This window comes from Oncorhynchus gorbuscha, linkage group LG04 (assembly GCF_021184085.1).
Source record: "Oncorhynchus gorbuscha isolate QuinsamMale2020 ecotype Even-year linkage group LG04, OgorEven_v1.0, whole genome shotgun sequence".
Classification (NCBI taxonomy): Eukaryota; Metazoa; Chordata; class Actinopteri; order Salmoniformes; family Salmonidae; genus Oncorhynchus; species Oncorhynchus gorbuscha.
Window position 1 is genome coordinate 35,797,164 of NC_060176.1, and position 63,255 is coordinate 35,860,418.

Genomic DNA, 63,255 nt, shown 5'->3' on the forward strand with positions numbered 1-63,255 from the left:
AATGAGCCATCTGATTCAATGAATGATGGAGCCGAGTTAGCCTTTTTCCCCAAAATGTCAATTAACGTAGGTGCCTAACTAAATCAAATCAAATTTTATTTGTCACATACACATACACATGGTTAGCAGATGTTAATGCGAGTGTAGCGAAATGCTTGAAAACGGCATAGTTTCCTAGGAATGCGAAGCGAGGCGGCCATCTCTGTCGGCGCCGGAAGTACGGAAGACTAACATTAGCTCACCATTCATGTAGTGAGACTTTTCTGTGGTGGTGACATGTGGTGGCATACTATCTAACCAACTATCCTTGCCTTGGTGCCGATTTAACGTTAGCTAGCAAGTCTGATTACACAAAAGGTGAGTTAACATTAACTATCGAGATAAATATCCCTTCGCTGGTGGGCTTAATGATAGCTAGCCTGCCAGCACGTGAAAAAGTATGTCTACACAAACCGTGAGCTAACGTTAACTAGCTGGCTTGTCAATAAAGACTTGTAAATAAAAGGTCATTAAACAGTCATTAAGCTAGCCTATGCTGGTTTTCTTTTTACTTGTAAGGAAGATAACATGCGTTGTACACGTACCTACAGCCAGTGGGTATCTAGTTAATTTGCATAAGCACCTAGCTAACCACATATCTTTGACTTACTAAAATTGCTTGTTAGTAGCTAGCAAACAGGGCTTACCTTATCACACGTCTCCAGCGATGCCTCTCGCTTACAGAGGTCGTAAATCTATAAAATGCACGTGTTGCTAGGTAGGTAATTTGAAAAATGCAAAACAAGAACACACACAGAAATACACGATATCAATGATTTACACAATAAACTGAAAAGGCTATAATATCCACTTGCTAGGTTACTTGCTACTTGTCGATGAGCTTGCAATGAGAAATGTGCCTTGAGGGATTATGTCAAAGCTTGCAACAAGATGTGTAGTTCTGTATGATAGTCACATTAGCGGCTAATCTACGGGAGAATATATTGATAAAAGTTACCTTGTTTGAGAGAGATTTACGCGGTTATCAAAACATCACTCCAGGGTAAGCCTATACAAAACACTCCCTGACGCAAAAATGAATTGTGAAAAAACTATTGGAAACATTTTAGGGTTTTACTGCTAGGTTTTATGGACATTATGACTCATACCGTGTAACTCAATGAAGAAGAAGAAAAATGTACTATTTTAAAATGGAGATAGCCTCAATGCCCATGATGTCACAGTTGCACATACAAAGATGAGTCCTCGATCTATCTCTATGGCCTGTTGATTACACGCGTATCTGCCCTCTCATGGTCTAGAATGGTCCCACCTGATCTCGCATCCTCCCACCTGCCTTCCGTCTTTGAGGATATGTTTTGCCATTAGAGCTGTCACTTAGCTATCTTATCAATGTAATAGACTATCTTTGCTTTCCCTACCATAAAACATGTGTTACTACAAGGTGTTGTGTAATTACGTATCCTAATTCAGGAGGGAAATAATGTTTTTTGTTATTTTTTATTTAAATGTTCTTGTTTTATTTATTATTATTTTATTTTTTATTAACAACAAATCAATACAAAAAGTCCATGGGGGAACACAAGTATATATAAAGAACATACAAAGGATATTTGGGCTAGGGGGTATAGTATCACATATACACATGTTTAGCTGATGTTATTAGTGAAATGCTTGTGTTTCTAGCTCCTATAGTGCAATAATATCTAACAATTCACAACAATACACACAGCTTAAAATAATGGAATTAAGGAATATATAAATATTAGGATGAGCAATGTTGGAGAGGCATTGACTAAAATAGAGTAGAATAGAATACAGTATATACTACATGAGATGAGTAAAGCAAAAATATGTTAACGTTATTAAAGTGACTGGGGATGTATTCCATTATTAAGTTGGCCAGTGATTCCAAGTGCCTATAAGGTGCAGGGTTACGTGACCGGGTGGAAGCCGGCTAGTGATGGCTATTTAACAGTCTGATGGCCTTGAGATAGAAGCTGTTTTTCAGTCTCTCGGTCCCAGCTTTGATGCACCCGTACTGACCTTGCCTTCTGGATGATAGTGGGGTGAACAAGCAGTGGCTTGGGTGGTTGTTGATACGTTGGGCAGACCACACCACCCTCTGGAGAGCCCTGCGGTTGAGGGCGGTGCAGATGCCTACCAGGCGGTAATACAGCCAACAGAATTCTCTCAATTGTGCATCTGTAACAGTTTGTGAGGGTTTTAGGTGCCAAGACAAATTTCTTCAGCCTCCAGAGGTTGAAGAGTCGGTGTTGCGCCTTCTTCGCCACACTGTCTGTGTGGGTGAACCATTTTAGATTGTCAGTGATGTGTACAGTGATTGTCAGTGATGTGGAGGTCGTGCATGGCCACACAGTCATGGGTGAACAGAGAATACAGGAGGGGGCTGAGCACTTACCCTTGTAGGGCCCCTTTGTTGAGGATCAGCGAAGTGGAGGTGTTGTTTCCTACCTTCACCCCCTGGGGACAGCCCGTCAGGAAGTCCAGGACACAGTAGCCCACGGCCCCGAGCTTAATGATGTGCTTGGAGGGTACTATGGTGTTGAATGCTGAGCTATAGTCAATGAACAGCATTCTTACATAGGTATTCCTCTTGTCCAGATGGGATAGGGCAATGTGCAGTCTGATAGCAATTGCATCGTCTATGGATCTATTGGGGCGGTAAGCAAACTGAAGTAGGTCTAGGGTGTTAGGTAAGGTAAAGGTGATATGATCCTTATTAACTAGCCTCTCAAAGCACTTCATGATGACAGAAGTGAGTGCTACAGGGCGATAGTCATTTAGTTCAGTTACCTTTGCTTTCTTGGGTGTAGGAACAGTGGTGGACATCTTGAAGCAAGTGGGGACAGCAGACTGGGATAGGGAGAGATTGAATATGTCCGTAAATACTCCAGCCAGCTGGTCTGCACATGCTCTGAGGCTAGAGATGCCGTCTGGGCCGGCAGCCTTGCATACCTTAAGGCAACATTTTGACATTTGCCATATGGTTAGTGAGAAAGACCACATTGCAAATGTACGGTCCCTTACTAGACGTCCGAAAACGTTTGTAAAATTTGCGGACGGCGTCGGGCCTTGCAGCAGGGCCGGATCTTCCAGGAAGTCATCAAACAAACTCTCTCGGACATTCGGTTTCCGTTTTATAAAATAATCATATTTTGGTCATTTTTCTGCTGTCCCGGTAAATCCCACAAGAGGGCGAATGGAATCATATTGCAAATGTTCAAAACATCACGAATCACGACGTGGCCTTATCTCCTAAACGGAAAATATTTAGAACCCGAAACTTGGTGAGCATATAGGTTTAGCATAATGGGCAGTTGGCCCCAAACAAGATGGCGTCTAGGCCTCAACGGTTTTTAGGTTATGGCCATTTTTCTGTGATTAAAGGTTCAAAATGAAAATAGAGCAATAATTTTTCCGCTTCACGTCAAAGTAAAGGAAGCTCCGGTGTCAATAAAAAAAGAACCAGCCATTTATCTATCGTCATTTAAGAGAAATCGTACAATGTCAAATTGGTGATGTTCAAAAATAGTACAAAAAAAAAACAGTTACAGATCCAGTTGCAGCGTGTTCATGCAAATCTTTTTAAAGCATGCTTCGGAGCTCTGCGAGATTTCTGTGATTTTCTGTGATTTTCTGAAATAACACACACTCACTAAACCCTCCGTAAATAAGTCAGTTCTTAACATAAAGACTTAAAACTCAAAATTCTATAATTGCCTACGCCAAAGAGGATATGTGTTCACTTTCGGCTTCCTGTGTAAACCGGAAGTGCCCTAAAATAGTGTCATAGGGGCTGTTTCAAAGGGTTAAAAAGGTCTGATCTTTTCAAAACTTCATTTGTGTGATTAGTGTTATATAAATATTCATACACATAGCTCATATATTATACAGTGCTAAGCTAATCCGCCTGACTGAAGTCATCTTATGTACCCCTGCTAAAACCGGAACTAGCTCACACAGCCAGCAATAAAACTACCCCCTAACACTATCCCCTCAGCTTGTTGTCTTACGACCCCAGGAAACAAAGACATTCCATCGCATGAACACATACACCCAGCCATAGTAAACTGCCCCTCTACCTCACGAACCCCTGACACAAACATAAACCGTCTTCACCTCTTTTACTGGTCGGGTGCCCAGAACAGAAGACTGCTGTGCACCAATGGGGGCTTCTACTCTGGCTAGAGCGGGTCCGCCTCCAACCCTACGGGACCATTCAGAAGACGTCACAACAAGGCTATACCTACTTTATTCTAGGTATAAAAATGAATGTAACCTTTGTATAAGTCCTCTTTTTCACCTGACCCCTCATTGGGTTATATGAACTAGATCCGTGCACGATGTAGAACAAGATATCTTTGACCAATAAACGGCCTTTTTGATACACCTGATTCCACTCTGTCCAGCGTCGTTGATCTGCATTCCCTCTCCAGTATGAAACACTAACATTAGGCAACCTCCATGAACTGTAAGTCAGTCATTTCTCCCAACAGATGTCAAAGAAAAGCTCTCACACACAGACACACACACACACACACACACACACACACACACACACACACACACACACACACACACACACACACACACACACACACACACACACACACACACACACACACACACACACACACACACACACACACACACACACACACACACACAGCAAGGATGGAGTGACAAAGTGCGGTGCTTAAAGACACACAGAGCCTGCAATGGCATTTCCATATTCTCTAGGCCGTGCCGAGTTCAACGAGATGCTCCGCTTGACCGTAAGCTCGCTCTGAGTGCAGCGACCGTGAAAAAATAAGGCCCAAAATGAAGCCTGGCCCTAAATGTCATTTGCTTTTGGGTGACAGTGAGAGAACGGTTAGGGTGAGAAACACAATTCAACCTCAGGTACGTTTCTGAGGTCCTCCCAATCTGTGCAAGCCTAACCTTGACCGTGTTGCAAGTTATTCAGGGTTTTTTGATCTCACAGATTACAATGACATCTCTCCCCATAGGAATACATTGCCTGCTCCTCTAAAGTCAACCTGAAGCCTATGTGGGTTATGAACCTGTCTTCAATGACAGTCCATCAGGACACTAAGAGGTCTACCTGTGTTGATTCTAAGCTTCCTGAAGCAACCGGAAGTGGATAAAATCACCCTAAACGTGTTTTTCCATACCCAACCAGCAGTTTGTGATAAATAGTGCATTCAACCCTGTGTAAATCGGTCAGTTCTTAACATAAACACTTAAAACTCAGGATTCTGTAAAGGCATACCCCAATGAGGATATGTCTTTACTTATAGCTTTCTGTGCCAACCGGAAGTGCCATAATTGGTGTCACAGGGGCTGTTTCGAAGGGTTAAAAAGGTCAGATCTTTTCAAAACTACATTTGTGCGATTAGGCAACCCTCATGAACTGTAAATCAGTCATGACTCCCATAAAATGTCAAAGAAAAACTAAATCACACACACACACAGCTTGGAAGGAGGGACACATTGTGGTGCGTAGAAACATACAGGGCCTGCATTAGTTAACCTTGTTTGAACTATTAAAGAACCGTCAGACCTAGAGTTCTGAAACTTTAGAAACCTGTTCTAGACCTCAGGTCGATAGTGCTTGGTGAGTTACGTGGCTCTAGAAGGTTCTTGGACCGAGAAACAGCCTCGTACATTTGCAATAACTTCAATTCATTTTTGCATCACGAAAATGATGACATTTAGAAATGTCCCAGAGTCGCAAGACGAGGTGCATTGCGACCGCCTCGGCCCATATAGACGGACCCCAACATTTCCGTTCGATAGCTCATTCAAGGACACCGTAGCAAGGCATGGAAAAAAAGTGGATTTTCAGCACCAATTAGGGTCTTGCTCGGGCACCAAATGACCTATCGAGCCGGAACTTGGGATTCGGGGTCGCCTCAGCTAGGCCTACACATAACGTCAGAACTGGACCCGCAGCTAGAACATAACTATGTGTTTGATGTTTTTATTATGGTTTGAACAGAAGGCGTTGTGAATTTTGGCCCAGCTCTGAAGTATGTGATAGTTGGCTTCTAAACGAGTTGGAAAAAGTGGGTAGGGTGTCAGTTTGTATCAGTTTGGTGTCAAAATGATATCTAATTGACTGATGGACGGTGACTTGCTAGTGACTATTGTCCATTTGCAATATGTTTAAACAGTGAGGTACCATCACCAAATGGACATGATGAAATCAACACAATGAGCGATGGAAAGGAACAACTATCACTGCCCGGCCATCCTGTGTTCATCAGGCCAGTCAATTTTGCATTTCTGCAGGATTTTTGAGCATGACAAATTCGTGATGGTAAATGCCCATTGAAACATATTGCCAATGCCTGTGCATTTGCAATATGATTCAACAGTAAAAAAACATCACCAAATGGACATGATGAAATCAACACAACGAGCGATGGAGAGGAACCACTATCACTGCCCGGCCATCCCGAGTTCATCAGGCCAGGCCAATGATAATAAAAGTTGACAAAAGTATATTCATACAGTTTTTACACATGATTAATTGACAAAAAAATTGAAGGAATTTTGAAAAACGGTCCAGAAAGCACTTTTTTAAGGGGGTAATACGTTTTTGAAAAAAATACCAGTTTTTCAAAGTTTTACTTTTGGATGTTGACTTGTGTTACCAAATAATAATAATAATAATATATGCCATTTAGCAGACGCTTTTATCCAAAGCGACTTACAGTCATGTGTGCATACATTCTACGTATATGTGTGTGTGTCTCAGTGCTGTGTGTCTCAGTGCTGTGTGTGTGTGTGTGTCTCAGTGGTGTGTGTGTCTCAGTGGTGTGTGTGTCTCAGTGGAGTGTGTGTGTGTGTCTCAGTGGAGTGTGTGTGTGTGTCTAAGTGGAGTGTGTGTGTGTGTCTCAGTGGAGTGTGTGTGTGTCTCAGTGGAGTGTGTGTCTCGTGTGTCTCAGTGGTGTGTGTGTCTCAGTGGAGTGTGTGTGTGTGTCTCAGTGGAGTGTGTGTCTCGTGTGTCTCAGTGGAGTGTGTGTGTGTGTCTCAGTGGTGTGTGTGTGTGTGTGTGTGTGTGTGTGTGTGTGTGTGTGTGTGTGTGTGTGTGTGTGTGTGTGTGTGTGTGTGTGTGTGTGTGTGTGTGTGTGTGTGTGTGTGTGTGTGTGTGTGTGTGTGTGTGTGTGTGTGTGTGTGTCTCAGTGCTGTGTGTGTCTCAGTGGAGTGTGTGTGTGTGTGTGTCTCAGTGGAGTGTGTGTGTGTGTGTGTCTCAGTGGAGTGTGTGTGTGTGTGTGTGTGTGTGTGTGTGTGTGTGTGTGTGTGTGTGTGTGTGTGTGTGTGTGTGTGTGTGTGTGTGTGTGTGTGTGTGTGTGTGTGTCAGTGGAGTGTGTGTGTGTGTGTGTCTCAGTGGAGTGTGTGTGTGTGTGTGTGTGTGTGTGTGTGTGTGTGTGTGTGTGTGTGTGTGTGTGTGTGTGTGTGTGTGTGTGTGTGTGTGTGTGTGTGTGTGTGTGTGTGTGTGTGTGTGTGTGTGTGTGTGTGTGTGTGTCTCAGTGCTGTGTGTGTCTCAGTGGAGTGTGTATGTGTGTGTGTCTCAGTGGAGTGTGTGTGTGTGTCTCAGTGCTGTGTGTGTGTGTCTCAGTGGTGTGTGTATGTTTCAGTGGAGTGTGTGTGTGTGTGTGTGTGTGTGTGTGTGTGTCTCAGTGGTGTGTGTGTGTCTCAGTGGAGTGTGTGTGTGTGTCTCAGTGGTGTGTGTGTGTGTGTGTGTGTGTGTGTGTGTGTGTGTGTGTGTGTGTGTGTGTGTGTGTGTGTGTGTGTGTGTGTGTGTGTGTGTGTGTGTGTGTGTGTGTGTGTGTGTGTGTGTGTGTGTGTGTGTGTGTGTCTCAGTGCTGTGTGTTGCTGTCTGCTGTAGTGTCCTGGTGTGTGTGTTTGTCCCAGCTGTGTGTGTTGTTGTTGGCGTTTGTAGTTGTCCCAGTGTCCCGTAGTGTAGTCACACTCAGCACAGCCATACGGCTTCTCCCCCGTGTGTCTCAGCATGTGTCTCTTCAGGTTCATACTCTGGTTACAGCTGTAGCCACACACAGAGCAGTGGAACGGCTTGGCTCCAGAGTGAATCCTCTCATGGCGCCTCAGGTTGGCCAGGTTCCCGCAGGCGTAGGCGCAATTACATTTGCAATATGAAAAACCCCAGTGAAGCGCACTCGCCACCTGATGGATTTTTAAAGTGTTACACCTGGCATTTGCCATATGGCATTTGCAATCAACTTTGAATGAAACGACGCCAAATTGAGTGGTATTGGACACCGTGTATATGGTTTGTCCAGTGCTGATGACTTCCCATTCATTTTTGTACTTTTCAGGGGGGTGTTCCCTTCTTTCTCACGTCGGCCAAGGAGAATGAGGGCCCACAGTCCTTGGTAGCGGACCGCGTTGGTGGCACTGTGTTATCTTCAAAGCGGGAAAAGAAGGTGTTTAGCTTGTCCGGAAGCAAGATGTCTGTGTCCGCAACGTGGCTGGTTTTCCCTTTGTAGTCCGTGATTGCCTGTCGACCCTGCCACATAGGTCTCGTGTCTGAGCTGTTGAATTGTGACTGCACTTTGTCTCTATACTGATGGTTAAATGCGATGGTTCGCGCTTTCAGTTTTGCACCAATACTGCCACGGTTTCTGGTTAAGGTAGGTTTTAAAGTCAGTGGGTACAACATCTCCTATACACTTCCTGATAAACTCAGTCACCGTATCTGTGTATTCGTCAATGTCATTCTCAGAGGCTACCCAGAACATATCCCAGTCCTTGTGATCAAAACAATCCTGAAACGTGGATTCCAATTGGCCAGACCAACCTTGAATAGTCCTTAGCATGGATACTTCCTGTTTGAGTTTCTGCCTATATGAAGGTAGGAGCTAAATGGAGTCGTGATCAGATTTTCCGAAGGGAGGGCGGGGGAGGGCCTTGTAGGCATTTTGAAAAGCTGAGTAGCAGTGGTCTAATGTTTTCTGAGAACGAGTGCTACAGTCAATGTGTTGGAAGAACTATGGTAGCGTTTTCCTCAAATTTGCTTTGTTACAATCCCCAGCTACTATAAATGCGGCCTCAGGATAAGTGGTTTCCAGTTCGCATGAAGTCCAGTGAAGTTCTTTGAGGGCCATCGTGGTATCGAAATCCACACCGCTGTGACTATAACCGAAGATAATTCTCTTGGGATGTAATACGGTCTGCATTTTACTGTGAGTTATTCTAGGTCGGGTGAACAAAGGGACTTGAGTTTCTGTATGTTACCACAACGATTCACTGAGAACCCAGCTGGCTGTATGGACAACGACAGTATATCCTGAGAGACCTATATCACAAGAAAACAAAATTGCAAAGTTGCTTAGGAGCTAGAAGCAGAGCTTCCTTATCTGTCAACACCATCTTGCTCATCTCAAGGACCTTAAGGGTCATACACACATGTATAATGGGGCTGCCGAGTGGCACAGCGGTCTATCTCAGTGCCAGGTGTCACTACAGTCAATGGTTTGAATCCAGGCTGAATCACATCTGGCCGTGATTGGGAGTCCCTTGGGGCGGTGCACAATTGGCCCAGCGTCGTCTGGGTTTGGCCGGGTTAGGCCTTCAAACATACCCTTGTAAAACTGACCATCCTACCGATCCTCGACTTCGGCGATTTCATTTACAAAATACCCTCCAATACCCTACTCAATAGATTGGATGCAGTCTATCACAGTGCCATCCGTTTTGTCACCAAAGCCCCATATACTACCCACCACTGCGACCTGTACGCTCTCGTTGGCTGGCCCTCGCTTCATACTGGCCGCCTCTCCTTCCAGTTCTCTGCTGCCAATGACTGGAACGAACTACAAAAATCTCTGAAACTGGAAACACTTATCTCCCTCACTAGCTTTAAGCACCAGCTGTCAGAGCAGCTCACAGATTACTGCACCTGTACATTGCCCGTCTATAATTTAGCCCACACAACTACCTCTCCCCTACTGTATTTATTTATTTTGCTCCTTTGCACCCCATTATTTATATCTCTACCTTGCACATTCTTCCACTGCAATTCTACCATTCCAGTGTTTTACTTGCTGTATTGTATTTACTTCGCAACCATGGCCTTTTTTTGCCTTTACCTCCCTTATCTCACCTCATTTGCTCACATTGTATATATACATATTTTTCTACTGTATTATTGACTGTATGTTTGTTTTACACCATGTGTAACTCTGTGTTGTTGTATGTGTCGAACTGCTTTGCTTTATCTTGGCCAGGTCGCAATTGTAAATGAGAACTTGTTCTCAACTTGCCTACCTGGTTAAATAAAGATGAAATAAAAAAACAAATCATTGTAAATAAGAATTTGTTGTTAACTGACTTGCCTAGCCAAATAAAGGTTAACATTTTTACTTTTTTTGTTGGTAGAGTATTTAATTGTCTTAAAATATAGTTAAATTTAAATACGTTTTATTTAAATAAGGTGTGGATGGTTTGACTGCTTTTTGTGAGGAACTGACGCACTTTGACATGAAGTTTGACAGGGAGATGAGAGAACAAATTTAAGCCAATGAATTAATCAACTGAATCACATTTGAATTGGTTATTCAATGAGTCGTCGAGTTAAATAAGCGTATGAACTGATTGGAATTGACCAGAATGTATCAATTGGACATACACGGTGGACAGCTACCCAGGCAGGAGATGGCTGTTTGGCCAATGAAACAGTAAACAATAACGTTTTTTTAACGGAAGTGGAGATCTTAAACACGGCTGCATCACAGAGTTTCTAAACCCAGAGGCGCAACATCGCAAGACTTCCGGGAACGCTTGTGAAACAGACCAAGCAGACCAGGCCGGGTTTGAGAAGTCAGAGATAAATGAAAAGTAGTAGTTTAACACGTTACTACTCCAACCGCGTGAAAGTGACAAACTGACAAGTTATCATTTTCGTCAAAAACAACTTGATATCGAAATAGTCCCTTTATGTTGACTGCTTGCACATGCGCAGTTTGACCGATAGACCCAACGACGTGCTTCTGTGCGTCAGCCTAGCTAGCCAACGTCGCCATGACATCACCTGTGTGATCAGGAATTTTTATTGGAGAAGCAGTTTCTGCCTCTCTTTACTGTACTGTCTTTGGCTGGAGCCTGTGGGCACAGAACAACGTGATAACTTTTTAAACATGAATGCATTTTGGTTTATCTAACGCAAACCTATTTCTGAATTGAATCAATTGGATTACGATCTACTGAGTTTAGTCAAGGAATACCACCCAAAGGTGAGAAACCTTGTTTGAAAAAGTATTTGTTAAATCTTATTGGCGTGCGGACCGCTATTGGACCACGTTGTGTATGCTAGTTAGCTAGCCATTTTTAATGCTATACTCCTGTTTTTCCATTTCAATAAAGTGATCGAAGAAAAAGGTTACTTCCATACGTTAAGTATGTGTAGACGCTAGTGGGTAGCTAACTTAAGCATAATCAACTCCAAGCTGTCTGATGTTGCAGACTTAAAATGTTAATACTTGGTAGCTAGCTAGTTAGCTAGCACATGCTGCGCTGCATACAACAACGCTGTAGGTAGTGATTCTGCCTGCTCAGTTTTAGATTTGGTTTATTTGAGTGTTCATATTTTATGTGTTCCTCACATAACATTAGGTGGGCGGAAACTATACGAAGATTAAGAGGAGCCTTATCAACATACAGAAATGGCTTCGTTCAAATCCACAAAAATCCCAATATATCCCAAACTTGGAGAGAAAGTTACTCCGGACACATTATATTGGAAAAACTACAAGGTAAGCCTGTCACACTGTCGATGTGTTTGTTGTTGGTGGCAGCATGAGCATACTAGCTATCATGTTTCCATATTGCAGTAACAAGACAATAATAGCCTACTGATGAAGTTGACTTGTCTTTTGATTGTGTTCTCTCAACTCTTCTCTGTTGTTGAATGTTTTTCAGGCCCCAGTCCAGATAAAGGAATTTGGAGCAGTCACAAGCATTGACTTCTCCTCCCTGGCACCACACAACTATGCAGTGACTGCTTCTACACGGGTAGGCTGGTCTCACTGCCATTCACATACACGTTTAGTAGACTCTAGGAAAACAATGGAGGTTAATTAGTTCTGAACTATATCCTCTCATTAAATCCATGATGACAATTGCATATAAAGTGATTCCTTCTGTGATCCATCGACTGAACTACAAATTATGATCTAAACAATTATGACCTCTATGAGCCATCTTAAACAATCATAGTCTTGATAGTGTTGGTTGCCATCTACACAAGCTGAAAGTGTGTGTGTGTCCCTCACTCATTCTAAACCCGCTGCCTGTTTCAGATCCACATCTATGGACCGTTTTCTACGGAGCCAGTCAAGACATTTACTCGCTTCAAGGACACGGCGCACAGCGGAAAGTTCCGGTCAGATGGTCAGCTCTTGGTGGCAGGATGCGAGGACTCCGTGGTGCGGCTATTTGATGTCAGCGGCAAGGTGGCGCTCAGGGTGTTCAAAGGGCACACAAAGTAGGTCATCAATTCAACGCCACCGGGTTCCCAATGTCTGGTGGGAAAATGTCCCCCAATCCTTCCCTATCAGTGGGCAAAAATAAAATTGCTAAGCTCAGCAGCAGGCCCGTGAGTGACGATTCCTTGAGTGATCCATCAAATGAACTAAAACTGATGGTTTCAACTGCCTCTGACAAGTGTCTTGTGTGGATGTTTTGGACCCCATTTTTTTATTCCTTATTCTGGTGTTCTTTACGACAATTAACTGAACTGTTTCTCTCTGCTCAAGGGGGGTGCATGTAACAGATTTCACCTCAGACTGTTATCACATCCTGACGGGCTCAGACGACTACACTTGTCGCCTGTGGGACATCCCCAATTCCACTGAACTGACCTCATACAAGGAACACACAGACTATGTCCGCTGTGGCATCACCAGCAAACTCAACAGAGATATCTTCATAACCGGTGAAATGAAACACAGTTACTGATACAAAGACATGTTTTCAGAAATCATCATTTCACACAACTGCCTCTACCAGCCATTGTAAAGGGATCGTTTGGGATTTTGGCAATGAAGCCCTTTACCTACATCCCCACAGCCGGATGAACTCGTGGATACCATTTTTATGTCTCTGCGTTCAGTTTTAATGAAGTTGCCAAATAGCATTAGCGCAATTGCTAACTAGCGTTGGTGTAATGACTGGAAGTCTATGGGAAGAGCTAGCATGCTAGCTGTTTCTTTAGTCTTCCGGTCATTGTGCTAATGCTAGTTAGCATTGACTTGTGAAGCCACCTTTTAGTTCCTTTTATGCTGGATGCAGAGACATTAAAAGGATATCCACAAGTTCTTTTGACTCTGAAGTAGTAGGTAAAGGGCTTCATTGCCAAAATCCAGAATTATCCCTTTAAACACCCATACATTCTTGATAGTGTTGGTTTGCTATCTACACACATGCTGAAAGTGTGTTGTTTGTGTGTCTGTGTATTGTCTCTGTCCCCCACCCTCAGGCTCCTATGACCACACACTAAGGGTGTTTGATGCCAGAGTGGAAAAGAGTGTGATGACCATGGACCACAGCCAGCCCGTGGAGAGCGTTCTGCTCTACCCCTCTGAAGGACTACTGGTTTCAGCAGGTAAGCTGTAACCGCATAGCTGCATAACCATAATATTGTACTGTGATTTTGAGTTCCATAACCATTTGTGGTCCTCAAGATGAAGACCAGACACCACACTGGTATTGTTGTCCCAATAATAGCCGCCTTACCTGATCTTCTTTACCAACCTGGTCTCGGAGCATTTCATATTATTTTGTATGTAAATCCGAGACACTCCATTTAGTATGGTATGTTAGGATTCGTAGGATATGTATTAATTTGTGCATGTCAATCACTCATTTCGTATGATACGTTATGAATTACAATTCATATTATATATTACAAATTTGCAACGCGTACAATTTGTTACAATTTTTGCAACTAATTTAAGCAGTAAATGATTAGCTAAAATGCTAGTTGTTTGTACATTCAAAATGTACAATAAAAATCAAATTCGCCCATCTACACACTAACCATAATGACAAAGTGAAAACTATTAAACAAATAAAAAATGTTTTATTCAGAATTATCTCATTTACAAAAGTCAATACTTTGTAGTATTTGATTTTATTAAGGAAATCCCCATTCTCTTCCTGGGGTCCAGCACCATTAAGACGGGTATATACAGTTTTAAAAATTAGACATTACTTTTCACAACACTTTACCCAATACATTGCATCAGTTACCTGATGTGGGTTCCATGTAACCATGGCTCTATGTAGTATTGTGCGCCTCCCATAGTCTGTTCTTGAGATTGTGAAGAGACCTCTGGTGGCATGTGTTGTGGGGTGTGCATGGATGTCCGAACTGTGTGCTAGTAGTTAAACAGACACCTCGGTACATTCAGCATGTTAACACTTCTTAGAAAAACAAGTAGTGATGAAGTCAATCTCTCGTCCACTTTGAGCCATGAGAGATGTATTAATGTTAGCTCTCCGTGTGCATGTAAGGACCAGCCCTGCTGTTCTGTTCTGAGCCAATTGTCTATTTTCTGAGGTCCCTCTGTGGCACCTAAACACACAACTGAACAGTAGTCCAGGTTTGACAAAACTAGGGCCCGCAGGACTCTAGTTGTTGATAATGCTGTTTAGAATTCAGAACAGCACTTTATTATGGACTGACTTCTCCCCATCCTAGCTCCTGTTGTATCAATATGTAAGATCATTTTTACTCCTGAACTTATTTAGCCTTGCCATAACAAAGGGGTTGAATGTTTATTGACTTGAGACATTTCAGCTTTTCATTTTAAATGAATTTCTAAAATATATTTTTTAAACATAATTCCACTTTGACATTATGGGGTTTTGTGTGTAGGCCAGTGAGAGAACATCTCAATTTCAACAAAGGATAAATTGTTCAATAAGGATGCGCTTGTCAATATTAAGCCATATCCCCCTTCCAGGATAATATAATTAACCTCATACTTGTGCTGCTTATCATGACTTTACTTTTTTAAACCCCAGCCTTACTTATGATTCAGTACTACACAAATAGGTTTAATTTATTTTCTAGTTTTAAGTAAATGATAACACAGGATAAACATGCACACTTAATACATTAAAAGCAGGTCCCTAGCGGACTGACGCAATATGGTGGCTTGTTACAAAAAAGACATAGAGAGGGACAGGGACCATAGTACTTCGGTACATTTAGAAACTACTTTGCACACGAACCGCTGCCCGTTTGGAGTAAGAAATCATGAATGTATACGTGTGAATGCCTTGGTTCGCCGTGTATCTCGTGTCGGAACCAAGCCTTCTTGGAAAGGGGTTTGGTTGGACCTTTCGCAACGCTTGTAGTGCTCTTATTGTCCAAAAGGGGTCCCCACCTATCTTCTACTGTTGTCGTCCTCTGCCGTCGTTGACTTTGTTGTGTAGTCCTGAACAGAACTACGGAGTTTATTCTACTTTCCATTCGTTCCTGAAGCTGCCTCTTTGAAGATAGGCTAGCCAGCCATGTCGATGGTTCCCATTGGGGAATGAGAGTAGCATTCTAGGGTGATTTGAGAAGAGTAGTAGAATGGTCCCACTTAAGTTTACTTTTCTAGATATGTTACATAGGACAGCTAATCAGCTGTACCAGTGATTGTCCGGGGGGTGACTATCATCTCTACCTTGTGTTGAGATTTTAGAGTTCGAACCATTTTGGACATGAGCTGTACACGCCTCTCTGGTCTGATATGTTAATTCTTAACCCACCGTTTTATACAGTTCATTCAAAAGGGGCGGTTCGTGAGGCTGACGGGCTCTTTGACTACTCGTACAAAGTAAGTCGCTCTGGATAAGAGCGTCTGCTAAATGACTTAAATGTAAATGTCATAGAAACAATTTCCTCTTATTGTATCTAAGATCACATCCCTCTCTTTAACAAAAAAACACTTTTCATATTTCATACACAACGTAGAAGATGGACACGGCACACACAGTGTGTATACTTTTCAAGTTACAGTATTTCCTTTATAACATGTTTAATGACATCAGAAAATAACAACCCATGTGACATTGGTGTTTTTTTTTAGGTCACCTCTGCCCATTCCCCACTTTCTTTGTTAGAAATATTGTTCCAGTATTCACTTTAGAATATGTTATAGTTTTGGTGTGGAAATGTCTGTTGAGACAAAGGTACATTCCTGTGTGAACATTGGAGAGGAATGTTCTCTCCTTGATTTACAACAGGGTGTGATCTGTCAAACCCTCCACCAGCTCCCTTCTCCCCCTTAGGGGGTGAGAGGGGGTCTCGCTGAAGTTATTTATTGCCAAGCTTATCTGACCAATTCAGATACTCACTGGACAGTCATGACACCCTCCATTATTTGTTGTGCTCGTCACATCTGTGCTGATGGAGGAAAGACCATTTAGACCAAGTTGTTGTCTCCCCTTCCCCCACAGGAGGGCGGTATGTGAAGGTGTGGGACCTGCTGAAGGGAGGTCAGCCTCTGGTGTCACTGAAAAACCACCACAAGACCGTCACCTGTCTCAGTCTCAGCAGCAACGGACAGAGACTGCTCTCTGCCTCCCTCGACAGGTGTGTGTGAGCAGCTCTAGACAGGTTTGTGTGTGTATTGCAGCAGGCATGTCGAGTGAAGGTTCCTTGAGTGATCCATCGACTGAACTACAAATGAGCTCTTCAACTCTGAAACAGCCTCTGACAAACATATTTATTAACGAGATTATCGTAAAAATTATTGGATGTTTTGATGGATCTCTTGATTAGATGAATATGCATTTTTGTTTGTTTTTTACCCTGCAGGCATGTGAAAATCTACAACACAACCAACTACAAGGTGGTTCATAACTTTGACTACGCCGCCTCCATTCTCAGTCTGGCCCTGGCTGTAAGTTTACAAGTAATCCCAAACTGATTTATGGATTTATGGATTGTGTATGAAGGTTTTTCAGATATTAATAAAGTCACAAGGCTAATGGTTTCTGTCTGTATGTTTAGCCTGATGACGAGTCCATTGTCGTTGGGATGACCAATGGCGTCCTGAGCATTAAACATAGGAAGAGCCCTGAGGAGAAACGGGAAATGGCTGGAAAACGGAGAATGCAGCCAGTGTACCGCATCTTTGTCAAAGGAAGAAACTACGTCCCAAAAAAGGCAAGTGCCCAACTGTTTTATTCTACTACAAAGAACAATTCTCACTACAGGGGTTTTTAACCCGGTTTCTGGAAAGCTGCAGTGTATAGAGCTGTGTTCGAATACTCATACTAACCACACTGACTGTACTATTTGTGCCGTGAATTGAGTATATAGTATGCTTATTGGTCATAGTATGATATAGTTAGTATGCCAAAAGTTCCTGGATGTCGTATTAAATTCGTCAAAATATGAAGTATACATGCAGAGGACACTATTTCTGTACTCTAGGGCCCATAATGCAAATCTTCGGGAAATAGGCGGAGAATATGCTGCCGAAGTCCATGAGAGCGCATACAAATGAATTGCTTTAACTTAAAAAATAGCTACAAATATTCATACCTTTGAAAGACAACCCTGTGGCTTTTTCCAAATACTCCAGTATATGGTGTTTAGCCCAAGCCTAATGGTCAGTATACATAATGTGACCCTACTAATGATAGAGATGGTAGCCTTGAAGTCGTTCAGTGCTGGGATCATAAATGCTATGAACAACAGGCCTGTTGAGGGATACCTTGACTGATCTGTCGACTGATGATCCCAACCACAACCCCTGACAAATATATTAGTCAACAAGATCATGTTTAATGGCAGGTATTTTCAATTAAGGATATAGTTTCATTTTCCAAGGACTTATTTTCAGTTTACCGTTTGAATTCAGATAACTCTCCGTAGAACGGCCTGATTAATTCAGTAGTGGTTTTTATATTTAATTTTAAAAAATGCGAAACCACATTTCCATTCACAGTTTATATGCGAGGAAAGTAAACAAAAAATCATGACAGCTGTGATGGAAACATGAAGTTTTGGTACAGATAATGTTTGTTCAACATAGGGGGATCTTTCTGTGTCTTTAAAAATGTATTCATCAACAAGCACTTTACACACAAATGACAGATGATTGGCTGAGAGAAATTGATGATAAATTATTGTGGGGGGGGGCTGTCTTGTTAGATTTCAGTGCAGCTTTTGACATTATCAATCATAGTCTGCTGCTGGAAAAACGGATGTGTTATGGCTTTACACCCCCTGCTATAATGTGGAACAAGAGTTACTTGTCTACCAGAACACAGAAGGTGTTCTTTTAATGGAAGCATCTCAAACATAGTCCAGGTAGAAGCAGGAATTCCCCAGGTTAGCTGTTTAGGCCCCTTGCTTTTTTCAATCGTTGGCTTTGAGTAAGGCCAGTGTGTCTATGTATGCGGATGACTCAACACTATACACGTCAGCGACTGAAATGACTGCGACACTTAACAAAGAGCTGCAGTTAGTTTCAGAATGGGTAGCAAAGGAATAAGTTAATCCTAAATATTTCCAAAACTAAAAGCATTGTATTTGGGGCAAATCATTCACTAAACCTCAACTACTCTCGTAATGAATAATGTGGAAATTGAGCAAGTTGAGGTAACTAAACCGCTGACTGGCTGGAAGTCGGAGTTCCAAATACTACTTTTTGCCAACACGGGCTCATTTTTGGAGAGGTATATTTGCAGGTGTGTAGTGCGTGCAGATCTCAAAATTGGTGTTCATTTGCATTCCAAGTGGCATTAAAAGGTCTTAGGTCTTAAATCCAACTTCATGGAACCTGCAGATAGCCTGTATGTGCAAGTATTGATATAGTATCCATCCTATTGACGTAAACTTGGAGTCATAAGTAGGAGGACCACATGTGGTGTGTGGTCCTACCACTATGACTCGGGAAAACATACAGTTTATTAGCCTACATACAGATAAAATAACTTATGAACTTCACAGGGTGATCTTGTTGCTGCTTTCCAATAACTATCGGCTAATTCTGGTGACGTGATCTACGCTTGACTGCTGTTTGACAAATGTTCTTTCTCTTTTTCATAATGTTCTCATCATATAGACTAGCTTACCCGCACAGCCTACCCACACTATCTGCAAGCTGTTGGCTAGTGCGCACATGCCTTGATCAGAGTAGGCACACTTGCTAAATAACGCAACAGTTTTTGTGAAAAATCTATCAGTGGAATTGTGTGCACTGTCCCTGTAAAAATAAACTCAACATTTATATTTTTATTCGGTACATAAGAACTTAAGCGCAAAAGTATATTGTCTGCACTACATCATCACTCACTGATTTTTACCTGCAACAATTCCCCTTGGTGGAAACAACACCGGTGGGAAAATGCACTTTTTCTTTATGCAGTTTTTAGAATATTCACCTGAAAATCTGTCATCAATTGAATGGATACCTAGCTAATGACCTGAAATCGAACCTCTTCCCTCCTTAGGATGACTTTCTTGTCAGCAAACCAGTGAAGAGCCATCTGGCCAAATACGACAAACAGCTGAAGAAATTCAACATCTCCAAGGCCTTGGATACCGCCCTGGGGGTACAATTACTTTCCTGATGATCTCAGCAACTCAGACAAATATCTTGTACAATCTTGATAGTTTTTTAAGTGTGTGTGTGTGTGTGTGTGTGTGTGTGTGTGTGTGTGTGTGTGTGTGTGTGTGCTCGCAGTCGTGGGGGAGGAACAGAAAGCCTGAGATCACGGTGGCGGTGATGAAGGAGTTGGATCGCCGAGGAACTTTGAAGAACGCTCTGGCCGGACGAGACGAGCAGAACCTCTCTCAACTCCTCAGTTTCCTGATTGGGTAACACTCACTCAAATACCCAATTCGAAATCAGCGCCTACCTACTCCCTAGTGTTTGTTTTTTACAATGTGTAATTGTTTTATTGGTATTTTCTCTTTGAGATAAAGTGACGGGTAGACAGGTAAGAGGGATACAGATTTGCAGGCACAGGCCAGAGGGGGCAATGTGTGGTCAGGAGTCTGCAGCACAACCACTACACCAGACTGCGGCACACCTGCTCATGTGTCTTGACATCGTTTTATCTTCTCCTTCACAGGAATGTAGTTGATCCCAGGTTTACACCTGTCCTCGTCACCGCCACTGAGATGATTCTTGGTGAGTTTGTGAAACAAATCTTGATTTATTCTGAATATGTATACAGACGTGCCAACCTGCACAGAATTTGGTACCATGTACACAGTTTGAGGTCAAGGCATCATAACAACTAAGCATGGACACTTTTTTTTTTGCCTGCACATGCTTTGAACTCTGAAAAGTTAGTAGGTGAGCGCATTGACGAGCAAGGAAATGTGTGGTGTTGCAGTAGTTTAGTGCGCGTCCCTACGTGAATGGAAACGGACATCTCAGATGTTCCTCTAATACTGTCCTTCACAGAAAGTCCGTTGTTTCATATTCCAAATTGCCTACAGTAAGCTAAACTACTACATTGCATCAAGTAATTGAATTATTCTGAATTTTCTCCCCAAACAAAATTAAGCCAGTTTACATTTTCACTTGACTCTGCACAAAAAAAACAGCGATTGAATAAAATAATCATTACCCCTAAATTGAACCTAAAAAATGTCCTTGAGACCCTCAATTTAATTTAGGATCAAACCAGAAGTCTGTGTTAGCTACATTATTTGATATAATTTAAGACTAGGTTTGAAGAAATGACAGGTTTTTCAAACAGACAAAAAGCTCCAACTCCAACAACCTTAGTCCTACATCAGCACCACCTTGTCAGAAAGTCCTAGTGAGAGCCCTGATTTGTACATTTTAAATGTATTTCTAGTTAGCTACTGAAGAGCAGCCAATTACAAAGTATCCATAACAGTCTACCATTCCTAATGAGGCAGTCATCTGCCAAATCATTATTAGGCAAAAATGTTTGCATTTGCCTATGATTTGTGGGTGTCGCATGCATGCCGTGGGGTCTGCGGGGCCAGGGGTACTGCTTCCGCACTGAAGTTGTACTATAAAAATTTCTTCAAGTTTGTTAGGTGTGTGTGTGTGTGTGTGTTATTCTCCTGCCCTCGGTTTCCTCAGACATCTACCAGGCAGTGGTGGGTCAGTCTTCAGTAGTGGACAGGCAGCTTGTACGTCTCCAGGAGCTAGTGGAGAGAGAGGTTGACTACCAGCAGGACCTCCTGGAAGTTCTGGGGATGTTGGATACTCTATTCGCCGCATCCCTCCCCAGGAAAGAGGTGCCTTGCCCAGGCAGCAGCCGGCCTAACGGCTTGGCAGAGGGGAGTTTGGGAGCTCCGGGACCACAGCTCCAGGCCGCCTGAGGCCCCTACAAAAAGAGTATTCCACCGGGGTACCAGAATGCCTGGGCTGCCCCCGTCACGACTGGTTCCGGAAGTGCTTCTCGGTCTTTGACGGAACGTCGTCAGACTTTGAGAACCCATGACTACATCCTGCTATCTGAATTTAAACCACAAACTAAAAAATGGATTTGCGCAACCAAGCTGAGCTTTGTTCATGCTGTGCTCCCTGGTTTTAACGGAAAGGGTATTTTAACTGGCTCCAGAGAGAGAACAAAATGGGTTTGACTCTTCAGAGACAGTGTTTTGTAAATGTACACATCTGTATGTATACTTAAATCTCTGTATCAGACTGGACACAAAGCGACAATTCATTTATTTGGAACGCCATCAAATTGTCTTTCACATCTAATGTTTTCCTTAAACAGTGTGCGTGTATTCAGTTTCTCTTGCCCTATCTGTTCATGTTTGGTTTGAATTTTTATAGAATTTGCTTACATTTCCAATGTGCCGTAAAAAAGAAAAGAAAGCTGAAGTAAACTATCAATGTTGAAAACAAGGTGCCCTGGATCCTCTTTGATCACACTCTCACATGCGCACCACACACAGTATACTGTCCCAATTGTCATTCTCTCCATCCTCCCAAAGTGTGCACTTGTTCACCAAAGATGGTGAATCAACGAAGATGTCTTACTCAGGTGGTTTACCATTGAAGAAAATGCTCATAGTTACGTACTGCTTTAAAGGGTAACTGTCAAACACAATTTCAGCCTTTGCCCAACCCCTTGAAATTTAAATAAACAAGCATTCAGGTGGGTAGTAGGGTGTGGGGAATTGATCATAAATATTCATTTTGGGTTTGGGTAAACATTGTCCCAGATCCCAACACTTTCACATTAAAGTATACTTAACAGTAGTCCACTGGCACGCTCCGATGGTAAAATTATGTGAATCTCGGCCTGTCATGCCAAGTAGTGTCCCTTTGCCAATACGTGCCCCACCCCCTCCACGACACATTAGGTTTCAATCCTATTGAAGCACTATTAAGGTGTTGTTCAGGGTGAAATTATATTTGTGTTTCTGACACGTTTTTGGGGGGGGAATCATGATTTTAGTTTTTTGGAAATTTACTGCCAGGGCCCGATTATGGCAATATTGCTCCAGAATATTAATGTTCTGTTGAAGACCTTTGGTTGGTGATAGAAGTACCAAGTCATCAGCATATAGCAGGTATTTCACCTCTGTGTCAAATAGTGAGTCTTGGGGCTGGAGATTGGTCCAACATGTCTGCTAATTCATTGATATAAATGTTGAAAAGATTTGGACTCAATTTGCAGCCTTGTCTCACACCTCGACATTGTGAAAATAATTATGTTCTTTGGTTTTTGATTTTTATTGCACATTTGTTTTCTGTGTACATACATTTTATTAAGTCATATACCTTTACCACCAAGCCCATTTTGTAGAATAGCCCTTCGTGCCAAATCGAATCAAATGCTTTTTTAAAGTAAAAAAGCAAGCAAAGATTTTGCCCTCTTTTTTTTGGTGGACGTGTTTATTAATTAGTGTGTGTAAGGTGTATATATGGTCAGTAGTGCGATGGCTTATGGAGAAAGCCAATTTGACATTTACTTATTAGTTTTTTTCTTGAAGAAAGGTTTGAATTCTTGAATTCAAAATGCTACAGAAAATCTTTCCCAAGTTAATGTTTACGCAAATTCCCCTGTAATTATTGGGGTCTGATTCGTCTGATGTCTGGAGCCCCTGGTTCCAGACATCAGGGAAGCAGCCAGAAGTTAAAACCATGTTGAACAATTTAAGCACAGCATTTTGCAACTCAGGTGTGCTGTTTTTCAGCATTTAATTTCTGATGTTGTCTAGATCACAAGCCTTCTTTGATTTAATAGATTTTAGCTTTTCATTTAGTTCTTGTTGGGTTATTGGGTAATCTAATGGATTTTGGTTCTTTTTAAAGACTGATTCAAGGATGTTCAATTTTTAATTTCTAATTGGTTCTGTTGTAAGTCTTTTTGTGGGATGTTTTTGTATAGATTATCAAAATAAGTTTTCCAAATTCTTACATCTTGTATGGCTAATTATTGTGGCTTTGTTGTGCTTAAATTGTTCCACATGTCCCAGAACTGATTTCGGTCAATTGCGTTTTCAATTTCATCAAGTGTCTTGTAGGTATAATTCCATTTCTTGCATTTCAGTGTTTGTTTATACTGTTTCAGAGTTTCAAAGTATTCATATCTTAGCTCTGGGTTGTTTTGCTGCTTATGTTTTTTGTTTGACATTTGTCTTAGGTGTTTTCTAATTGTTTTACATCCATTATCAAACCATTTGTCAGAAACATTTTGTGTGTCTCTCTCACTGTGTATCTCTCTCTCTGTATGTGTGTCTCTTTGTCTCTCTCTCTCTCTGTCTCTCTCACTGTGTATCTCTCGCTCTATGTGTGTGTGTCTCTCTCTCTGGTGTCTCTCTCCCTCTCTCTCTCTGGTGTCTCTCTCCCTCTCTCTCTCTCTCTCTCCCTCTGTGTGGAATCACTTATAAAACAGATACATGAGGAATGTGGAAATAATGTGAAAAAGCAGAATAAACAGGGGTTATACACAGCCGGAGTTTGGCTTTCGGAAGCAAAAAAGAGAATTGGACATGCAGGAAAAAAGGTTAAATCTGACAAGACAAATCTGCCCTCCGCTCCCGCAGATGAAAAAGTTAACCAATTGGGTGGAGGTGAGGGTAACAAGCTATATCTTCCTTGATTATACCAACAATACAGAGATAATCCAGTCGACGAAATAGTGGTTGTAAGAATACGGCTGCAGGAGCTACCTGTGAAATTTACCACCCATGTATGTGGATCCCGCTGAAGCCGAGGGAGGTATAATGGAAGGGAATAAAGTCGAGAAAAGTGGATAAGGTGAGTCAAAAGAAAAATATAAAATGTTTTCATTGTAACGAAATTGGACATTTCGCCCGGGAGTGTAACACTTCCTGCAAACGTCGTCAACAAGGTTGTAATTTAACTGAGGGGAAGGTCAGAGGCGACGAATCGGGTAAAAAAAAGGAAGGGTCAGATACAAAGACAACGAAATTAAGGAGAATCCTAACTGAGGGAAAACTTTGGGTCGTTAAATCAGGGCTATTTTCTGTTGTCCAGAGGCCGGAGTTACAAATTTAAACAGAGAATATGGGTCTATTTGCGGAGAATCTCAGTCAGTTCCAGGGTTGGTAGTATAGTGGTGAGCACAGCAGTCTCACCAACGGCAATCCACGGTTCGTTTCCCAGCCGAGGCGGTTAACTAAAATTGATTTTAGATTGTAATTCACCTATTTGCATGTTTTGCCTGAAAAATACGGTCGCCAGTGTTTGTAAAAGATATGAAATGAACGTTTATTATGTGTTTTAGATAGAATTGAAAAAAGAAGTCATTCAAAATAATGGCGAGACAATTTCGATGTAATACGCTATTTTGCCCAAAATGATCTGGTGGAATAATGTATTGAGATGGGAGTTGTATTTAAATAAATGTATCATAGAAGAGAAAGTCACCTAAGGTTAAATGTAGGGAATAACGGAGAGATACGATAGAATTTCGGGCTATCCGGATGTTATAGCTATTTATGAATCGACTGACATACGATAAATTTAGCACAAAACATGGTACGTTTAAATGTTAGGGTATAGTAAGTTGAGAAGTTTGGTTGGGTTTACTCTGATGATTAGAATTTAAAACTGAACTCAATCTGAATAGGGAATATATATTTTACAAAGGCAGGCAGATTTTGTGGCGTTGTTTTCTGAAAAGATGCTACAGCCAGCAACGGAATTGCTAGACACTCAATGGGGCTATATAGTGCAACGCTTTGGACTATGAAATAGGTACGAATAGTTTAATCGTAAAAAGTTGTGATTGTTTTTCTGAGTATTGATTTTTGGTTAGGGTAACGCCAGTGAATTTGAACAAAAAGTAACGTATTCTAAACATCTGTTTTCCGTTCTCATTGCGGGGAACAAATAAAATGTCTTATCTTAAAGGGACAGTGCACAGTTATCACAGTGGTTTGAGTGTATGGCAGTGTATAAAATATTTTGGGACGACAATTTGAAGATAGACTGAATGAGTTACATGAAACATCGAGAGATTTAAAACAAATTATGTGAAGGGATTATCATAATTATTAGGTTTCTTTGTTGTAGTAAAAGTTTGGGTTAAGGGGATTTCCCTGTTTTAAAAAAACAACGAAAAGACAATTACTGTCATGTTTTGTCTTATATTGTCTTGTCATTTTGCTTTTCCTTCTGTTCGTTTTCCCCCTGCTGGTCTTTTTAGGTTCGTTCCCCTTTTTCTCTCTCCCTCCCTCTCTCTCTTCTCTCTATCGTTCCGTTCCTGCTCCCAGCTGTTCCTATTCCCCTAATCAATCATTTAGTCTTCCCACACCTGTTCCCTATCTTTTCCCCTGATTAGAGTCCCTATTTCTCCCCTTGTTTTCCGTTTCTGTCCTGTCGGATCCTTGTATATTGTTCACCGTGCTGTGTCTTTGTATCGCCCTGTCGTGTCGTGTTTCCCTCAGATGCTGCGTGGTGAGCAGGTGTCTGAGTCTGCTACGGTCAAGTGCCTTCCCGAGGCAACCTGCAGTTTATGATCGAGTCTCCAGTCTGTTCTCGTCATTACGAGTGGAATTGTTCTTTATGCTTTATTTACCGCTCCGATTTGTCTAGGAGTATTGAATATTTACTTTACTGGATTAAAGACTCTGTTTTCGCCAAGTCGCTTTTGGGTCCTCATTCACCTGCATAACAATTACGATTTATGTCCATCAAAATGTTTGATAAAATTAGCGAATTTAGAGATATTGGTTGGTGTTGTAAATTATAATTCAAGATTTGAACAGATGTGATAAATTAGGTTTGGTTTATCGAACAACAATTATTTAAATTCATTGCCGAGGTTGAGCGCTTGTTGATGACGTCACTCGCAAAGCACTTTTGGTCGCCACGGAAATTATGTTGTGACTGGGCGGTAACGGAGAAAATTGTTTGTCTTTTAGAAGGAAAATGTGTGCATTAGTGTTTTGAGTCACTTTTCAGAAGTTGATAAAAATTACAAAATACATTTTTTTAAAGTAATTTGAGAGTCGCCAGGATAGTCAGGAAAGATGCTAAAAACTAGCAGCTGATACGCTAGGTGGGCATCATAAGATTTGTGGCATTTATTTGGATTGGATTAGGCTATGGGAGCGGGAGACTGGATGTCTGAATCGTAAAACATTGTGATAATGGATACCAAATGGTTGTCGATTCCAGGTTTGATTGTTTATGTAACACCAGTGAACTTGAGCACTGTTTCCAATGTGTGGAATGTTAGGGTATTTAATGTTGAAAAGCAACCTCTATAGAAAAACATAAAGGCATATGTTTCGGGAAATTAGCTAGGTTGAATTTGGTTATTCGAGCTTTTCCCCTGATACGTAGACATCCGTAACAGGGGCAAGTGTTTTTTTTTTCTTGAGGAACTAACAGATGTAAACGTGAGTCTCTGAGTAAGTTTGCCATCTGAAGCATTATAGTAGTGAGTTTTCGTATAGTTTGTTTTTTGCTGGTAAAAGTGTTTTGTTTATTTGTTTACTGGTTATGGTCAATTTTAGGGTTTGATTTAACTTAGTTAAACATTGTGTTCTGGCGTGTTTAAGTAGGTTCTTTACTCCGGGAGCGATGGAAGTAATCTAAAATAAGTAAATTAAAGGAGCCATGGGAGACATCTGGGATTAAATTACGGATTTCTTACACTGAGAAATGTACGACATTTGCGGCAGAGGGAAAAAGTGATACATTGGATAATAATGTTATCAGGTTTAACCTCTTGGTCCTACCTGGCACGCAGGCGTCCCATCTAGACATCTGGAAATGCAAATGCGCTACGCTAAATGCTAATAGTACTAGTTAAAACTCAAACGTTCATTAAAATACACATGCAGGGTATTGAATTAAAGCTACACTCGTTGTGAATCCAGGCAACAAGTCAGATTTTTAAATGCTTTTCGGCGAAAGCATGAGAAGCTATTATCTGATAACATGTAACACCCCAAAAGACCCGCAGGGGACGTAAACAAAATAATTAGCATAGTCGTCGCTACACAAACCGCACAAATAAAATATAAAACATTCATTACCTTTGACCATCTTCTTTGTTGGCACTCCTAGATGTCCCATAATCACTATTGGGTCTTTTTTTCGATTAAATCGGTCCATATATAGCCTAGATATCGATCTATGAAGACTGTGATAAACGGAAAAAAATAGCGTCTTATAACGTAACGCCATTTTTTTTATTAAAAAAGTTGACTATAAACTTTCACAAAACACTTCGAAATACTTTTGTAATGCAACTTTAGGTATTATTAAACGTTAATAAGCGATCAAATTGATCACGAGGCGAAGTATATTCTTTAGCTGTCCGTCTGGAAATAATGTCCGGGTAATTCTCAACCAAAATATCCGGTCGGAGACCGGAAGAAATGCGTTGCCTTGCGTCTGTTTGACCAAGAAACAAAGCCTAGGCAAATGACAAGACTCTAGACAGCGTGTGGAAGCTGTAGGTATTGCAACCTCAGCCCCATTAAATGTGGTTCACCTTTATCAATGGGTTCAAGTCGCGCATGGATATATATTTCCATTTTCAGTGATCAGATTTTCCTGCGCTTTTCGATGAAACGCACGTTCTGTTATAGTCACAGCCGTGATTTAACCAGTTTTATAAACGTCTGAGTGTTTTCTATCCACACATACTAATCATATGCATATACTATATTCCTGGCATGAGTAGCAGGGCGCTGAAATGTTGCGCGATTTTTAACAGAATGTTCAAAAAAGTAGGGGGTAGGATTAACATGTTAAGGTTTGCAAATATATACACATAAAACAATTGTTAGAACTATTTGTTTTAGTGCAAATGTATTTTAAAGAGGCACGCTCACATATGGAACCTTATGAGTTTTTATTTTATGGGTTTTAATTACACAGGTGATTATTTTTATTTTAAGGATAAAGGGTTCTTTAATATGTCTAATATGGTATGGAAACATGACTAATAAAGGGTGGTATGACCTTTTGACCTTATCGTGGCTATCTTTTGGGGTCTGATCAGCCCCAGGGGAGAGCCATTTGTATAATGAATTGTGGTCAGTTGGGTTACTAATTTTAAGGTCAATTAGTTATAATGGAGTGTTAGTTTGGGGTTTAGAATTATTGTTTGAATCTCTGAAGCTGATTTACAATATTTTCTGTGAAGTTTTTGAATGGGCTATTATGGATTTGATATTACAACAGAAAATAGTTATATTTATCATTGAGAATAAATAGGGGTGATAAATTACTGTAGATAAGGTATTCCACACTATGCAACATATATTAAATTCATGTTATTGTCAGATAGGATACTGAGGATCCCTGAAGGAAAGAGCTTGTAAAGTGTAGGAAGGATTTCAATATGGTTAGCATTTGTTTTTTGTTTTTTCTAAAATCAATGATTTTAGATAGTCAAACAGTGAGACATGTAGTTCAAATTTGGAAACATGAGAAAAACAGCTATAGACAGATGGGGGAAAAAGCAGACAGAAGAGCCCTCCCCCACACTGCAGAGACCTTGAAGGTTGGATAGCAGAGAAGTTTTAGAAGTGGAGCCAGGGCGAGCAAAGATACAGAATGTGTAGATAACAGTTACTGAATGGAGACAAAAGGGAGAATTGGACATACATGATAATGTCAGAAAATAAGGATAATTTACTAATTATTATTTAGGGTATATAAGGTTGCTACCTGGGCAGAGCCAGGTATCAAAAGGGGGGTGGGTAAGTTAGTGGCCTATTGGATAAGAAACTAATAATTTTAGAAACACTTTTAGCAAACAAATAGGCATATAAGTTAAATATATAATCAGATAAAACATAGGAGAAAATGTTTGTTAACCAAGCCTTTATGTCCAGGATGTTATACATTACAGGTGAACTACAGGTGAAGTCACTCAATCCAGTCCCAGAGGCTTGTTGGGGGGACTATACCAAGGACTCCTGGTGACAGCTAGCTGAAAGAGCTACCCGGATTCATATCGCACGGCGGGAGGGTAAGACACAATGACACTGTCGAACAATAAACAGTGTTCAAGAGGAGAACTGGAATTAACAGAATTCAGGGGGCCATCTCTCGAATGAAGAAAATCCTTCCGGTCTTTTCATCCCTGTTTTTGTTCATAGAAGTGAAGGTGTGTCTGGCTCTTGCGAAGTGATGTGTTCTCGGGGAGAGGGTGGGGTTTCACATGGAAGCTGTTTTCGTCTGAGCGGTCTTATTGTGGGTGACATATTCCTGATACAGCACGTCCTACTTGAGTATGCGGAGAGTGGTAATTTGACCCATGGTTTAGACGATGAGGATTTTGTTCCAAAATAAGCATAAGATCCCTAGATCTGGGTAGACAGGAAGTTAGAGTAGAGGTTGGGAAGTATCTCTCAATGGAGTTTTATGTAGACCAAAATGGGGTCTCTAACTACATGGCAGTCTAGGACTCTGAGCCATTATGGCATATATCGGTGCAGGTTCCCATATTGATCGTGGACACAGGTCATAGCTCATTTGGAGAGGGAGGGCTATATGAATCCACTCACCCAGTATGGATGAAGGTAGAGTATAGTGAAGGTGAGAGTTTTTGATTGTAATCAGGAGAGAGGGATGTATTGCATAAAGATACGCCTAACCCTTTAAACAGAAATTAATGAGGATCTAGGGTTGTGGTATGGATATGACCAGGTCTTGGTCGACACCCTAGTACGGTTCTGGGTAGAGGAGTTTAGGCCGGTATGGTAAAGCTGTTCACGAAAGCAGGAATGCCAGATAATGACAGTTGTATTGATGTGCACTATTTATATCCCCAGGTTCCCCTTAAATCAAGACTTCCTCCCTCTACAGTGACCAGAGGAGATTATTACCGTTTGGCCCGGTACAGTACTCTTGGGAAATGATGTCAGGGCATTTGTTAGAGATGAAGTGTTGGAGCGAGAGTTATCTCGCCATGGTCAAATCGTATCTACAATAAAGAAGGTTCTTTTTGGATGCAAATCTCCGTTGTTGAAATATGTCGTGTCTCATAGGAGACAAGTGCATATGATTTTAAAAAAGGACGGAGATTAACTGAATTTAGCGTTCAGTTTTAAGATTGATGGATTTGATTATGTCTACTGAATCAATGAAATGCTTTGGCTGTGGAAGAGAGGGGCATTTGGTACGTAGTTGTCCCGAGAATGAGCGCGCTGAGCCTGGTAGTAGCTCTAGTGCTGGTGCAACTAACGCACCACCGTGAAGGGATGAACATGCTAAGGGTGCAGGGGAAGAGAGAAGGTGAGCAGATGTGGTTGGAAAAGTAGGAGAGGAAGGCATTGTGGAAGGCATTGTGGATACGGGGGCAATTGTGGTAGATCAGAACAGAACAAAGAGGGAGGGGAAACAGTAGGTGAGATTGCGACTGCCGTCGCTGAGGTGGTGCTGGAAAATGAAATTGGAGGTTAAGAGGAGATTGAAATAACGGAAAAAGAAGCGGATGTTTTCAAAATACCGAGGAGTAAAAGGAAGAATTTAAGGGGTGGTGAAGGGTCTAATTCTAAGAGAAAGGTAGAGATTGATAAATCAGTTGAAGATGAACAAGTTGTGGAGTTTTCTTCCGGGGAGGATAGTGAGAGTGAGTCATCTGACGCGTCACAACAATATAGTGAGATAAATGGGGTGGAAGGGAGGTATGGGATCAAGAAGATACGTCAATTTCTGCAGTTGAAAAAAGGGAAGGAATATATGCAGGATTACAATGTAACTGATTTTTTCCCTGAACGTGAATTGTTTATTGAATCAGCAAAGTTTCTGATGTCAAAAATTACAGGGGGAAGTTTGAAAAGCCCTGAAATTGCTAGACTCAAGAAAGTGGTCACGAGAGTGATAAGTGATGTAAATACTAAAGAAAATGAAAGAGTTCAGTTGCAGTTTTAACTCTGTAAAGAGATGTGGTGGCTGTATCTTCCTCTGTATATTTTTTTCATCCATGAGCAGTTTTAAGATTTCTTCTTTAAACGTAAATGGGGCAAGAGATGGTAAAAAAAGAGCCATGGTGTATGAGTTAATTAGGGGAAAGGGAAGTGACATAAATTTTCTACAAGAAACGCATAGTAATTTGGAAAATGAAGTTATGTGGCAACAGGAGTGGGGGGGGGGGGGACAGTGGTGTGTAGTCATAAAAACAAAAAAGTGGGGGTGTGGTTATCTTGTTCTCAAAAGGGTTTTTGCCTTTGTCATATGAGGTTGAAGAGGTAGTTGAGGGGAGGTTATTAAAAGTTAGAGCAAGTTATGAAAACATCACTATGTGTCTAATAAATGTATATGCCCCAGTGGTGACAGTTGAGAGGGTATGTTTTTTAGAGACATCAAATACCATTGAAAAATGTAACAAAGAAGATTATTTATTTATTGCTGGGGATTTTAACTGCACAGTTAGCGATTTAGATAGAAATCACCAAGAACCTCATATAGCCTCAATGACTTTTTTAAAACGCCTCATTGTAACACATGAACTGTGTGATATTTGGCGGAGTCAACATGGAGGAACAAGGCAGTACACCTGGGCGCATGTGAGAGAGTACATCATCTCTATGACCAGGTTAGATAGGTTTGATGTTTTTGAGCATCAATCTCAGGTCTGTAAATCAAGTGTGATAACCCCAGTGGGATTTTCTGATCATTGTTTGATAACAGAGGTGGTGTTCATTGAGTGATGCTCACTTCAGGAACTGTTTCAGTTTTTTTTCTGGGAGAGGTGGAGGTCTCAAAAGGCCAGTTTTGTATCCCTTCAACAGTGGTGGGATATAGGGAAAATCCAGATTCAACAATTTTGTAATCAATACACGAGGAATGTCACCAAGGATATCACCAGATCAATGAAAGCCCTAGAGTTTGAAATAGTGGAACTCATGACGTTGGTTGAGACCACAGGAGATCGAGGCCATACTCAGGTCCTCAAGAGAAGAAAAGCTGCATTGGCAGACCTGCTGGGTATCAGAGCACAGGGGGCATTGGTGAGAAGTAAGTTTCAGGGAATATCTGAAATGGATGCCTCATCCAAATTTTTCTTTGGTTTAAGAGAAAAAGAATGGACAAAGAGAAATTATTCATTGTCTCAAATCCGCTGTTGGACAAGAGCTCACTAGCCCTAGTGAAATTAGAAAGAGGGCAGTAGAGTTCTATGTTGAGCTCTACAAGTGTGAGTACAAAGAGGATAAAACAGTGACACAGCAGTTCTTTGATGGGCTCCCAAAGGTGGCTGCAGAAGCACAGTTTGAGCTTGAGCAAACATTGTCTTTGCAGGATTTATACACTGCATTAAAAGGCATGGACAATGGAAGGGCACCAGGCATTGATGGGCTTCCCGTTTACTTTTTTAAGTCTTTTTGGGCTATGTTGGGAGAGGATTGGTTAGAAGTAGTTAATGATAGTTTAACCGGAGGGTTACTACCAATAAGCTGCAGAAGGGCTGTCCTCACCCTACTGCCCAAAAAGGGTGACCCGAGGGAGGTGAAGAACTGGAGGCCGGTGGCTTTATTGTGCACTGATTATAAGATATTGTGGGGCAAATCATACATACGGATCAGTCCTACTGTGTTTCTGGCAGGCAGATGGGGGATAACATTTCTCTGATTCGTGATTTTTTTGGACGTCTCTAGGGTTATTGGGTTGGATGCTGGTCTAATTTCAATTGATCAGGAAAAGGCATTTGACCGAGTTGAACATCAATATTTATGGCACACGTTTGAGGCGTTTGGGTTCAGCTCTGGTTTTATTGCCATGATAAAGGTGATATATGGTGACATTGAAAGTGTATTGAAAGTTAACGGTGGTTTGAGTGCTCCATTTAAAGTGTGTAGAGGTATTAGGCGGGATGTTCTTTGTCAGGAATGTTATATGCCATTGTTATAGAGCCACTACTAAATAGCATTAGAAGTCGCATTGCAGGGGTGTACTTTTCAGAGGATATTCCTCCTATTCGTCTCTCAGCCTATGCTGATGATGTAGTTTTGTTAGTGAAAAATCAAGCGGAGGTGGATAGCTTGAGTCTAATGGTTGATCGTTTTAGGTGAATATCCTCTGCAAAGGTAAATTGGGAAAAGAGTTGTGCTGTACAGATTGGAGAATGGTCTGGAGGGATCATGGCTTTGCCAGGGGGGCTAGAGTGGTGTAAGGGAGGTTTTAAGTATCTTGGAGTGTACCTAGGAGATGAGGGGACTATGGAAAAAAAATTGGAGTGGGGTGGTTGAAATGGTGGAAGGGAGGATGAGGAGATGGCGTTGGTTACTATCTCGTATGTCATATAGGGGGCACACTATTATAGTTAACAATGTGATTGCTACTGCACTGTGGCATCGGTTGTCAGTTTTAGAACCACCATCTGGCCTTCTGGCTAAGATACAGGCAATTATTGTGGATTTATTTTGGGATAAATATCACTGGGTTCCACAAAGTGTTTTGTATTTGTCAAAAGAGGAGGGGGGACAAGGTCTTGTACATCTTGCTAGTAGGGCTGCTGCTTTCCGGTTTCAGTTTATTCAAAGGTTGCTTTATGGACCGGAAAATGTGGTGTGGAGAGGGGTGGCAGGTCTTGTATTACAGCGGGTTGGAGGATTAGGTTTAAAGAAGGCTTTATTTCTGGTTGATAGTAGCCAGATTTCTAGGGAGGGAGTACCTCCGTTTTACAGAGGCCTTCTCAGAGTGTGGAGCATAATGAAGGTGTCCAGACGAACTTTTAGCGGAGTCAGTGCATTGGCTGTTGGAGGAACCTCTGGTGTATGGGGCAAGACTGGATTGTACAACTGCAGCTGTTCCACATTTTTCCAAGATTCTGGTGAAGAGGAAAATCATCACCTTAAAACAGTTAATGGCCATGGCTGGGCCCGCGTTAATGGATGGAAGGCGGGTGGCAGAACATTTGGGGATGAGGTCAGAAAGGATTGTCGGACAAATGCTGGGGAGCTGCAGGAAGGCTCTGTCAGCGGAAAAATGGGGTATGCTTAGTAGCCACAAGAAGAAGGTACAAGATGAAGACGTCTCATTTCTAAGACTAGGGATTACACCAAATATCCCAGAGTCAGAAAGAAAGGCGTTATTGCTGCATTTGAGAGGGTTGCAGGAGGTGGGTTTGGATGAGGTGAATGGGAAGGACTTTTATAGGGGGTGTGTCAAGGTGTTGAATAAAGATAAATTGAAAAATAGAAAAGACACTCCATGGAGGGTAAAATTGGGCATTGATGACAAGATAAAGCCAGCATGGAGAGCACTGTACAAGCCACCGTTACAAAAGGGTACTGGTGATATGCAATGGAGGGTTTTACATGGCATCATTGCAGTTAATGCTTTTGTATCTTTTATTAACTCAGATGTTAGAGATGGATGTCCTTTTTGTAATATAAGAGAAACCCTTTTTCACTGTTTTATGGAGTGTGAGAGGATAAAACCTCTATTGGAAATGCTGGAATCTTTGTTTAAAGCTGTAGGGGAGTTTTTCAATAACACTGTTTTTATTTTGGGGTTTCAATATAGTAAACAACAGAAAATAACATGTCAAATGTTAAATTTTATTTTGGGACAAGCTAAGATGTCAATTCTTCTGAGTAGGAAACAAGATAGAAACGGGATATGGGCAGGATGTAAGATGTGTTTTTAAAGGATTTAGTGAAAGCAAGAATAAAAGTCGATTTTGAGTTATTTTCAGCTGTAAAAGATCTCCTATTATTTGAGGAGAAGTGGGCCTACGAAGGAGCGCTTTGTTTTGTAGAGGGGAAATTATTTTTTGCTGATGAAATAAGTTGAATGTATATGTTATGTATTTATTTTTGTTTATGAATTACATTTGTTGTTTCATTTCTGAAAAGGCAGTGTGTCATTATTTATGTTAACACTTGAGTAAAAAATAAAGGTTTTATAAAAACTCAACAAAAACTCTCTCTCTCTCTCTCTCTCTGCCTCTCTCTCTGTGTGTCTCTCTCACTGTGTATCTCTCTCTCTCTGTGTGTCTCTCTCTCCCTCTCTCTCTCTGTTGGTGTCTATCTATCTATCAATTTTTTTCACCTTTTAACCAGGTAGGCTAGTTGAGAACAAGTTCTCATTTGCAACTGTGACCTGGCCAAGATAAAGCATAGCAGTGTGAACAGACAACACAGAGTTACACATGGAGTAAACAATTAACAAGTCAATAACACAGAAGAAAAAAAGGGGAGTCTATATACATTGTGTGCAAAAGGCATGAGGAGGTAGGCGAATAATTACAATTTTGCAGATTAACACTGGAGTGATAATTGATCAGATGTCCAATTTGTAAGTCGCTCTGGATAAGAGCGTCTGCTAAATGACTTAAATGTAATGTACAGGTAGAGATATTGGTGTGCAAAAGAGCAGAAAAGTAAAGAAATAAAAACAGTATGGGGATGAGGTAGGTAAACATGGGTGGGCTATTTACCGATAGACTATGTACAGCTGCAGCGATCGGTTAGCTGCTCAGATAGCAGATGTTTGAAGTTGGTGAGGGAGATAAAAGTCTCCAACTTCAGCGATTTTTGCAATTCGTTCCAGTCACAGGCAGCAGAGAACTGGAACGAAAGGCGGCCAAATGAGGTGTTGGCTTTAGGGATGATCAGGGAGATACACCTGCTGGAGCGCGTGCTGCGGATGGGTGTTGCCATCGTGACCAGTGAACTGAGATAAGGCGGAGCTTTACCTAGCATCAACTTGTAGATGACCTGGAGCCAGTGGGTCTGGCGACGAATATGTAGCGAGGGCCAGCCGACTAGAGCATACAAGTCACACTGGTGGGTGGTATAAGGTGCTTTAGTGACAAAACGGATGGCACTGTGATAAACTGCATCCAGTTTGCTGAGTAGAGTGTTGGAAGCAATTTTGTAGATGACATCGCCGAAGTCGAGGATCGGTAGGATAGTCAGTTTTACTAGGGTAAGTTTGGCGGCGTGAGTGAAGGAGGCTTTGTTGCGGAATAGAAAGCCGACTCTTGATTTCATTTTTGATTGGAGATGTTTGATATGAGTCTGGAAGGAGAGTTTACAGTCTAGCCAGACACCTAGGTACTTATAGATGTCCACATATTCAAGGTCGGAACCATCCAGGGTGGTGATGCTGGTCAGGCGTTCGGGTGCAGGCAGCGAACGGTTGAATAGCATGCATTTGGTTTTACTAGCGTTTAAGAGCAGTTGGAGGCCACGGAAGGAGTGTTGTATGGCATTGAAGCTCGTTTGGAGGTTAGATAGCACAGTGTCCAAGGACGGGCCGGAAGTATATATAGAATGGTGTCATCTGCGTAGAGGTGGATCAGGGAATCGCCCGCAGCAAGAGCAACATCATTGATATATACAGAGAAAAGAGTCGGCCCGAGAATTGAACCCTGTGGCACCCCCATAGAGACTGCCAGAAGACCGGACAGCATGCCCTCCGATTTGACACACTGAACTCTGTCTGCAAAGTAATTGGTGAACCAGGCAAGGCAGTCATCCGAAAAACCGAGGCTACTGAGTCTGCCGATAAATAAGAATATGGTGATTGACAGAGTCGAAAGCCTTGGCAAGGTCGATGAAGACGGCTGCACAGTGCAGTGTAATCTTTTATCGATGGCGGTTATGATATCGTTTAGTACCTTGAGCGTGGCTGAGGTGCACCCGTGACCGGCTCGGAAACCAGATTGCACAGCGGAGAAGGTACGGTGGGATTCAAGATGGTCAGTGACCTGTTTGTTGACTTGGCTTTCGAAGACCTTAGATAGGCAGGGCAGGATGGATATAGGTCTGTAACAGTTTTGGTCCAGGGTGTCTCCCCCTTTGAAGAGGGGGATGACTGCGGCAGCTTTCCAATCGTTGGGGATCTCAGACGATATGAAAGAGAGGTTGAACAGGCTGGTAATAGGGGTTGTGACAATGGCGGCGGATAGTTTCAGAAATAGAGGGTCCAGATTGTCAAGCCAAGCTGATTTGTACGGGTCCAGGTTTTGCAGCTCTTTCAGAACATCTACTATCTGGATTTGGGTAAATGAGAACCTGGAGAGGCTTGGGCGAGTAGTTGCGGGGGGGGGGTGTAGCTGTTGGCCGACGTTGGAGTAGCCAGGCGGAAGGCATGGCCAGCCGTTGAGAAATGCTTGTTGAAGTTTTCGATAATCATGGGTTTATCGGTGGTGACCGTGTTACCTCGCCTCAGTGCAGTGGACAGCTGGGAGGAGGTGCTCTTGTTCTCCATGGACTTCACAGTGTCCCAGAACTTTTTGGAGTTGGAGCTACAGGATGCAAACTTCTGCCTGAAGAAGCTGGCCTTAGCTTTCCTGACTGACTGCGTGTATTGGTTCCTGACTTCCCTGAACAGTTACATATCGCGGGGACTATTCGATGCTATTGCAGTCCGCCACAGGATGTTTCTATCTATCTATCTATGGCCTTAGCTTTCCTGACTGACTGCGTGTATTGATTCCTGACTTCCCTGAACAGTTACATATCGCGGGGACTATTCGATGCTATTGCAGTCCGCCACAGGATGTTTCTATCTATCTATCTATCTATCTTTCTGTTGGTGTGTCTCTCTCTCTGTTGGTGTCTCTCTCTGTCTCTCTCTCTCTCTCTATGTGTGTGTGTCTCTCTCTTTCTGTTGGTGTGTCTCTCTCTCTGTTGGTGTCTCTCTCTCTCTGTGTCTCTTTCTGTGTGTCTCTCTCTGTGTGTGTGTGTCTCTCTACATCTCTTTCTGTTGGTGTGTCTCTCTCTCTCCCTGTTGGTCTCTCTCTCTCTCTCTCTCTCTCTGTGTCTCTCTCTGTGTGTGTGTCTCTCCCCCCTCTCTCTCTCTGTCTGTGTCTCTCTCTCTCTGTGTGTGTCTCTATTTCTGTGTGTGTCTCGCTATCTGTGTGTGTCTCGCTATCTGTGTGTGTCTCTCTCCTTCTGTGTCTCTCTCTCTCTTTGTGTCTCTGTGTGTATGTGTGTCTCTCTCAGTGTGTGTGTTTCTCACTCTGTGTGTGTGTGTGTGTCTCTCTCTGTGTATGTGTCTCCCTGTGTGTGTGTCTCTATCTCTCTCTGTGTCACTCTGTGTGTCTTTCTGTGTGTGTCTCTCTATCTGTGTGTGTCTCTCTGTGTGTGTCTCTCTGTGTGTGTGTCTCTCTGTGTGTGTCTCTCTCCCTCTGTGTGTCTCTCTCTCTTTGTGTCTCTCTGTGTGTGTGTCTTTGTGTGTGTGTGTGTCTCTCTGTGTGTGTGTTTCTCACTCTGTGTATGTGTCTCCCTGTGTGTGTGTGTGTGTTTCTCCCTCTCTGTGTTTTTATCTCTGTGTGTGTATCTCTCTCTTTGTCTTTCTTACTCTCTGTGTCTCTCTGTGTGTCTCTCTCTCTGTGTGTCTCTCTCTCTGTGCGTGTCTCTCTCTGTGTGTGTGTGTCTCTCACTGTGTATCTCTCTCTGCGTGTGTCTCTCTCTCTCTCTGTTGGTGTCTCTCTCTCTCTGTCTCTCTCTCTCTCTCTGTGTGTGTCTCTCTCACTGTGTATCTCTCTCTGTGTGTGTGTCTCTCTCTCTCTGTTGGTGTTTCTCTATATATATATATATATATATATATATATATATATATATATATATATATATATATATCTGTGTCACTCACTCTCTGTGTGTGTCTCTCTCCCTCTGTGTGTGTGTCTTTCTGTGTGTGTCTCTCTATCTCTGTGTGTCTCTCTGTGTGTGTGTCTCTCTCCCTCTGTGTGTCTCTCTCTCTCAATTCAATTCAAGGGCTTTATTTGCATGGCAAACATGTGTTAACATTGCCAAAGCAAGTGAGGTAGATAATATATAAAGTGAATATATAAAGTGAAATAAACAAAAATTAACAGTAAACATTACACATACAGAAGTTTCAAAACAATAAAGACATTACAAATGTCATATTATATATATACAGTGTTTTAACAATGTACAAATGGTTAAGGGAAAGGGAAAATAAATTACCATAAATATCAGGTTGTATTTACAATGGTGATTGTTCTTCACTGGTTGTCCTTTTCTCGTGGCAACAGGTCACAAATCTTGCTGCTGTGATGGCACACTGTGGAATTTCACCCAGTAGATATGGGAGTTTATCAAAATTCGATTTGTTTTCGAATTCTTGGTGGATCTGTGTAATCTGAGGGAAATATGTCTCTCTAATATGGTCATACATTGGGCAGGAGGTTAGGAAGTGCAGCTCAGTTTCCACCTCATTTTGTGGGCAGTGAGAGCCATATGTCTGCCTACGGCGGCCTTTCTCAATAGCAAGGCTATGCTCACTGAGTCTGTACATAGTCAAAGATTTCCTTAATTTTGGGTCAGGTACAGTGGTCAGGTATTCTGCCGCTGTGTACTCTCTGTGTAGGGCCAAATAGCATTCTAGTTTGCTCTGTTTTTTTGTCAATTCTTTCCAATGTGTCAAGTAATTATCTTTTTGTTTTCTCATGATTTGGTTGGGTCTAATTGTGCTGATGTCCTGGGGCTCTGTAGGGTGTGTTTGTGTTTGAACAGAGCCCCAGGACCAGCTTGCTTAGGGGACTCTTCTGCAGGTTCATCTCTCTGTAGGTAATGGCTTTGTTATGGAAGGTTTGGGAATCGCTTCCTTTTAGGTGGTTATAAGAATTTAACGGCTCTTTTCTGGATTTTGATCATTAGTGGGTATCGGCCTAATTCTGCTCTGCATGCATTATTTGGTGTTCTACGTTGTACACGGAGGATATTTTAGCAGAATTCTGCGTGCAGAGTCTCAATTTGGTGTTTGTCCCATTTTGTGAAGTCTTGGTTGGTGAGCGGACCCCAGACCTCACAACCATAGAGGGCAATGGGCTCTATGACTGATTCAAGTATTTTTAGCCAAATCCTAATTGGTATGTTGAAATGTATGTTCCTTTTGATGGCATAGAATGCCCTTCTTGCCTTGTCTCTCAGATTGTTCACAGCTTTGTGGAAGTTACCTGTGGCGCTGATGTTTAGGCCAAGGTATGTATAGTTTTTTGTGTGCTCAAGGGCAGCAGTGTCTAGATGGAATTTGTATTTGTGGTCCTGGTGACTGGACCTTTTTTGGAACACCATTATTTTGGTCTTACTGAGATTTACTGTCAGGGCCCAGGTCTGACAGAATCTGTGCATAAGATCTAGGTGCTGCTGTTGGCCCTCCTTGGTTGGTGACAGAAGCACCAGATCATCAGCAAACAGTAGACATTTGACTTCGGATTCTAGTAGGGTGAGGCCGGGTGCTGCAGACTTTTCTAGTGCCCGCGCCAATTTGTTAATATATATGTTGAAGAGGGTGGGGCTTAAGCTGAAGAACATATCAAGACCATTTCGAGGACAGCTTTTTTCCATCTACGTAATATTGCAAAAATCAGAAACTTTCTGTCCAAAAATGATGCAGAAAAATGTATCTATGCTTTTGTCACTTCTAGGTTAGACTACTGCAATGCTCTACTTTCCGGCTTCCCGGATCAAGCACTAAATAAACTTCAGTTAGTGCTAAATACGGCTGCTAGAATCCTGACTAGAACCAAAAAATTTGATCATATTACTCCAGTGCTAGCCTCTCTACACTGGCTTCCTGTCAAAGCAAGGGCTGATTTCAAGGTTTTACTGCTAACTTACAAAGCATTTACATAGGCTTGCTCCTACCTCTCTCTCTGATTTGGTCCTGCCGTACATACCTTCACGTACGCTACGGTCACAAGACGCAGGCCTCCTAATTGTCCCTAGAATTTCTAAGCAAACAGCTGGAGGCAGGGCTTTCTCCTAAAGAGCTCCATTTTTATGGAACGGTCTGCCTACCCATGTCAGAGACGCAAACTCGGTCTCAACCTTTAAGTCTTTACTGAAGACTCATCTCTTCAGTGGGTCATATGATTGAGTGTAGTCTGGCCCAGGAGTGGGAAGGTGAACGGAAAGGCTCTGGAGCAACGAACCGCCCTTGCTGTCTCTGCCTGGCCGGTTTCCCTCTTTCCACTGGGATTCTCTGCCTCTAACCCTATTACAGGGGCTGAGTCACTGGCTTACTGGGGCTCTCTCATGCCGTCCCTGGAGGGGGTGCGTCACCTGAGTGGGTTGATACACTGTTGTGGTCATCCTGTCTGGGTTGGCACCCCCCCCCCCCCCCCCTTGGGTTGTGCCGTGGCGGAGATCTTTGTGGGCTATACTCAGCCTTGTCTCAGGATGGTAAGTTGGTGGTTGAAGATATCCCTCTAGTGGTGTGGGGGCTGTGCATTGGCAAAGTGGGTGGGGTTATATCCTTCCTGTTTGGCCCTGTCCGGGGGTGTCCTCGGATGGGGCCACAGTGTCTCCTGACCCCTCCTGTCTCAGCCTCCAGTATTTATGCTGCAGTAGTTTGTGTCGGGGGGGCTAGGGTCAGTTTGTTATATCTGGAGTACTTCTCCTGTCCTATTCGGTGTCCTGTGTGAATCTATGTGTGTGTTCTCTAATTCTCTCCTTCTTTCTTTCTCTCTCTCGGAAGACCTGAGCCCTAGGACCATGCCCCAGGACTACCTGACATGATGACTCCTTGCTGTCCCCAGTCCACCTGGCCATGCTGCTGCTCCAGTTTCAACTGTTCTGCCTTACTATTATTCGACCATGCTGGTCATTTATGAACATTTGAACATCTTGGCCATGTTCTGTTATAATCTCCACCCGGCACAGCCAGAAGAGGACTGGCCACCCCACATAGCCTGGTTCCTCTCTAGGTTTCTTCCTAGGTTTTGGCCTTTCTAGGGAGTTTTTCCCAGCCACCGTGCTTCTACACCTGCATTGCTTGCTGTTTGGGGTTTTAGGCTGGGTTTCTGTACAGCACTTTGAGATATCAACTGATGTACGAAGGGCTATACATTTGATTTGATTTGTTGCGGCTCCCCAGGGGATCCACGATAGTCACATCTCTCTCCTGTGTGAACAACAAAGTCATACAGATGATTAAAGGCCCACAACAGCAGAAATCCACTGTTTTATTTGAGGTAAAAGGTGATGCCTAAGTGTACCCATGCAGTTGTACAACAATTGACGTCTGTTAAATTGTTTTACAATTGTCTTAAGACAGTCAAGCAGTGTGCCAGATGACTTTTGGTCTCCAAAAAAAGGCCTCTTTCTGTGTTTGCTCAAATTGCGGCACGAGGGCAATGCACACTCAATTTAATTGCAGAAACACCTCCCTGTTAATGAGGAAACCACTAGTTATGGATGTCGTACATCTGCTAATGAGGAAACCACTAGAGTTATGGATGTAGAATATCTGCCTGGAACAAAAATGGTGAACACTATCATCGCAGATCAGGATGCTAAAATCAAGGAAACTCACATTAAGTTCTGTGTCGCTATTTTACTAATTCACCACCACGGAGGAAAACTCAGGGGAGTTCTCATAGGCTGACAGCAAAAATAGCCTCCATTTCCTGGTTGCTTATGAGTGCATTTTACATTACTTTGGATAAATGTAAGGCTCGTTTGAATGTCCTGATTAATATGTTTGTGTTTTTGTCAAATGTACTACTTTATATATTTAAATACACTTCAATCAATACAATGCTCTTTGGCTCCATCAGCCGGACAATGAGGGTTTGTACACTAAGTGTTAAACAAATTGACTCATAACTTGACCTAACAACAACATAGACCTACTGAAGAACCCATAACTTCACCTAACAATAACATAGATCTAAACAAATTGCCAAAATGGTCTATAATCTAACCTAACAATAACATAGACCTACTGTGGGACCCATAACTGCATCTAACAACATAGACCTACTGTAGGACCCATAACTTCACCTAACATGGACTATAAATCATTTAATATTTCAGGTGAAACATGGAAAAAATGATAGAAATGATAAAATGATAGATAATTTTGTGAATAATCCCACTAGGCTACTCTGTAATGTGTTGTCATTCTAAATGTCCTGATAAAAGGAAAATAGCTCTGTGTGTGGTTCTATAGCCTATCCATAAAATAACCTTTCTCTACACATTATGAGCTACGTATCTTTGAGTCCAAACAGATTGATGAGACCCTACTGTAAATCAAGCAGACAATAACACATTATAAACACCAATTTGTTAGGCATGTTGGATCCAGAGTAATGAATGAAGAAGCACTTTGGTTGTTGTTGCATGTCATGATGTTTGTCATGTGACTCATTCAGAAAATGATTTCCTGGATCAGCTGATGATAGTTGAACATGTGACTAACTAAATTGCTACAGTATTAAGAATGATGTGTAATTATTGAAGAACCGCGTTAATGACAGTATCCATATGGGTGTTGTCAATAATGTTAAGGTGACTCTTGGTTAGAACCACTGGATTTAGCAAACTGAAATTATTTAGGATTTCTGTGCCTATGAAAACTGTTTTCCCAGCATAACATAATGAGCCACTAAATGTTACATGGTTCGAGTGGATTTTTTAAATTTAGAAATTGCACTGTAGAGCCTGTATGTCAGCATTTCACTGTTTCTCCTGTTGTATTTGGCACACTTGACAAATACATTTTGATTTGATAGAAGTAGGACTTGTCTACCTGGCCTGCACACAAATGTAGACTTATAAATGTGCCCATTTGGGGATGTCTGATATGTCTGAGAGAGTATTTATGATTGTCTTAATGCACCACCACTAATGAGTTGTGGAGCTTCTCAAATATTTTTTTCTTTACCTCAATTAGCAAGTAAACAAAGTCTAATCAAAATCTATTGCGAATGACAATAGTTTCTCAATGTATTTGTAAAATATTTCCAGCTCTCACACTTTCGATAACCACTCGGCATAGAAGGGAAAAATGTAATGCTCTGATGCAGTGGAAACGTCATAAAATACCTGATTACTTCTTATTCTTTGCACAAATAACCGACAGCTGTATCTGTCCAGAACTCACTGGCCGGGAAATTGAGGCCCCAGAATATTTTATACAATGTTGCAAGCTTGCAATCTCGAGTTTTGGGCCAACCCAGTTGATAGTTGATACAATGTTTTAAGTTTGTTATAGACAGGCCATGTGCAGCAAATGTAAATGATAGGATATTTATTTTTAACAGGATATTTTCTACCTGCAGGCTGGAATGTTTTTATTTGTTGGCTTTATGTAGACTATTTTTACATAGTTGGCAATGGCAATAAAAGTTACTTTTAGATTTGTATAATTTTCATTTAGATAGAATGTAAATTCATCACAGACAATAATTTTGAGATACTATTTTAAATTAAATGGATAAGGTTGCTGACCGCTGGTGTAGCCCATTATCGGAAACTTCAGGAGCATAATGGCAGAATTTCTGTCCTTCCGGTTAGATTATCTTGATCTCTGGCTCCCTCGAGTCATTTGTGTGTCTTAATAATTTGATCAACCAGCGTGCTTAAAGCATCAGACCAGTTCAGTACATTTAGTTGATTTCATTAAAACACAAAGGTGTGACTGTATATGGAAAAATACACAATATTTCAACCAATCGAACAGACGACTCTTGGTTGACCAATATTTATTTTAGGTGGGGACAGCACTAGAACATGATTTTAGGGCTCCTGAGTGGCGCAGAAGTCTAAGACACTGCATCTCAGTGCACTACAGACACCCCGGTTCGAGTCCAGGCAATGTCACAACCGACTGTGATTGGGAGATAAATAAAGGTTACATTTTAAAAAATGAAATAAAACATAGTTCATTCAGAAAGTTCAGACCCCTTCCCTTGTTCCACATTTTGTAACGTTACAGCTTTATTTTAAAAATGGAGTAAGAAAATAGAATCCTCATTAATCTACACACAATAATGAAAAAGTGAAAACAGGTAAAAATCTGAATATTTACTTAAGTATTCAGACCCTTTGCTATGAGACTCAAAATTGCTTTCGGGTGCATCCTGTTTCCATTAATAATCCTTGAGATGTATCTACAACTTGTTCAGAGTCCACCTGTGGTAAATTCAATTGATTGGACATGATTTGGAAGGCACACACCTGTCTATATAAGGTCCCACAGTTGACAGTGGATGTCAGAGAAAAAAACAAGCAATGAGGTTGAAGGAATTGTCTGTAGAGCTCAAAGACAGGATTGTGTCGAGGCACAGATTGGGGAAAGGGTACCACAAAAAAATATGCAGCATTGAAGGTCCCCAGGAACACAGTGGCCTCCATCATTCTTAAATGGAATACTCTTCCTAGAGCTGGTCACCCGGCCAAACTGAGCGATTGGTGGAGAAGGGCCTTGGTCAGGGAGGTGACAAAAAAACCTGATGGTAACTCTGACAGCGCTCCAGAGTTCCTATGTAGAGATGGGAGAACCTTCCAGAAGGACAAACATCTCTGCAGCACTCCAACAATCAGGCATTTATGGTAGAGTGGCCAGACGGAAGCCACTCCTCAGTAAAAGGCACATGACAGTTGCTTGGAGGTTGCCAAAAAGAACCCAAAGGACGCTGACCATGAGAAACAAGATTCTCTGGCTTGATGAAACCAAGATGGAACTTTTTAGCCCTGAATGCCAAGAGCCACGTCTGGAGGAAACCAGGCACCATGGTGGTGGCAGCATCATGCTGTGGGGATGTTGTTCAGCAGCAGGGACTGGGAGACAAGTCAGGATCGAGGAAAATATTAAGTGCAGAGAGATCCTTGATGAAAGACCTGCTCCAGAGCACCCAGGACCTGGGGCAAAGGTTCACCATGCTCAAAGACCTTAAGCACACAGCCAAGACAACACGGGGGTGTTTCAAGTTCATAACAGACAGGCCATGTGATTTATAGGATATTTATTTGCAATGTTTTTATTTGTTGGCTTTATTGTAGGCTATTTTTTTACATAGTTGGCAATAAAAGTTACTTTTAGATTTGTATAATTTTCATTTAGATTTGATAGATTAATCACAGACTGATTTTGAGATACAATCACAAATTAATTGTGTAATTAAATGTATATATTTAATTAAATTAAATTAATTAAATTAAACTGTTCCATGAAAACGTGCATATTAAAACATGACTGGCACGCAAATTGGTAGAAATAGTAAAATACACTTGCACTCCAAATTAGAGGTCGACCGATTATGATTTTTCAACGCCGATACCGATTTTTGGAGGACCATTTTTAATTATGTATTTGTAATAATGACAATTACAACAATACTGAATGAACACTTATTTTAACTTAATATAATACATCAATAAAATCATTTTAGCCTCAAGTAAATAATGAAACATGTTCAATTTTGTTTAAATAATGCAAAAACATAGTGTTGGAGAAGAAAGTAAAAGTGCAATGTGTACTTTGTAAGAAAGCTAACGTTTCAGTTCCTTGCTCAGAACATGAGAAAGCTGGTGGTTCTTTTAACATGAGTCTTCAATATTCCCAGGTATGAAGTTTTAGGTTGTAGTTATTATAGGAATTATAGGACTATTTCCCTCTATACCATTTGTATTTCATTAACTGTTGACCATTGGACTATGGTGCTGCAGGGTAGCCTAGTGGTTGGAGCGTTGGACTAGTAACCGAAAGGTTGCAAGTTTGAATCCCCGAGCTGACAAGGTACAAATCTGTCATTCTGCCCCTGAACAGGCAGTTAAACCCACTGTTCCTAGGCCGTCATTGAAAATAAGAAATTGTTCTTAGTTCTTTGTTCTTAACTGACTTGCCTAGTAAAATAAAGGTAAAATAAAAATAAATAAAATTATAGTCACTTTAGTATTTCCAGTGTAACAGTATAGCTTCCGTCCCTCTCCTCGCTCCTCCCTGGGCTCGAACCAGCAACACAACAACAACAGCCACCACATCGCAGGTCGTTATTGCGTTGGACTAGTTAATTGTAAGGTTGCAAGATTGGATCCCTCGAGCTGACAAGGTGAAAATCTGTTGTTCTGCCCTTGAACGAGGCAGTTAACCCACCGTTTCCAGGCCGTCATTGAAAATAAGAATGTGTTCTTAACTGACTTACCAAGTTAAATAAAGATTAACTAAAGGTGTAAAAAAAATAATAATAATTGCCGCCCAAAAATACTGGTTTCCGATTGTTATGAAAACTTGAAATCGGCCCTAATTATGAATTTATGAAGGCCAGCAGGAGGTGGTGGTTCAAGAAGATTTTGTTTCTTCCTCTGGTTAGGTTATATTGATGTAATGGCATGAAAAAGAAATTGCTGAAAATTATACAATGACTTATCAACAGCTTTAACAATTTGAATCCCACAGGAAATCTACACTGGCAGTTATAGAATATACTATATAGCCTAGAAACCTGGTTAAACTATCATTATGACATCATGGATGGCCAGTCCTTGTATTCATAGTGTAGTGAATTCAGGCGGTAGCCCTGAGCTGAACTCAAACCTGGGTCAACATCTGTCTGAACTTCTTGACGAGGTCGCTAGGTTTTGGGTTATGGTTGCGACAATAGCTTCCTCTATGAATTTGAGAGTGTAATTCCACCACTGTTTTGGTAATATGATGATGGATGGGGCTGGAGAAATGTAACTACTCTCAAATTCATAGACCTATGGATGCAAGGACTGACCATCCATGTTAATATCAACATTATAGTTTTAACCATGTTGAGGCTATACAGTGTTGGTTTACATTGTTTGTAAACATTGGAGTAAAGAAAGTTTACTTGGGGTTCTGATGGGGTACAATAGTTGAACTAAGCTCATGAGGCATGTGTTATATTCTTCAAGAATCAATGGCTATAAATAAATAATTTAAAAGTCACAATATGGATGTAGCAATTGCAGATTTCCCCTTTTAACACCAAACATCAGTTCAACAACTGCTGAGTTTGTGCCTCTGTATTTAAGACTGTACTTACTGTAATTTTTTTATTTTTGGAAAAATAACGTTCCCAAAGTAAACGGGCTGTTTTTCAGGACCAGAAAATATAATATGCATATAATTGACAGCTTAGGATGGAAAACACTTTCAAGTTTCCAAAACTGTAAAGATATTGTCTGTGATTATAACAGAACTGATATTGCAGGTAAAAGAAAGAGAAAAATCCAATCAGGAACGCAGCGGTTTCTAAATAAGAGTCCCTTCCTATGGGATATCAACAAGATTCCTTTTCCTATGGCTTCCTTAATGTGTCTAGTATCACAAGACATAGTTTCAGGCTTTTATTTTGAAAAATTAGCCTGAGCGACAACATTGCGTCAGTGTCCACCTGATGATGGCTCTTTGTGTATTTCTCACGCATTAGCCATTTTTCCACCCGGTCTTACTGAAAAAATCTCTGTCCGGTTGATATATTATAGATTAGATATTTAAAAAACACCTTGAGGATTGATTATAAACAACGTTTGCCATGTTTCTGTCGATATTATGGAGCTAATTTTGAATATTTTTCTGCATTGTCGTGACCGCAATTTCCGGTCATTTTCTCAGCCAAAGGAGAAGAACTAACTTTTGGCTACAAAAATTATTTTCTGGAAAAAAAGGAACATTTGCTATCTAACTGGGAGTCTCGTGAGTGAAAACATCCGAAACTCATCAAAGGTAAACGATTTAATTTGATTGTTTTTCTGATTTTCGTGACCAGATTGCCTGCTGCTATCGATAAACTTACACAAATGCTTGTCTTGCTTTGGCTGTAAAGCATATTTTCAAAATCTGAGATGACAGGGTGATTAACAAAAGGCTAAGCTGTGTTTGAATATATTTCACTTCATGAATATGAATATTTTCTAGTAAGATTTTTTTGTCCGTTGCGTTATGCTACTTAGTGTCAGTTGATGACAATTCTCCCGGATCCAGGATGGGTAGTTAACCAGGGAACGGTTTCTCAAAGCCATCTTATGGCTAAATTCACCATTGGATGCCTTAAGATGCGTTTGGGAAACCGGGCCCAGATATCCGATATCCTCTTCTTCTTCCTCCTCCTTTTTGGATGTGACAGTCATCTCCACCTCCTTCACTCCAAAAACTGCATCCTCTTCTTTCTCTACCTCCTCTTCTTTTACTGTAACTTTCTCCTCCTCTTTCACTCTGAACACGTCTTTCGCTTCTTTCACAGTAACGGCCTCACTCTCTACTTCTTGATTTACTGTGATAACCTCCTCTTCTTTATCAAGAGGAGAGTAGCTTAGTGAACTCATGGTCGGGGATGTTAGCTAGGCTTATGCTAACTTAACCAGTCCGCTAGCTGACTAATAACAACAAATCGGGAAAAGGGTTTAAAACACAGTGGCTAATATACACTAAAGCGTCTAAAGAGCTTTATTGGTTTGGCTATTTTGTCTAGCAAGCTACCGAGGTGTCTGACTAACTGTTGCTGCTGTTGAAAGATGCTAGAAGTCCACTAGATTTTACGTCACACTAGCAGCATTGCCTCAAGTCGCAAACCGCCATCTGCTGACTGGAGTGGGTAAGTCAGTTGAGTAGTGAAATGTATATATATTTTTCTGAAAAAAAGTTAAAGGGTAGGAATCATTGACGTCGCTAGGCCTAAAATATTCATTTGCCCCCCCTGAATAAATCAATATAGTCAATATAGTCAATATATTTTTTATGTGATTAATTTTTTTCATCAACCGTTCCATCGCATCTTAAACTTCCTACCAGTACGGCACTAGGACCAGGGGAGGCTGCTGCTTCACTAGTGACTGTTGGACTTTCTTCAGCAAAGATGATGGACAGAAAAACTAGGAGAGAGTGGTACCCCTACACAGAACTGAAGTGGATCTAAGATGGTGGACAGAAATGCTAGGAGAGAGGGGTACCTCTCCACAGAACTGAATTGGATCAAAGATGGTGGACAGAAATATTAGGAGAGAGGGGTACCCCTACACAGAACTGAACTGGATCAAAGATGGCGCACAGAAACACTGGGAGAGAGGGGTACCTCTCCACAGAACTGAATTGGATCAAAGATGGTGGACAGAAATACTAGGAGAGAGAGGTACCCCTACACAGAACTGAACTGGATCAAAGATGGCGCACAGAAACACTGGGAGAGAGGGTACCCCTCCACAGAACTAAACTGGATCAAAGATGGCAGACAAAAATACTAGGAGAGAGGGGTACCCCTACACAGAACTGAACTGGATCAAAGATGGCGCACAGAAACACTGGGAGAGAGGGGTACCCCTCCACAGAACTGAACTGGATCAAAGATGCCAGACAAAAATACTAGGAAAGAGGGGTACCCCTACACTGAACTGAACTGGATCAAAGATGGCAGAGAGAAATACCAGGAGAGAGGGGTACTCCTACACAGAACTGAACTGGATCAAAGATGACGGACAGAAATACTAGGATGGAAACAAATGTAAGGGATAACTAATCATGCAAAAAACATGTACAGTTGACAGGAATGTTAGTTAATGTAGAGACAAACGATTATGCATTTTTTTTAAATCATAGTTCATTTATGAAAATCGTGATTTAGCCAGCTAGCTGGCTAGCTTTATGGGTGTTGTGACATGAGTATGAAATTGTAATTCTGGTTGTTTTAGGGTCTCCAGAAACAACCAGCAAACCAGGCTGGCATTTTGTGAAACAGTGGATGTATAGAATCCAGCTAGCTGAAAAATTTACTGCAAATTGAATGTACAATTTTGTAAGCTTTCCTTGCTGATATTTGCAATGCAGATAGATGACATTACGTAGCTAGTCATGTTCTTGCTTATTGTGCAGTGGATGATTAAAATCCCTGTATGCCTATCTAGCCGATCTGTGTATGGACCCAAACCTTTGGCATACATATTAGTTAAGAACCTAGCTATGAACCTCAGCTATCATAGCCAGTTGTATCAACTTCAAAACAGCCTGAATGACATTAATGAAGCCTATGGATTGAGTAGAATATAATATCATGTTGTACCAAGGATGCAAGTCGTATATACATGTAGTTGTTACCATGGATGAGATCCCCACATTGTTGCCTGTACATGTAATATATTCCCTGATCATGTACTCTACTTTGGCAAATAAAGGTGCAATTTAGGTATGCATGTCTTGGAGATTATTTTAGTCATATACATCAAATTCCAGTCTTTGAATGACGCTGTGTCTGCATGTATGTATTACAATTATACACTTCAACAGTGTTTACTAATCTTGGTCCTGGGACATCAATGGCTACACATTGTAACTAATAGACTAGAAACAGGATTTAACTAGTTAATTCATATATACAGAAATATGTTAAAAACAGTACACTAAACTTCCTATGCATCATGTAAATACTCTAACACTGGTTAATCTCAATATCTAATGCCCTTCATCTGCATTGATCTGGTAAACACAGGATAGGTGGAGTATTTCAACACTTCATTTCAACCAGTAGAGAATGTGAAACGCTTTATTGAAAAGTTCATTATCCAAGTGTTATAAATACACGTTCAATCTGTCCTTCAATGCACATCTGTTGTGCATTATAAAAACAGAGGAAGAAAGAGGAGGTGGTGGAAGAAGTGTAAAAGACAAAGGGAAAAATGTAAGCACATAGGAGCAGGGAAGGCAGCACATGATTAATGAATCACAGTGCTACATAAATATTCTCTCAGTTCATCACAATTACATAAAAGTGTCTAGTCGGCCCAAAAACGCAGGTGAGGTGGCGATGATGGGACTGGGGGTTGGCTTCCTCTCACATCAAAACATACCTGCAGAGGAGAGACAGATGGAGAGAGAGAGCATGTTTAAGCCTTGTGTTTTTATTTTTTATTCTAACATTGTTAGTCATCAATCAGGAGGTGAAATGCAAAACTGACCTTGGATCATTAACTCTGGGACTCTATCTCTATCTGTATTTCAATGTAAAGCATCTCTTTAATAATACTTCCTGTATAATATAAACTGACCTGGGATCATTAACTCTGCACTCTATGTAGCCAGTTCAGATGCGGGAGGGGTTCACCGACACAGCTGATATAACCTAGAGGATTTAGGGAGAAGAGGAGAGAGGGGTGAAGTGAAGGAGACAGACAGTTATTGAGAAAATAAGGTAGTTAAAGCCATCAGGAATCTGTGTGTGGCCTCACCTGTTGTCCACACCACACTAAGTGGCTGCAGAGGACTTTATGCTGAAAAACATGAACGGACAAACAATCTAGCATAGTTCTAGAAATAATGAAGTGTCTTACTATTCTCCATGTATGGCCCTCTTGTCTGTTCTTTGATGGTGGAAGGAGCCACAGTTATACACCTGAGCCTGCTTACTGCACAACACAATCCATCAATCATATTGATACATGAGTGTGTAGGTGTGGGTTATATGGTGTCTAATTGTTCTACATTTTTTCAATATGGGTGATTTAAAATAGCCTGTTTTGTTTTTGCACAGACATCACACCCTTACCTAAACATAACATTGGATTGATAGATGCATGGGCACACATGTGCATGTGTAGCATGTGACAATAACAGGATCATATCAAGGATGGCATCACAAATGAATAAATAAATACCACTTGAAGCTTGATGATGATGAGTTGATCATTTGAATCAGCTGTGCAGTGCTGAGGCAAAAACAACAAGGTGCCTCTGAGTCCTCAGGACTGAGAACCACTGCTCTTCCTTGGGACCTCTTCATATGTAGACTGTCTTTCATAGCGCTCTTTATCTGAGGACAGAAAACCTCACAAGAAACAGACTTCACTATAGTGAAATTACACCACACCGAATATTATGTTACTATTATCTCCGTCCTCACTTCTAGGGACAGGAACAACACAAAAGGTGCCACTTAGGCTGCCCGTTGTGACTCCGTCAAGAATTCAGCAGAGCAAGTTTGTATGAAGGTCTGGTTATTAAATGGGTACATAGTTCAATAGTAATATCCTCTAAAACACTCTGGTGACAAACTTTACTGCCCTGTTTCCAGTTGTCCACATGGCTGGGAGAACCTATTCAAGTAAGTAAGTAAATAGATTTTGAAAATGAATATATAAATAAAAAAACGATGTATTATTAGCTAACTCGCTACAGTGCAGGCTGACTCTAATGAGCTGCTAAATGAGCTATCTAGCCAACTTCAAATACTGTACAGATAGATAGCTAAGTGAATTAAATATCACCCCTTACCTAACTTCATATTAGCTATCTTGATCTATTTATCACTGTAAAAAACTCAATCCAAATACATTTGTTGGTAGCTAGCTAACAGCCATGGAGGAGGGTGAAAGGACAGCAGCCCCAACTGTCAGTGAGAGAGGAGGCAGTCCATCTGCTGACTGGACGCAGTTGAGTACAATGTATATTTCATTTTCAGACAAAGTTAAAGGGTCGGAGGCATGAGTTTTTACTCACCAGTGTAACAATACAGTGCGGTTAAAAATTTTGTAACTTAGATGTAGTCACGATCTGGTTCCATATAAGTACAAACAGTTATGTTTTTGTTTAATAGTTACAAAATTAAAATTACATTTTAAATGTTTTCTTTACTCAAGTATGAAAATTGGGTACTTTTTCCACCACTATATTTTTATAACGATCCCTTGTGTCATGCAGTCTGGGTAACCCCGGACTGCATGACACAAGGGATCGTGGGGGTAACCCCGCTGTCTGAAACGTTCATCCAGACAATTGGTCTTGTTTGTCATAGTCACTCTGTGTACTACAAATCCTGTGTATGCGACTGTATTGGCTGATGGGGAGGATCTTTTTTAGGGGTGTAGTTAGTTTCATGCTCATCAGAGGTGAGGGTGAATTTCAGATGTTCACTGCTTGTATTGATGAAGGAGTGGAATGGATTAAGTTCCTCTGCTGTCCCCTAGAATAGAAGGAACACGTCATCAATGAAGCCTTTTAACAGAGCCTGATGTGCTATAATGGATTGTTAGGGCTGACAATCACATTATTCTCTAACAACCCCACATACAGATTGGCATAATTAGATGCTATTTTTTTAAAACTACAATGAGCATAATGACCTGAGCGCCTACTTGTCTCGTCTGTGTTTCCTTTACACCTGCTACGTAAAAGAGACCGAAGAATGTGTAACAGTATAGCTTCCGTCCCTCTCCTCGCCCCTACCTTGACTCGAACCAGGGACCCTCTGCACACATCGACAACTGACACCTACGAACCATCGTTACCCATCGCTATTAGCACGCGCCCCGCTAACTAGCTAGCCATTTCACATCGGTTACAAATGCACAATGATCAATGCTATCTGGGATCCTTGGGACATCCCTACCCTAAACCCTAACCCTTTTAAATGTCAACTTCAATGGGCTAGGGACATCCCAAGGATGTATCTCTACCTGAAAATACATGATCTAAGTGTTTGATTGTTGGTATTCAGCAGTCATAAAGTCTTATTTACTTTAATGAACTACTAAAATAGTGATTTTGTCAGACAACAGCTCTACACTTTATTGACTGACTGATCCATTCATCCTTCCATCCCTCCTCAGCCTTCCTCTCCTCTGAAGACCCAGTGGTTAGGAAGAACACTTCTACAGCAAGAGGTCACACATGGTTTAGATGGTAAATATGTTTGTCCCCTTAGCGGCTCATCACGTCAGCAAATGGGAATATGTTCCACCTATGTTTATTTACATGAGCGCAAATTGTCCACTGATATTGGTATAATTTCTCACCCCTTTTGGCTGTATGAAAGTTAATTTCCCCTCAGGCAAACACATTTGTTCTTTGTTATTATGATGGTAATTTGTGTCAAATGTTCTTTTCCCCACTCATCCACCCTGCTTATTTATATTCAGTGGCCTGGCTTCACATAGACTGTCAAAGGCCCATCCTGGTAGATCTGAACCTAATGCAGTTTGGAGGTGATCAGATGACAGAAGTCACATTTAGGTGTCAGGTGTAACTGAGGCTGTAGATGCTCCATATCCATTACTTTGAGTGTGTTTATATAACAAGACTGAATGTGTTTATTTCTGTGTTGCAGGGGAAGTCAAGAAATGGAACTGCAAGTCTGCAGAGCTGTGGGAGACCACCTCAAGCACCTGGTTGAGCCGGGGGTGGTGTTAACCTCTCCACCAAGCATTCAGCAGGCTGTAAAAGTGGGATTGATCTGTTTGATCCATTTATTTGTTTCAGTTTTCAGTAGTTGAATCCTTTGACGTATTGTTGATTTCAAAACATTTCCGTTTCAACAAATGAACTGGGTTGGTTGAAAAGTGATACTAAACGTACATACAATGCACAATTTTAACAATGGAAGATATACTGTTTTTCATACTAAGATATGTGTTGCTTTTGCACATATTTGTTCATTGGTTTTGTTAGTCTGTTGATTGTCAGTCATTGGGTTAATTTGTCTTACAATATGTTCAAATCAAGCTTTATTTATACAACAACGGATTCACAGGAAAAAACAATTAAAATAAAAAATATTTAGTCCACAAACAATAATAACTGAAAGACTAATGAGCATTCTTAGGAAATGCCATTGATTAAAATATAAATTGGACGCAATATCCAACCCCAAAATATAAGCTTGTTTTTTTTAGGAGGGGCTCTGAAAGACACTATGGGGGATTCCACTGAAAGTTGACTAGTAACAACAACTGGGACCTAAAAGACACCCACCATGAGACCCACTAAATCTGCCCAAGAAGAGGCAAACAAAAGAAAAACCCAAACCTAACTTAGACAGGAAGAAAACCAAAAGTATTGACTCTCCACATCTATCAAGACAACTGGAGCACTAGGCCAGACACTCTTAAATAGAACCTGGACCAGCTCAGGTGAAACACCTTTCCACGAACGAGATGGACAAGCCAGCACAGGTGTAACACATACTGACTAACGGGGTGACACCAATGTGCCGAAGACACATTTCAGCTGAACAACTGACTAAAAAACAACTTCCATTTCACATTATAATGAACTACAACACTTCACCTTCTACAATATAAACATGGTGTCTACTGGCTGTCAACAATTAAAAACAAGAAAAAGCACCTACTTCTAAATAATAATATACAATCGCATTTTTTTTCTCCTTTTCTTTCAATAGAATCCTAAAACTCACTAGCTTCTAGAACTCTCGTCCCAAAACTCAAATCAAATCGTATTATTCACGTATTAGCTGAATACATGTGTAGACCTTACAGCGAAATGCTTACTTACGAGCCCCGAACCAACAGTGCAGTTTTTTTTAATACAGAAAAAAAGAGATAAAATCTCATCTCCAATAAGGAAAAACATGTCAAAATAAATTGTGATCCATGGTAACACACTGGCTAAATGCAAAACACATATTGTTGACTGTCCACCCTTGAGACAACCAGCAACCAAGTTGTCCTTACCACAGACTTGTCTGATTTCAAGAGGAAACTCCTGCAATATCTGTAGTAACTTTCCAACTCACTGCAGAGCTTCTCTCTCTTTTCAGGGTTCACTAGATAGGCATGTTGTTGGATCGGGGCCCAGTCCCCAATGTCATGCTCTAGTAGATTTGTGTTGGCACATCTAAGAATGAACCCTGATATTCTAAAAGCAGAGCAACAGTGATGCATTTAAATTTAGGGGTCGCCAAACAAAGGAACGCAACACTTATTTGTCATCACTCATCAATATCATGTTGAAATCAATTGTGCGAGAGCAGGGAGATGACGTTCTGTTAAAACTAACAGCTCAAAAACCACATGGAATCTGGGAATAATGTGTACATCCCTGGTTAGAGGACAATTTGTAGAAAACACATTTTGAAGTGTTATATTTTGATTGAAGTGGGTAACCACTTGGTAAGTGGAACACAACTCTTTTTTTTGTTAGTAAATGTTTGATAAATCACATAAATAGTAACTCTTTCAATTCAGAGCCTGGATCTTTCCACTGAGGCTAAGATCAATTGAACAAGAGGTAAACATTTTTTTTTTAAATGTACCTTTATTTTACTAGGCAAGTCAGTTAGAACAAATTCTTATTTTCAATGACGGCCTAGGAACAGTGGGTTAACTGCCTGTTCAGGGGCAGAACGACAGACTTGTACCTTGTCAGCTCGGGGGTTCGAACTTGCAACCTTTCGGTTACTAGTCCAACGCTCTAACCACTAGGCTACCCTGCCGCCCCAGGGTTCAAATTCAATCAAATACTCCTACAATGTAAAAACATTTTACATTGTGACATTAATTCATTGATATCATGAAACAACCCCATGTATTTTCTGATGTTTAATCAGATATCTTTTATCAGTGTATCTCTTCCCACATTGATCACAGCTTTGAGATTTCTCCCCTGTGTGTGTTCTCTGGTGTACAGTCAGCTGGCTAGATGTGGAAAAAATCTTCCCACATTGACTACAGCTATATGGTTTCTCTCCTGTGTGTGTTCTTTGGTGTGAAGTCAGCTTGCTAGATGTATAAAAACTCTTCCCACATTGAGCACAGCCATAGGATTTCTCTCCTGTGTGTGTCCTATGGTGTATAGTTAGATAGCTAGATGTAGAAAAACTCTTCCCACATTGATTACAGCTATAGGATTTCTCTCCCGTGTGTGTTCTCTGGTGTAAAGTCAGCTTGCTATATGTATAAAAACTCTTCCCACACTGATCACAGCCAAAGGGTTTCTCTCCTGTGTGTGTTCTATGGTGTATAGTTAGATGGCTTGATTTATAAAATCTCTTCCCACATTGATTACAGCTATATGACTTCTCTCCTGTGTGTGTTCTCTGATGCAAAGTCAGATGGGTAGATGTAGTAAAACTCTTGCCACACTGATCACAGCCATAAGGTTTCTCTCCAGTGTGAATTCTTTGATGTATTTTAAGGTCGACTGAAGAGCTGAATCTTTTCCCACAGTCAGAGCAGCAGATAGATTTCTCTCCTGTGTGTACTCGCTGGTGTTTCTTGAGGAGTTCTGATCTGGAGAGACTCTTTTCTGCCTCATCAGCATCATGATGTTGTTGAGGACCCCCAGAGGATCCACGATAGTCACGTCTCTCTCCTGTGTGAACGACAAAGTCAGACAGATGGTTAAATGCCCACAACAGCAGAAATCCATTGTTTATTTGAGGTGAAAGGTGATGCCCATGAAGTGTACCCATGAAGTTCTACAACAATTGACATCTGTAAAATTATTTGATCCTTAAGACAGTCAAGTTAGCAACAATCATATTGTCTAGTTTTCAAATTAGTGGTAACTAGAAAAAAGTTATTAAAGTTGTTGAATTCCTAATCAGTGTGCCAGACGACTTTTGGTCTCCAATATAGGCCTCTTTCTGTAATAAAATTGCGGCATGAGGGCGATGCACATGCAATTTGATTACAGAAACTCCTCCCTGCTAATGAGGATGTAGTATATCTTCCTGGAGCAAAAATGGTGATCAAAGATTTTAGTTTTTCACAATGTATTCTGAATATTAGAGTGCAAGATCAGGAGTGCTACTGAAGGAAACTCACATTAAGCTCTGTGTCTATTCACTAATTCACCACCATGGGGGAAAACTCAGGGGAGTTCTCATAGGCTGACAGCAAAAATAGCCTCCATTTACAGGTTGCTTATGAGTGAATTTCACACTACTTTTGGATTATAATTGTAAGGCTCGCTTGAATTTCCTGCTTAATATGTTTGTATTGTCACAAAATCAACTGTTTTACACTTAAACACTTCAACCAGTAAAATGCTCTTTGGCTAGCTTTGCCATCAGCCTGACAATAAGGGTTTGTACACTAAGTGTTTAACAAATTGGCCCATAACTTCACCAAACAACATAGACCTACTGTAGGACCCATAACTTCACCTAACAACAACATAGACCTACTGTAGGACCCATAACTTCACCTAACAACAACATAGACCTACTGTAGGACCCATAACTTCACCTAACAATAACATAGACCTAGGACTATAAATAATTTAAAATTTCAGGTGAAACATGGAAACTAAAATGTCTTTGTCATGACATTTCATAACCTGATCCCCAGATAATTTTGTGAATAATCCCACTAGGTTACTCTGTAATGTGTTGTCATTCTAAATGTCCTGAATAAAGGAAAATAGCTCTTTGTGTTGTACAATAGCCTATCCATAAAGGAACCGTTCTCTACACGTGTCCAAACAGACTAAGGAGATCCTACAGTAAATCAAGCAGACAATAACACATTATAAACACCACTTTGTTAGGGATGTTGGATCCAAAGTAGAGCACAGCATAATTGTCTTTACCAGAGTAATGAATGAAGAAGCACTTCGGTTGTTGTTGCATGTCGTGATGTTTGTCATTCGATTGTCATCCAGAAAATTATTTCCTGGATCAGCTGATGATAGTTGAACATGTGACTGTAACTAAACAGCTACAATATTAAGTATTATGTGTAATTTTTGAAAAAACACATTAATGACAGTATCCATTTGGGTGTTGTCAATAGAGTTAAGGTGACTCTCAGGTTAGAACCATTGGATTTAGCTAATTCTGATATGATTTAGGATTTCTGTTTTCCCAGCGTAATATAAGGAGACACTAAATGTTACGTAGGTAGAGTGCATTTCAGAGATCTGAAAACAAAAAAAACTGTACTAACAAGACAATAACCTAAACCACAAGGCCAAATCTACACTGGAGGAGCTTACCAACAAGATTATTGACATCCTGAGTGGCCTAGTTACAGTTTGGACTTAAATCGTCTTGAAAGTCTATGGCACTTGAAAATGAAACTTGAAAATGGCTTTCTAGCAATGATCAACAACCAACTTAACAGAACAGGAAAGATTTTTAAAAGAATAATGAATATTTACATGAATATTTACATGAAGATCAGTCCATATTGGATGACATCACGACTTCCCATCAAGCCAACTCCTTGAATGCCTTACTATGACATCACTCACTCCTTCTTGTTTGCAGTAAAAAAAACACTATTTTGCTCAAAACATTTATTTGTTTCCCTTTAGTGTGTTTATACTTTACTGTATTTATGTCACTTTTCAACAGGAAACGTTTTTTAAAAATCACTGGAGGACGTCATGAAGAATTCATACAGTACAAAAACATATTCAAGTGTAGAACGCCTTTTTAAAAATCACACATTAGTTCAACAACTGCAGAGTTTTTGCCCCTGTTTTATAAGATAGTACTCGTTGTAGTTACTGGTGATAATCAGATCAATGTCCCTGTTTTGTAAGATAGTACTCACTGTATTTACTGGTGTTAATCAGTTCTCCAGTCTTCTCTTCCTCGTCCTCCTCTAATGTGACAGTGATCTCTCCCTCTTCATCCTTCATTTCAAAAACGTCTTTCTCTTCTTCTTTCACTGTAACAGCCTCACCCTCTACTTCTTGTTTTACTGTGACATCCTCCTCTTCCTTCTCCTCTTTCACAACAATGTTCAGCCCCACAGCTTCTTTCTCCGCCCAGCAGACCTCCTCTTCTTTAACAGGAGGGGAGTAACTTAGGGAGCTCATGTTCTGGGATGTTAGCTAGCTAGATATCATTAGCGACTAGACTAGTGCTAACTTAACCAGCCAGCTACTATAGCTGACTAATAAAAATAACGTAATATTATATTACATCGGTTAACAAGAACATAAGACAGAGGTGTGTCTAAAACACAGTAGGTAATACACACCGAAAGCGTATAAATAGCTTGAATCATTCGGCTATGTTGGCTAACAAGCTACCGAGGTGGTTGACGAGCTGTTTCTGAAGAACCGTCCACTAGATAATAAGTCACGCTGGCAGCGTCGTCTGAAAGACGCACATCGCCGTCTGCTGACGGGAGGGGAAACGCAGCTAGGATCATATTTTATTTTCAGACAAAGATTATTTGAAATGGATTTAATTAAATAAAACTATTATATTGAGACATACAAAGACAGTAATGTGTTGATTGATTAGTGCGAATATATCATGGTTTTTTTTACTACAGAACATTTAAGGCTGTTCCATTAAGTCAAACTACATTTAACTACATAGCCAGCTACTGTAGGTCTATACTGCTCCTACATGGTGTAACAATACATCAAGTAGATGTATATAATGAACAGACTAGGTCTATACAGCTCCTACATGGTGTAACAATATATCATGTAGATGTATATAATGAACAGACTAGGTCTATACAGCTCCTACATGGTGTAACAATACATCATGTAGATGTATATAATGAACAGACTAGGTCTATACTGCTCCTACATGGTGTAACAATATATCATGTAGATGTATATAATGAACAGACTAGGTCTATACTGCTCCTACATGGTGTAACAATATGTAGATGTAGATGTATGTAGATGTATACTACTGTTCAAAAGTTTGTGGTCACTTAGAAAGCACTTCTTTTGTCCATTATAATAATATAAAATTGTTCATAAATACAGTGTAGACATTGTTAATGTTGTAAATGTATATATTTTTTAATAAATTGCTTTACCTTTATTTAACCAGATGGCCATGATGTCATAATGATAGTTTAACCAGGTGGCCAGTTGAGAACAAGTTTACAACTGCTACCTGGCCAAGTTAAAGCAAAGCGGTGAGACCCAAACAACAACTTGTTCTTTAACAAAGGATTTGTAAACAGTATTGTTGTATAACAATCAGGCAGTAGAACAACAATAATCATCACCCTCTTGACCAATCTTCCCTCCCATTGTGTTTGATTCAGACCCTGCCAGTTTACCAGGTGGACATTGGGTTTGATTCAGACCCTGCCAGTTTACCAGGTGGACATTGGGTTTGATTCAGACCCTGCCAGCATAGCCAGAAATGTATTCCATGGTCAGAAAATTATAACCACAGAACCACCCAGACCTTTCATGCATGACTGAAAAACACCTAAGAAATTAGATATACTGCCAAGGTCTAGTTTGTCACTGCCTCAGACACCATTCACAATGCTGGCTGAGGTACGAGTAAAAAATGACACATTATTTCCTAATTGTAAAATAATATCCACTCTTTAATCAACTAGTCTCTCACTGTGTAACAGTCTGAAGGACACAACTCATGTTATTCTGGTTCGTCTGTTAGTCCATAATCAACGAGTCTCTCACTGTTTAACCAGAATAACATGCGTTGTGACCTTCAGACTGTTATACTGTTAGTCCATAATCATATTCAGCTAATTAGATGTCATGTATTGTCATGTTATGTTCTCTATAATGAAACTTCACCAAGTGAAATAAAGTTGAAAAGATATTCTTAAGACATTAAATAAAAAATGATTGTTCAGAAATCATTAATTATCATGTTGCTCTCATGAAATTAACTACATATTCCACAATCATTACCACTGCTGATATTCACAGAGAATAATTGCTGCAGACATCAGACACCACCTCTCCCTTATGCACACGTGACTGAAATGTAACCAATTACACAAAACAGCAAGTGTTTGCCAGCCAATGTGATAATTCCAGTGCAGTACATGTGTAATGGGATAATTCCAGTACAGTACATGTGTAGAGGGATAATTCCAGTGCAGTACATGGTGTAGAGGGATAATTCCAGTACAGTAAATGTGTAGAGGGATAATTCCAGTACAGTACATGTGTAGAGGGATAATTCCAGTGCAGTACATGTGTAAAGGGTGTTGAGGGATAACTGGTTATTGACTGGAGAGAGAGTGACAATAGCTGCTTGTTAAAGAAGAGATGGAGAGAGAGAGAAAGGTATAACCAAATACATTACACATGGACCTTAAGAAATCCTGAATGTACTGAAATGCCTGGAGGGGGTGGGTTAATTCATAACCCATCATTTATACCTGTTAGTTCATAAACCATCATTTTGCTCGAAAGGGGAGGTTCAGGCAGGCTGGCACGCTCCCTGACCTTACTTCTTACTAGGCAGGAACTAATGGGGATCCATAATAAATCCCAGGAAGAGTAGCTGCTGCCTTGTCAGGAACTAATTGGGATCCATCATAAACCCCAGGAAGAGTAGCTGCTGCCTTGACAGGAAGTAATGGGGATCCAT

General features: G+C 41.0%; 1 protein-coding gene and 1 long non-coding RNA gene across 2 annotated transcripts; one reads left to right on the forward strand and one right to left on the reverse strand.

The window, feature by feature from the left end:
• The first annotated feature begins 10,594 nt into the window (after positions 1 to 10,594).
• utp15 (UTP15 small subunit processome component) lies at positions 10,595 to 21,902 on the forward strand. The gene is made up of 13 exons (XM_046346623.1): positions 10,595 to 11,285; positions 11,665 to 11,804; positions 11,971 to 12,063; positions 12,351 to 12,535; positions 12,807 to 12,985; positions 13,529 to 13,654; positions 16,504 to 16,639; positions 16,865 to 16,949; positions 17,060 to 17,215; positions 19,513 to 19,614; positions 19,746 to 19,879; positions 20,137 to 20,195; positions 21,129 to 21,902. Exons 2-13 carry the CDS (start codon positions 11,715 to 11,717, stop codon positions 21,368 to 21,370), a joined length of 1,587 nt encoding a protein of 528 aa, XP_046202579.1. The 5' UTR covers positions 10,595 to 11,285; positions 11,665 to 11,714; the 3' UTR covers positions 21,371 to 21,902.
• Positions 21,903 to 55,662: 33,760 nt separating this feature from the next.
• Positions 55,663 to 60,534, reverse strand: LOC124033205. The gene is made up of 2 exons (XR_006838334.1): positions 60,473 to 60,534; positions 55,663 to 58,283 (listed from the first exon to the last, which is right to left on the reverse strand). It is a non-coding gene; the product is annotated as an uncharacterized LOC124033205 (long non-coding RNA).
• Positions 60,535 to 63,255: the final 2,721 nt, after the last annotated feature.

Bases quoted from the DNA above. Each gene is read 5' to 3' on its own strand.
- utp15 (XM_046346623.1), top strand. From the start codon at position 11,715: ATGGCTTCGTTCAAATCCACAAAAATCCCAATATATCCCAAACTTGGA. The intron at 12,064-12,350 runs GTAGGCTGGTCT...TGCCTGTTTCAG, and splicing joins CAGTGACTGCTTCTACACGG to ATCCACATCTATGGACCGTT. The intron at 16,640-16,864 runs GTGTGTGTGAGC...TTTACCCTGCAG, and splicing joins CTCTCTGCCTCCCTCGACAG to GCATGTGAAAATCTACAACA.